This window comes from Bufo gargarizans, chromosome 2 (genome assembly GCF_014858855.1).
Source record: "Bufo gargarizans isolate SCDJY-AF-19 chromosome 2, ASM1485885v1, whole genome shotgun sequence".
Classification (NCBI taxonomy): domain Eukaryota; kingdom Metazoa; phylum Chordata; class Amphibia; order Anura; family Bufonidae; genus Bufo; species Bufo gargarizans.
This window is the reverse complement of record NC_058081.1, coordinates 618892500-618964588: the sequence shown is the minus strand read 5'-3', so window position 1 is coordinate 618964588 and position 72089 is coordinate 618892500. Positions and strand designations below refer to the sequence as shown.

The 72089-nt window shown below is 44.7% G+C and overlaps 1 protein-coding gene across 1 annotated transcript; it reads left to right on the top strand.

Moving 5' to 3' along the window:
• Positions 1–22810: 22810 nt before the first annotated feature.
• Positions 22811–70917, top strand: LOC122928841 (nicotinamide N-methyltransferase-like). The gene is made up of 3 exons (XM_044282108.1): positions 22811–22988; positions 65987–66194; positions 70473–70917. Exons 1-3 carry the CDS (start codon positions 22838–22840, stop codon positions 70894–70896), a joined length of 783 nt encoding a protein of 260 aa, XP_044138043.1. The 5' UTR covers positions 22811–22837; the 3' UTR covers positions 70897–70917.
• Positions 70918–72089: the final 1172 nt, after the last annotated feature.

Genomic DNA, 72089 nt, shown 5'->3' with positions numbered 1-72089 from the left:
CATAGGTTGTTCCAGAACTGTGAAGGTTTTTTTAGATGTCGTTTGGCAAACTCTAATCTGGCCTTCCTGTTTTTGAGGCTCACCAATGATTTACATCTTGTGGTGAACCCTCTGTATTCACTCTGGTAAAAGTCTTCTCTTGATTGCTGACTTTGACACACATACACCTACCTCCTGGAGAGTGTTCTTGATCTGGCCAACTGTTGTGAAGGGTGTTTTCTTCTCCAGGGAAAGAATTCTTCGGTCATCCACCACAATTGTTTTCTGAGGTCTTCCGGGTCTTTTGGTGTTGCTGAGCTCAACGATGCGTTCTTTCTTTTTAAGAATGTTCCAAGCATTTGTTTTGACCATGCCTAATGTTTTTCCTATGTCTCTGATGGGTTTGTTTTGTTTTTTCAGCCTAATGATGGCTTGCTTCACTGTTAGTAACAGCTCTTTGGATCTCATCTTGAGAGTAGACAGCAACAGATTCCAAATGCAAATAGCACACTTGAAATGAACTCTGGACCTTTTATCTGCTCATTGTAATTGGGATAATCAGGGAATAACACACACCTGGCCATGGAACAGCTGAGAAGCCAACTGTCCCATTACTTTTGGTTCCTTAACAAGTGGGAGGCACATATGCGAACTGTTGTAATTCCTACACATTTCTCCCGATTTGGATGTAAATATCCTCAAATTAAAGCTGACAGTCTGCAGTTAAAGCACAACTTGTTTGTTTCATTTCAAATCCATTGTGGTGGTGTATAGAGCCAGAAAATGTTACAATTGTGTTGATGTCCCAATATTTATGGACCTGGCTGTATCTGTGGAGGTTCCAATCCTTGTTTTGGCTCACATTCACTGATGGAAATCACTGATCGAAAACAGTGCCGTGTGAATGAGGCTTAAGTATTTATGTCAAGAGCATACAGTGTATGTAAAGCTTTAAACCAGGATTCAAAATAATCTGTCACCAATTTTATGCTGGCCTTTCTGAGAGAAGCATTAACTGCCAAAGAAATGTTAGTTTAAATAAGGGGGCATTTACTTGTTTTTAGCATGTGTTTTTCTTAAAATGTCTATTAGACATCTTCAGTGCAAGTCAAGTGATGAAGTCTCCTTTAGACAGTTTAAGGAGTCCTTGTATTCAGGAGGACCTCTCAGCTCTCCTCATCAACCACCACTAGTTGACAGCGTTTTTCCTATTCACACTATATAAAGAGAGCAATCAATTGTGTGCAGGGGAGAGGCCAAACAGAGCAGAAGAATATCAAGTTTCCAGCATTTGTCACATATGGAGGTTCTTTTAATTTTAAGAAAATGATTTGGTTAAACAAATTAAATGACCAAACATTTTACCAGCTTTTGCTGTTCCCAAATAGCAACAAGGTGACAGATTCGCTTTAATAAAGAACCAGGATTTCTTCTATAATCTTATTTACCAAAATAATTTATAGAGAAACCTTTTGCTTGAGCAGAGTCTATGTTATCGAACCATAATCAGGTTCCACTGATTATTATGTGAAATCCAAATTAGTAGAGTTACGAGCTCGGAGAATCACTTGAGGCATAATCAGTATCCAACAAGATGATTCCACTTTAATGAAGCAGGGTGTAAAATGACATAATACTTACAGATAATGTTGGCAGATACATACCAACCTTCATAAACCATAATCATGACATTTGACATTTACACTGATTGGTAAAGAAGGGGGGCGATCCCTTGTACTCCCCTCATCCTAAACCATGTTGTCTCCTTGTTCACTCTTTGGCTGCAGGTCCAGAGCTGGCATGCTTCCCAGAATCATGACTAGATAGTCTGCAGAGCATCTGCAGACTATCTCAAGTCTAAAGATGACAGATGAATATAATTTTAAAAGGAAGTTATTACTGAAACAACATATAATATAAGGCACTTTTAACATTGTTGCACTCACAGTCTAGTTTCTATAGATCCTAGAAGTTGTATTTCATTGGAACATTGCCTTTAAAATCCTCAGAAGGTGCTACTAGGAGTTATGATTACTGATGAGAAATTGATTCGGCTGCTTTGCTGAATTTCACAAAGAAATTTGATTTGCAACTAAGCATATTCCACTACGGGCACAATAATGAGGAACGGCGATCACCCCACCCCTCTGTCAGTGAACCCCTTAGATGTCGCATTCATCATTGATTATGGCATCTGATGCCACAATTGAGACCTCATCCATTTGCTTGCAGAGAGGCCGTCGCAGCCATCTTGATTGGAGACACCGTGATGACGCCGCCGCACCTGGCCAGCACGCTAGTGTGGTAATGTCACCTCGTGCGAGAATTTGAGCTATATCCTCAATCAATATTGCCTCAGCCTCTATGCAAACAAATGGATTGGATGAGGTGAGGTGAGAATGTTTTTTTTTTTACCACCATTTCAGGAAAAATAGATTCTTTACTCTGAGGTGTGAGGAAATTCAGCTTCGCAGCAAATTGAATTTGTCCTGAAATTTCATTTGAAGTACGGTAAATTCAATTGGGTTTGATTTCCTCAACAGCAGCTGCCAGTAAGACCTCATTCACACGTCAGTGTTTTGGTCAGTGATTTGCAAAAGTAGATGTGACCTAAAACCAGGATTGGAGCCTCCACAGACATAATGTATAAGGGAAAGATCTGCACATGAACCCTAAGGTGCCTAAGATGCCTTCACACTCTACAAATTTTGTGACAAAAATTCTGCAACTGAAAATTAGTTCCATTCATTTGAATGAGGCAGCAAGCACATGGATTTCTGCAAGCCCCATTAAGGTGAATGGAACAGATTTTCAGTTGCAGAATTTTCTGCCACGTGTAAAAGCACCCTAATAGTTTACTAATTAACATTTATAAGAAAAGTGGATTCTTAATTTTCTTATTCAGAGCTTCAACCCTCTGCAGCCACCACTAGAGGGAGCTTAAGAGCTCAGATTACGGTATGTTATTGAATTCTATGATAGTTGTACATAAGCTTCTCCAGAATTTTGCCACTAAAATTCATGGCTAAAAATTGAATCAGTACAGCATTATGGACCTGATGAGAATATAGAAAACAGAATGGTACAAGATTGGAAATGTCCTGCTCCTTAATGTGCACAGAATGACTTTGGTCACTGAAGCATATATTTTTTACTATGAAATATTAAATTAGTTGGTTAAGATTTCTTTTTCACTCATTTTAGTTTTAAGGTTTTCTTTGGACTGTTAATAGTTTCACGACCTGGTTTGATCACATGGTGCATTATGGGATATTATAAGGCCACTTTTATGAAATTAATATTGCAATAAAGGGAATTATGTAGCAATAAACTGTGTGCTTTTCTTGGGGATTGATGTTCCTTTCTTACTTTTTAGGGCTCATACACACAACCACAGTTTTTTTTGCGGATCGGACGCTTAAGCATTTACGTCAATGTCATATCGCGGACAAGGATAAGAAAGTTCTATAGAAGGTTGGATGTTCCATTCTTCAAAATGCTGAATGAACATTGGCGGTATTCATGTTTTGCAGCTCTGCAATTTGGGCACCACAAAAACGGCTATGGCTGTGTGCATTAGCCCTAAGCATGAAATTTCATGCAACATTCTGGGTTTATATATGAAAAATATGTGTCATTTGCATTTTCACAGTACTCAGTGGCGGAACTACAGGGGTAGCAGGGAAAGCAGCTGCTTCGGGGCCCGAGTGGAGAAGCGGCCTGGGAGCAGTGTCTTTCTAGTACTATTTAGGGCAGGCAGGCCCCTAGTGTGACTGTATCTGAAGGGGACCGGCCTGGCCTGAAATGTACTAGAAAAAATATACATACCAGTATGAAGGACCTTTAGAATCCAGTAATGGTAGGCCAAAGGACCTTTGATAATGTCATCATGTCACATGATCGTAGGGCCTTTAGCCTGCTATTTTAGCATTCAAAAGGTACTTTAACCTTCAAGAGACATCAGAGGAGAAGAGAACGGAGAACCTGCAGCCTGTAAGTAAATATCTGTGTGTATATACAGTATATATATATATATATATACAAAGGGAAAAATGGCTGCACTGGCTGCACTAGGAAAAAAACGGGTGCACGCTCCTGGGGAATCGACCTCTTACCCCAACCAATATATCCAGAAAAAGGACGGCACTCCAGCAGGATGAAAGTGAAAAACTTCTTTTAATCGACCATACGGTGCAACGTTTCGGCTCAACTGAGCCTTTCTCAAGCAAAGGTACAAATCAGGTGAAGGCAAATATAAAGACTGAATCAAATCATGTGATCTCACCACACCCTGTGGGCGTGTTACAAAAGTGACAATTGCACAAACATAATATAATACACAATACAGGTGTCAGATAAGGTAAATGAAAAAATACATGCATCAGGTATTAGCACATCTGGCTATAAATACATCAATCCAACATACATGTATGACATTTGCATATGTGAACGGGCGGATCCACAGAACAGACACATAGAGAGTGTAAACAGTCTGTGGATGCGTCCAGTGAGTATAAAACCAACCGAGGGAGGAGCGAAAGGATGATCCGGAAGATACATATTATCGGCGAGGGGTCCCAACTATGCGATCAATGAGCACTGTGCACATAACACTGGACAGGAGCGGCGTGACTTCAATCAGGGGGCGGTGGCAGCTGGAGGACGCCGAAGCATCATCAGGGACAGCCTCCGCTCTTGCGTCACTACAGCGTCACACGAGTCAGCCTTGGTGCGTTGCGGTGCATTCCCAGTATGTATCCAGTCTCTGGACGCCATCTTGGAGACTGGAATATTGCCATTCCCCTGTATTCCGACACCAGACCTGTTATATTCGGATATCACGACTCAGACCAGTACAGACAGACCTGGAACCAGATTGTCTACATACTGTGTATTGACCACAGCCCACCAACATCACAGAAACCACGATGTGGAGGACAGTGTTAATCAAAACTGTCTGGTTGCGCTCATATCCAAGAGGGCTCTCCTCCAGCAGGTCCCCAGGTGTCTCAGTGAGCAAATCTGTAATGGGGATAGAAAAAATAGCACCTGCACCATAATGGCCCAAAATAATCCCCCAACACACACCGGGTCCAATGGAAAAATTATATATGTGAAACAACATAGTTTAAAAAAAATCTTTCTCAAAAAGAACCGCATAGTTGTTGGCAGTATCACCCTCCCGTGTAGAACAATGCATCCGCTTCATCCGTAAGTTCCATCCCTCAGAATAATGGGTGCAAGTGAACTGTGAAGAGAAGAAAAAAAAGGAGAAATTAAAATGAGTACATACTCTCAGTGTGTGCACAGAAGACATCGCAGCACAACCTGCTAGACACTGGGGGCAAGCCAGCCCTCACACAACCTCCCCAAAGTTGAATTCTACGTTTAATCCATTTGGTCTGAGGCTATTGAGCCTATGGATCCAACCTAGTTCCCTACGCTTAAGTGTCCTGGACCTATCCCCGCCACGTCTGGGCTGCGGCACATGGTCGATGATCCAAACTTTCAGATCACCTTCCCTGTGCCCAGCCTCAGAAAAATGCTTAGAGACCGGTAGATCAAGGCGTTTCTTCCGGAAACTCAAGCGGTGGTTGTTCAGGCAGGGTCTTGAGATCGGTCGTCGTCTATCCCACATAGAGTAGATTGCACGGACAGGAAAGTACATAAATAACGTAGCTGGAGTTGCAAGTCAAATGAAACAGAATATTATGGGGTTCACCCGTGAGGGGATGAATAAATGTTTTTCCCTTCCGGATGTACCTGCAGTTGACGCACCCCAGGCAGGGAAAACACCCCAAGCCTGGCTGCGTCAGTGCAGTCTGTCTGGATGGCCCCTTGGAGCCAATGTCGGCCTTGACCAACTGATCACGAAGATTTCTTGAACGACGGTAAGAAAATAGCGGTGGACACTGAAACTCTGGTATCTCCTTGAAACAAGTCCCAAGGAGACCCCAGTGCTTCCTAATGACCTTATTGATAGATGAGCTAAGTTCATTATAGATAGATACAAAAGGAATCCTGGCTGTTTTCTGCACGGTCTTGCGCTGGGACAGCAGAGTATCCCTATCAAAACCACGTGCCCTGACCATGTGTTGTTCCAATAGTTGTTTCGGGTACCCCCTATCGCGAAACCTCTTTGCCATGGACTCCAGGGACACGTTGGACTCCTGTTCATCGGAGACGACACGTTTAACCCTCAAAAACTGTGAGAAAGGAAGTGACCGAACCATGCTCCTCGGGTGAGAGCTATTGTAGCACATGAAGGTATTGGTATCTGTGGGTTTAGTGTACAGTTGAGTATACAACACACCTTCATTGAACACAACCCTGGTATCCAAGAACTGAACATCCTTTTTGGAATAAACGAGGGTGAACTGTAAATTGGAGTCATGACTATTCAAAAAAGCATGAAACTCAACCAGTTCCGCCTCGCTACCTGTCCATATGAGGAAGATGTCGTCGATGTATCTCCACCACCTCAGCACATGGCTGAAGTGGTGGGACAAATAGACGACATTCTCCTCATAGCACCGCATGAAGATATTCGCATAAGTAGGGGCCACGTGTGACCCCATGGCCACGCCCCGCTGTTGCAAATAATAGACATCCTTAAAAAGAAAATAATTATGATAAAGGACAATGTTGAGCAAATCAATAATGAAATCAGAGGCATGGGAGGTATAGGATGACCTCGTGAGCATTCTCCTGACCGCCTGGACACCACTCTCATGTACTATGGACGTGTAGAGTGATGTGACATCGAATGATGCCAGTATCAATGTATCCACTTGAGATACATCAGTGTCCCGTAATTTCACCAGGAAATCTGATGTGTCCTGGATGTAGGAAGACCCACCCGTGGAGAAATCTTGCAGTACTTTGTCCAGAAAGATAGCTATGTTGCTGAAGATAGAATCTGACCCCGAGACGATAGGACGCCCCGGGGGATCAATGAGGGTCTTGTAAATCTTGGGTAGCACATAGATCACCGGAGTGACCGGATGTGCCACCTCAAGAAATTCACAAAGACCCCCATCAATAATGCCAGCAGCCATAGCATCCTTCAGACAACTGCGTATCACCCCAGCAATCTTGAACCTGGGATCAGAGTCTAGGACTTTATACACATGTGGGTCACCAAGTTGTCGCATGACCTCCTGGACATATTTATTCGTGTCCATAACTACAACAGCACCACCCTTGTCTGCAGGTTTCAGAACAAGGGTGGGGTCAGATCTCAGGGTGTCAAGAGCCTCCACCTCAGTGCGAGTCAGATTGGGGTGTCTGAAGACAGGGCCCCCCTGTGCGGAAGACCTGAGTTCAGAAAGCCCCCGTCTGACTGCACTGATGTACGCCTCAACTGCAGGTTCATTAATGTTGGGAATAAAGTTGCTCTTCAGAAATAAATTGAGAGATCCCAGTGAGAATTCACTAGTCTGGGGTCTCTCAACACTAATCCTATTATGATGCCATACTTTAAGTTTAATGCGGCGAAAAAAAGAAAACAGGTTGGATTCCAGTTCAAACCAGTTCACAGTAGAACTGGGACAAAATGAAAATCCTTTCGATAAAACACTCACTTGTGTGGAAGTCAGTTCTTTAGAAGACAGATTGACCACCATCATTTTTTCTTCATCACGTTGCTCCTGGTTACCACAGGTCGATTCTTGTTGCTCCGTGATTTGCCTGAACCTCATGTGTCCACGTCCACCCCTCCTGATGCGTCGTCCCAACTTTCCGGAATCAGTGGACCCTGGTCTAAAAAAGACTGCACGTTGTTTGAAGAGGTCTGTGCTGTCTTCCTTCTTTTTCTGCCATCCTTTTTTTTCTTCTCTTCACAGTTCACTTGCACCCATTATTCTGAGGGATGGAACTTACGGATGAAGCGGATGCATTGTTCTACACAGGAGGGTGATACTGCCAACAACTATGCGGTTCTTTTTGAGAAAAAATTTTTTAAACTATGTTGTTTCACATATATAATTTTTCCATTGGACCCGGTGTGTGTTGGGGGATTATTTTGGGCCATTATGGTGCAGGTGCTATTTTTTCTATCCCCATTACAGATTTGCTCCCTGAGACACCTGGGGACCTGCTGGAGGAGAGCCCTCTTGGATATGAGCGCAACCAGACAGTTTTGATTAACACTGTCCTCCACATCGTGGTTTCTGTGATGTTGGTGGGCTGTGGTCAATACACAGTATGCAGACAATCTGGTTCCAGGTCTGTCTGTACTGGTCTGAGTCGTGATATCCGAATATAACAGGTCTGGTGTCGGAATACAGGGGAATGGCAATATTCCAGTCTCCAAGATGGCGTCCCGAGACTGGATACATACTGGGCATGCGCCGCAACGCACCAAGGCTGACTCGTGTGACGCTGTAGTGACGCAAGAGAGGAGGCTGTCCCTGATGATGCTTCGGCGTCCTCCAGCTGCCACCGCCCCCTGATTGAAGTCACGCCGCTCCTGTCCAGTGTTATGTGCACAGTGCTCATTGATCGCATAGTTGGGACCCCTCGCCGATAATATGTATCTTCCGGATCATCCTTTCGCTCCTCCCTCGGTTGGTTTTATACTCACTGGACGCATCCACAGACTGTTTACACTCTCTATGTGTCTGTTCTGTGGATCCGCCCGTTCACATATGCAAATGTTATACATGTATGTTGGATTGATGTATTTATAGCCAGATGTGCTAATACCTGATGCATGTAATTTTTTCATTTGCCTTATCTGACACCTGTATTGTGTATTATATTATGTTTGTGCAATTGTCACTTTTGTAACACGCCCACAGGGTGTGGTGAGATCACATGATTTGATTCAGTCTTTATATTTGCCTTCACCTGATTTGTACCTTTGCTTGAGAAAGGCTCAGTTGAGCCGAAAAGTTGCACCGTATGGTCGATTAAAAGAAGTTTTTCACTTTCATCCTGCTGGAGTGCCGTCCTTTTTCTGGATATATATATATATATATATATATATATATATAGTGACACAGTGAGGGGTTGTGTCTGGTAAGGCAGGTATTTTCCTCCCAGCATGTGCGGCGCTGGGCTGGTTTTCAGCCAGGTGAGTTCAAATACTGGACCGGAGTTTAATTGCTGGTCCGGGTTTTGGCAGCACCTGGCTGTCCTTAAATAGGAAGCTAGGCTCAGCAGAGTTGTCTCTGTTTTGGGATCTGAGGCTTGGTGTCGTTCTGGAAGGCTGAGAGCCGCATGCTGGGAGAGCCGCATGCCCCCTAAGGCCTGCTATAGACTACTGGAGGCAGAACTGCCACCAAGGTGACTTGTGTTATATGAACTTTCCATTGTGTGTGAACTAACATCACGACTGCAAAGTTACGTGCTGTTTTGTGCAACTGCCTCAAGTGTTATTATACACTGACGTTTAGAGTAAAGAACTTGTATTTTGCCTCTGTACTGCGGCCACTTACCTTATCTACCAGAGCGACACCCCACAATTGGTGGAGGATGCGCGCAAGAGCAGCGAGGGTGGCGTGAACGTCGATATTTTGGATTCTGCATTTTTCAGGTACGGTTGTATGTCGTACATTAAGCCAGCTGTATTAAAACCTGTGCCCCACGACAAAATGGAGGCTGTTGTAAAGGCGCTCAAATAGGCTAATTGAGCAGCGAGAGACAAACCGGGAGCAATGCGAGACTAATGAGCAGAAGCAGGAGTCTAGCCAGTTGCAGTTACAACATGCGATGGCTTTGCAGGCAGCAGGAGCAACCCCGAGCGTCCACCTTGCACTGAAAGAAGTCTGTGCCATGATTCCTAAGATATCCCATGCAGACAACATCGAAACCTACCTGGCGATGTACGAGAAAGTGGCAATCAGGGAAAAGCTACCACGTGACCAGTGGGCTGAGATTATCTCTCCATTCCTGGCATCCGATTCCCAAAAGGTGTATTTTGACTTGCTGGACAATCAAGCGGGCGAGTACCAAAAATTATAGGGTGAGGTTTTGGCAAGACTGGGGGTGAATGTCTGGGACCAAGCTCAGCGGGTACATTAGTGGGGGTTTAAGCTCGCTGAGTCTGCGAGGACCCAGTATTATGACATACTCCACCTCTTGCAAAAATGGCTACAGCCTGATGTGCTGAGTCCCACAGGTATGCTGGATAGACTATTGGTTGATATGTTCTGGAGGGCTCTGCCACCCTCTCTCCAGTGCTGGATCGGCCAGGTGTCTCCTGGTAACGCACTAGGAATGGTGGACCTGGTGGAGTGCTACAAGGCTACTAAGACTGTTACAGGGGGTTCTTTGGGGGCAGTCAACCCCTGTATATCTCCATTCCAGACCCAGAAACTTGTACCAACCAAACCCACCCAAGGTGTACCATCTAGGGGCCTGGCTCAGATAGTCTGCTGGCGGTGTCCCTAGTAAGGGTTCCCCAGTACGTTCAGCGGAGTATACTGGCCGGAAATTCTGGGTCATGTGCATCCATGGAGACTTAAAAGACTATTCCACCGCCCTGATATCTCTAACCACAGGGGCTGGCAGATGGACTCACGAAGTGGCAGTTTCGCCAAATTTACACTATGAACTTATAATAGGGAGAGACTTCCCGGGCTTCCCTGTGGCCTGCTATGAAAGTAACTGATACCCATGAGACAGGGGTAACTCTAGCAGAGTGGCACAGCTCAGGGGGGAGACCAGAACCCTGGGAACCTGAGACCAAAGAGCTAGCAGTAGTGGTGACCGCCACTCCGGTGGAAGAGGGGGAGACAACCCCGCTAAGTGTGATGGTGGGAGACGTGGATGACTTGCAGCCGCGTCCTGAATTATACAGACCTCAATGTCTCCGGGGATCATTTTGGTACCGCCCAATGTCGGGACCCAACCCTATCCCGCGCCTGTGAAAATTTTTCCCCATTTTGTGGTTCATCAGGATATATTGCATAAGGTAAACCAACTATGGGATGATCCTATTGAACAATTGGTGGCCCCGAAGGCTTATCACAAGCTTGTGTTAGATCTAGCCCACCAACACCTCGGGGGTCACCTGGGGCTGTAGAAAACTCAGGATCGCATTCTACAGAGGTTTTACTGTCCCAGCATATTCAAAGAAGTGGATGAGTTTTGTATGTTTTGCCAGACCTGTCAGATAACTGTCCCCCAGCCACATTTCTGTAGTCCCTTAGTACCTCTCCCGATTATCGAAGTACAGTTTGACCGAATAGCTATGGACCTCATAGGTCCAGTGCCGTAGTCCGCCAAAGGGCATCAATGCATCTTATTAATTCTAGACTACGCCACTCGGTACCCGGAGACAGTGCAACTGCGACATACATTGGCCAAACACATAGCTAAGGAGTAAGTAGGACTACCTAAGGAGGTTCTGACCAAACAAGGGACCCCTTTTACGTCTAAGGTAATGAGGGAACTCTGTAAGTTGCTGCACATAAAACGGCTACAGACATCCATTTATGTTTAGTCAGAGCACCCGAGCAGTTTGGTGCTCGATCAACACCATTACTGACCAAATGCTGACTGAGTGAAGGCAGATGTTCCACAGACAGGATCCGTTATTTGGGGGTTATTGTTGTGACGAATCAGAGGAAGGTAAAAATAATCAGTAATGCCGACACAAACTTACTGCTGATACCCTATCCACTCTGTTGGGGGGCTCTACTTGTAAAAGCATTTAATAGAACAGGTTCTGTAGGCATCTATGTGGAATCAGCTGATGACATTGTAAAAGAAGTGTGCTTCTTCTTGGAGCTAACATCGACCTGTAAGGCTGAATTCATACTTGAGTTATTTGGTCAGTTTTGGCCCTGTGACTGCCCAAATAAGTGAAGTGTGCAGTGATTCGCAGTATTATTTCAACTACCACAGCAGACTCCTTATGCGTGTTACTGCAAGGCACGGTATTCTACACCACTATAAAGACTCTCTGCAGCCAGGAAATAGCCATTTTTAACGAGATTTGCCACAAATAAATTTGGATTGAACCGAGTTTTTTCAAGAAATTCTGCAAACCGGCCAAATCAAATTTTGAAAACTTTGCTCATATCTAGTGGTTTTTATATGAGGTGCATGGGGTAATCGTGGTTGTAACTGCCTGCAGTACTACATATATGAGTGAGATATGAGTAAAAATAGGGAATTAGATGCAAATAATGAGAAAGGAGAAAGACCTCCTCTTACCACTCCATTCTAGTCCCAGTGTTCTAGTCCCAGTGGAGAGCTCATACTGAAGTTGTTCACATGCTGTTGTTGTAGGACCTGTATTCATGTGCTGTGCAATTCCTTTACTAGATATAGAGGATCTGTGATCTTGATGTCATCACAGGTCCTGCCTGGTAGATGCTTTTATCTAATCTGGGAACTTCACCATGCTCTGTGCACTTTCTTTACTAATTGTACAGGACCTATGATGCTGAAGAATATGTCATCACTTGCAGATGCTCCAATCTAGCCGGGGAACTACATGTGACGCTTTGGTGTGGGAGGGAAACCCACACCAAACGTAGGAGGGAAAGGGGTGAGAGGAAGAGGCCTGGAAACTAGGGAAAGGAGTAGGTCACCTCCTATTGAAACCCAAATCAAAGTCCTGACTGACTGCAAGTATGAACTGACCCCAAAGGTAGGTGAGATTATACACAGGAACCTAAAGTCTTAACTCACCCTGTACGACCCTGGTACTAATGTCAGGACAAGAGACAACCTGTTCCTCCAAATGGTAGGACGAACAGGAGTCTCCCTCAGGCCTAAACACAAATGACAGGAAAAAGAGCAAAACAAGGAAACCCAAACAATAAACAAAAGGGGAAGAAAACACTTAACTTCAAAAGGCTATGGAAGAAAAGGAACTCTGCCGACATCCAAACACCAGCAATCCACAAGACTGAAACTATAAACTGTACAGCATGGTGGGAGAAGCCACAAAAAAGAGGGAAGGTTAAATGACCACCTAAGCAACACCAGAGGCAAGGGGTATGACCATTACCATAAACAACACAGACACAAATTGATCCTAAAGGAACCTGTCAGATCAAACCACTTGTGGCCAGTCTCACCGATCTCCTGACACCTGTCATGGGAACGTCTGTGACACTACACCATTCTTAGTGCAGTTCCTTTACTAGATGTAGAGAACCTGTGATGACATCATCATAGGTCCTTTAGCTTTCTCAATTGATGATAGGAAAATTCTATTGGTGCTGGACAGTAATGAGTGTAATTATGGGGTTGGACCTTTGGTTCACTGTGGGCCCCTTTTCCCCATGGGCCCCATAGCAATAGATTGTCTGCCTCTATTGGAGGTATGCCACTGACTCCTATGGGAGACGTCAAAGGTTAACAAAGTTTGTAACATCCGTTTTGAATAATCTGAGGTGTGTAGTTTCTAAAATGTGTCATTTATGTCTGGTTTCTATTACGTAAACCCCTCAAAATCATTTTATAACTAAATTTGTGCTTAAAAAACATTTTGGGAAATTTTCTAGAAAAATTATAAGCCTTCTAACATCCTAAAAAATAAATAAAAAAGAGATATACACAATAATGCCAACATAAAGTACAAACTGGATTCCCAAAAAGTTGGGATACTATACAAATCGTGAATAAAAACTGAATGCAATGATGTGGAGGTGCCAACTTCTAATATTTTATTCAGAATAGAACATAAATCACGGAACAAAAGTTTAAACTGAGAAAATGTACCATTTTAAGGGAAAAATATGTTGAATCAGAATTTCATGGTGTCAACAAATCCCCAAAAAGTTGGGACAAGGCCATTTTCACCACTGTGTGGCATCTCCCCTTCTTCTTACAACATTCAACAGACGTCTGGGGACCGAGGAGACCAGTTTCTCAAGTTTAGAAATAGGAATGCTCTTCCATTCTTGTCTAATACAGGCCTCTAACTGTTCAATCGTCTTGGGCCTTCTTTGTTGCACCTTCCTCTTTATGATGCACCAAATGTTCTCTATAGGTGAAAGATCTGGACTGCAGACTGTCCATTTCAGTACCCGGATCCTTCTCCTACGCAGCCATGATGTTGTGATTGATGCAGAATGTGGTTTGGCATTATCTTGTTGAAAAATGCAGGGTCTTCCCTGAAAGAAATGACGTCTGGATGGGAGCATATGTTGTTCTAGAACCTGAATATACTGATGGTGCCTCTCCAGACATGCAAGCTGCCCATGCGACACACACTCATGCAACCCCATACCATCAGAGATGCAGGCTTCTGAACTGAGCATTGATAACAACTTGGGTTGTCCTTGTTCTCTTTGGTCCGGATGACATGGCGTCCCAGATTTCCAAAAAGAACTTCGAATCGTCTTCCATTTTGCCACACTCCATTTTCAATGATCCCTGGCCCAGTGAAAACGCCTGAGCTTGTGGATCTTGCTTAGAAATGGCTTCTTCTTTGCACTGTAGAGTTTCAGCTGGCAACGGAGGATGGCACGGTGGATTCTGTTCACTGACAATGGTTTCTGGAAGTATTCCTGAGCCCATTCTGTTATTTCCTTTACAGTAGCATTCCTGTTTGTGGTGCAGTGTCATTTAAGGGCCCGGAGATCACGGTCATCCAGTATGGTTCTACGGCCTTGACCCTTACGCACAGAGATTGTTCCAGATTCTCTGAATCTTCGGATGATGTTATGCACAGTTGATGATGATAGATGCAAAGTCTTTGCAATTTTTCGCTTGGTAACACCTTTCTGATATTGCTCCACTATCTTTTTGCGCAACATTGTGGGAATTGGTGATCCTCTACCCATCTTGGCTTCTGAGAGACACTGCCACTCTGAGAAGCTCTTTTTATACCCAATCATGTTGCCAATTGACATAATTAGTGTTCATTGGTCTTCCAGCTCTTCGTTATGCTCAAATTTACTTTTTCCAGCCTCTTATTGCTACTTGTCCCAACTTTTTGGGGATTTGTTGACACCGTGAAAATTTGAATCAATGTATTTTTCCTTTAAAATGATACATTCATTCGGATTAAACGTTTGATCTGTCATCTACGTTCTATTATAAATAAAATATTGACATTTGCCATCTCCATCCACATCATTGCATTCAGTTTTTATTCACAATTTGTTTAGTGTCCCAACTTTTTGGGAATCCGGTTTGTAGACATATGGGGAATGTTGATTGATAACTATTTTATGAGCTATTACTATCTTAAAAGTAGAGAAATTCAAAGTAAAGAAATAAAATATTGACCCCAAATTACCACTAACATTAAATTCAATGTATCACCAGAAAACACTCTCAGAACCGTTTAGATAAGTAAAGGCATTCCAGAGTTATTACCCTATAAAGTGAGACACGTCAAATTTGCAAAAATATGCTCCGATGCTAGCCTCAGGGGGCTACCTGGGTGAAAATAAGGGTATGTCTGGGTTCAGCTCTGAAGCCGGACAACCCCTTTAATGATGGTGTGCCAACATTTATTTTATTTCACTTGGCAGTGGCCAAGTCAGCGCAGATCGCAATCAGTTCTTCATTTCTTACTGCATTGTTGAGTATACGGGGGCACATTTATTAAGACCAGCATTGAGAAGTAGAGATGTCGCGAACATAAAATTTTCCGTTCGCGAATGGCGAACGCGAATTTCTGCAAATGTTCGCGGACGGGCGAAAGGGGCGAACCGCCATTGACTTCAATAGGCAGGCAAATTTTAAAACCCACAGGGACTCTTTCTAGCCACAGTAGTGATGGAAAAGTTGTTTCAAGGGGACTAACACCTGGACTGTGGCATGCCGGAGGGGGATTCATGGCAAAACTCCCATGGAAAATTACATAGTTGACAAAGAGTTGGATTTTAATCCATAAAGGGCATAAAGCACCTAACAATCCTAATTTTTTTTTGAACAACATGGTTTAAAACATCCAGTGTGTGTATACAATCAGGTATGATGTTGTATCGATCAGGTAGTGTAAGGGTTACGCCCGCTTCACAGACATTGACAGACCAAACTCCCCTTTCCAAGCTAGCCTTGTCCCATTGATGTCATTGAAGGTTTCTTCCTCCACCCAGCCACGTACAACACCAAGGGTCCCCGAAAGGTGAATTGAATTGATTTTTCGAACGGGGAGATGGTTAAAAAAATGCTTTCTCCCTCCCCTTTGTTTGAATCCACGTCACTACGTCTGCGCCGTGCAATTTACTGTCACACCCGATATGAGTGTTATTTTCTGTAGTACTATTCTCATCAGTTTAATCCCCGTTACGTGACGTCCCCAATCTGGGGTCCATTTATTAAATTGATTTTTCGAACGGGGAGATGGTTAAAAAAACGCTGGCTCCCTCCCCTTTGTTTCAATCCACGCCACACCACTATATGTGGTATTTTCTGTAGTACTATTCTCATCAGTTTAATCCCTGTTACGTCCCATATCAGGGATTGCCTTTTGTGAAAAAAAATTTGGGCCGGGTACCTTCGACTGCCTTCACAGTGACAGACCAAACTCTGATACACCAAACTGAATTGATTTTAGGAATCGGGAGATGGAAAAAGCAGCTTGGTTGGTCCTATTACTCCCAAGTTGGGGCACTGCTCGTGTACGGAGCAATGTGCTGTGACACCCTATATGAGTGGTGTCTTAACTATTACTATTCCTATCAGTTTAATCCCTGTTACGTCCCCTGTCCCCTATCCGGGGATGTGTGTCGAATTGATTAATCATTGTCGAATTAACGACATCCTGAAATAATTTTGTTCTGAGCTCTGTACTTGCTATGTATTGGAATTGATGGGGATTTTTTAAATTGTCTGCATTATGTCTAATAAACTATTAAGAGACTATATTATGATATTTTTATTTTATGTATTAAAAACCCATACAACTTAAAAAAATAAAAAAATAAAAATAAATGGTTTTTCTATGAAAAATCATCCACCCGATCACTTTTAGTCTGATCATAATGAAGCAACGGCCTTATCTGGGGTGTGGCAACATTGCCAACACACTCATAGAGGTGATGATCGCTTCATTGTGATACGCAAGCCCCTTCCCCACAACAAGGTACCGATCACAAAGGGGAATTGACACATGTATGTGCCTTTTTTTGTTTTGTTTTTGCAGCCACAGTGCAGCACTAGAGGCCAGAAAAATTAGGCATGTACAAATGCCTGAAAAATTTGGTATTGTTGCAGCCGCTGCTACATCCCTTCGCGATCCATGCCTCATTCATCTTAATGAAGGTGAGGTAATCAACACTTTTTTGACCGAGGCGACTTCTTTTGTCAGTGACAATGCCTCCTGCTGCACTGAAGGTCCTTTCTGACAGGACACTTGTAGCGGGGCAGGCCAGAAGTTATATCGCAAACTGGGATAGTTCAGGCCACAGGTCAAGCCTGCACACCCAGTAGTCAAGGGGTTCATCGCTCCTCACAGTGTCGATATCTGCAGTTAAGGCGAGGTAGTCTGCCACCTGTCGGTCGAGTCGTTCTCTAAGGCTGGATCCCGAAGGGCTGTGGCGATGTGTAGAACTAAAAAAGCCCTGCATGTCCTCCATCAACAACACATCTGTAAAGCGTCCTGTCCTTGCCGCTGTGGTCGTGGTAGGAGGAGAATTACTTTCACCTCTTCTTCTGTTAGATTCCTGTTGTGCTGTGACATCCCCCTTATAAGGTGTAAAGCATACACCAGTTTCTGACTTTCGGTAATTTGGTAACATTTCCGCCACTTTCTGCTTATACCAGGGGTCTAGTAGCGTGGCCACCCAGTCCCAGTACAGGTCGTTCTCCTTCATCCTTTTTATACGAGGGTCCCCCAACAGACATGACCGCATGAAAGACCCAATTTGCACAAGGTTGGATGCCGAGCTACTCATTTCCCGTTCCTCCTCCTCACTGATGTCATTGACGGTCTGTTCTTCCCCCCAGCCACGTACAACACCACGGGTCCCAGATAGGTGACAACAACGAGCACCCTGGGATGCCTGCTGTGCTTGGTCTTCCTCCTCCTCAAAGCCACATTCCTCCTCTGACTCCACTTCCTCATACTCCTCTTTCAGCGTTGCCGCAGGTCCGGCAAGCGATGATGACAAGGCTGTTTCTGGTGGTGATGGTGACCACAACTCTTCCTCTTCATGCTCATCAACAGCCTGTTCCAGCACTCTTCGCAGGGCACGCTCCAGGAAGAAAACAAATGGGATGAGGTCGCTGATGGTGCCTTTGGTGCGACTGACTAGGTTTGTCACTTCCTCAAAAGGACGAATGAGCCTACAGGCATTGCGCATGAGCGTCCAGTAACGTGGCAAAAAAATTCCCAGCTCCGCAGAGGCTGTCCTAGCACCCCGGTCATACAAATGCTCGTTGACAGCTTTTTCTTGTTGGAGCAGGCGGTCGAACATTAGGAATGTTGAATTCCAACGTGTCGGGCTGTCGCAAATCAAGCGCCTCATTGGCATGTTGTTTAGGCGCTGAATGTCTGAAAAGTGCGCCATGGCCGTGTAGGAACGCCTGAAATGGCCACACACCTTCCTGGCCTGCTTGAGAACGTCCTGTAAGCCTGGTTACTTAGACACAAAGCGTTGTACGATCAGATTCAACACATGTGCCATGCACGGCACATGTGACAACTTGCCCAAATTCAATGCCGCCAACAAATTGCTTCCATTGTTACACACCACTTTGCCGATCTCCAGTTGGTGCGGGGTCAGCCACTGATCCACCTGTGCGTTCAGGGCGGACCGGAGCGCTGGTGCGGTGTGGCTCTCTGCTTTCAGGCAAGTCAACCCCAAGACAGCGTGACACTGTCGTATCCGGGATGTGGAATAGCCCCTGGGGAGCTGGGGGGATTCAGTTGATGTGCAGCCAGATGCCGCAGCAGAAGAGGACTCAGCCGAGGAGGTTATGGAAGAGGATGGAGTAGGAGGAGTAGAGGAGGTGGCAGTAGGCCTGCCTGCAAGTCGTGGCAGTGTCACCAATAGTGTTGATCACGAATATTAGAATTTCGAATTTTTATTTCAAATATAGGTACTTCGAAAATTCGTGAATATTTCGAATATAGTTATATATATTCGTAATTTTGAATATTCAATTTATTTTTTATTTTTTTAATCAGTACACATGATCCCTTCCTGCTTCTAGCTTGTAGGCTAATAAGAAGGCTGCAATATACTTGACTTTAGGAGTAGTAGTGTTTGCGAATTTTGCTCTATATTCGTTTTTTTCGAATATTCGCTATATTGCTATATATTCTTGATTTAGAATATTCAGAATATTCGAAAAAACTAAGTTATAGCAATATAGCGAAAATTCGAAAAAAAATCGAATATAGAGCAATTTAGCTAATATAGTGCTATAATCTTCTTTCTCTAATAGTTATAAGTTGAAAAATTTGCAATAAAAATTCGAATCCGAAAATTCGAATTACGGAAATTTGCATATTACACAATCATTACCTTGCCGATTTTTGCGAGTAAAAAAAATCATGAATTTTCGAATATTCAGCGAATATTCTAAAAAATATTCGCGAAATATCGCGAATTCGAATATGACCCCTGCCGCTCATCACTAGTCACCAACTCCACTGCAGAGCCACGCATTCCATGCTTGGCAGCCGTCAGCAGGTTGACCCAATGCGCAGTGTAGGTGATATACCTGCCCTGACCGTGCTTTGCAGACCAGGTATCGGTGGTCAGATGTACCCTTGCCCCAACACTGTATGCCAGAAATGCCATGACTTCCTTTTCAATCACTCAGTAGAGGTTTGGGATTGCCTTATTGGAAAAAAAAATTTGTCCGGGTACCTTCCACTGTGGTGTCCCAATAGCGACAAATTTTTTGAAGGCCTCAGACTCCACCAGCTGGTATGGTAAAAGCTGGCGGGCTAAGAGTTCCGTCAAGCCAGCTGTGAGACGCCGGGCAAGGGGGTGACTCTGTGACATTGGCTTCTTACGCTCAAACATTTCCTTTACAGACACCTGACTGTGGGCAGATGAGATGGAACTGCTGAAGGTGAGAGGCTGAGTGGCGGGTGGTTGAGAGGGGGCAAGGAGGACAGCAGTGGTTGACGTGGCTGAAGATGCTGGACCAGGAGAAGGATGGTGGCTTTGAGCTTGTGTGCTGCTTCTACTCGTCATCATGTGTTGATCCCATAGGCGTTTGTGATGTGCGATCATGTGCCTTCGCAAAGCAGTTGTACCTAGGTGGGTGTTGGATTTCCCACGACTCCGTTTCTTTTGGCACAGGTTGCAAATGGCATCGCTGTTGTCAGAGACAGACACACAAAAAAAATGCCACACTGCTGAGCTTTGCAATGACGGCATTCTGGTGGTGGCAACAGCATGCGTTGATTGGCGTGCTGTCTGGCTGACCCCGCGTGCCGATACATGCTGTCTGTCTAGCCACTAGCTCCTTGCTGTCTGTCATGCCACTAGCTCCTTGCGACTACCTCCCCCTGCTTCCAACTCGTCTCCTCCTTCTCTCTGTCTCCCCTTCTGAACTTTCCCCCTCTTCTTCTTTCTTCGAGCAGGCACCCACGTGGCATCCACGGACACATCGTCATCATCAACCACTTCACTTGTATCTGACACCTCAGCAAAGGTAGCAGCAGTGGGTACAACATCATCATCATCATCACACTGTACGTTTATGTGTGTAATGCTGCCTGACTGAGACATATCCCTGTTATCTACATCCCCTGGCAATAATGGTTGTGCATCACTAATTTCATCCAACTGATGTGTAAATAACTCCTCTGAGGGATCAAGTGAAGCGGCCGTGGTGGCCGTGGTGGTGGTGGTGGCGGCGGGCGGGAGAGTGGTGACCAAAGCTGAGCAGGAGGAGGATGGTGCGTTTAGGTTCTTAGCGGAAGCTGTTGAAGATTGTGTGTCCTGTGTAAGCCAGTCAACTATTTTCTCAGAATTTTTGGGGTTCAGGGTACACTGGGCATTATTTCAGGGCCAGTGGAAATCACAGCACCACGACCACGACAGCCCCTGCGGGGTGGCCTGCCTCTGCCTGACATTTTTTTTTAGATAAGTGGTTTATGCGTGCAAGGTACTGTGCCACCCTATAAAAGTTGTGGGCAGTGGGCACAGTACAGTCTATGTGGGCCTGACACACATGGGCTTGCAATTTGCAAAAGTGATAATATCACAGAAATTTTTTTAATATAATTTTTTTAATCTACAAGGTATTTGAGTGAATGACACCCTGTAACGGTATGAGTGGAGGCCTAGCCACTAGCCAGTGGCCACAATACAGTCTGTGTGGGCCTGACACACACGGGCATGCAATTTGCAAATGTGATTATATCACAGAAATGTTTTTTTATAGAATTTTTTTTATCTGCAAGGTATTTGAGTGAATGACACCCTGTAACAGTATGAGTGGAGGCTTAGCCACCAGCCAGTGGCCACAATACAGTCTGTGTGGGCCTGACACACATGGGTTTGTAATTTGCAAATGTGATTATATCACAGAAAAAATTTTTATAGATTTTTTTTATCTGCAAGGTATTTGAGTGAATGACACCCTGTAACGGTAAGAGTGGAGGCCTAGCCACTAGCCAGTATACAGTCTGTGTGGGCCTGACACACACGGGCTTGCAAATGTGATTATATCACAGAAAAAATTGAAATATATATTTTTTTATTTGCAAGCTATTTGAGTGAATGACACCCTGTAACGGTATGAGTGGAGGCCTAGCCAGTGGCCACAATACAGTATGGGTGGGCCTGACACACACACGGGTTTGCAAATGTGATTATATCACAGAAAAAATGTAAATCCATTTTTTTTATCTGCAAGGTATTTGAGTGAATTACACCCTGTAACGGTATGAGTGGAGGCCTAGCCACTAGCCAGTGGCCACAATACAGTATGTGTGGGCTGACACTCACGGGCTTGCAAATGTGATTATAAAAATATTAAATAGAATTTTTTTTTATCTGCGAGGTATTTTCTGTCACACCCTGTATGAATGGTGTGCATGTGCTGTCTGTGACTGAGCCTGCAGCCTCTCACACACGGGCCGCCAGGCAACTGCAATATATATATATATATATATATATATATATATACATATATATATATATATATATATAAAAAAAAGCAGTCTGATGTACCAGCCCTGAAAAGGGCTTTTTGGGGTGCTGTCAGGACGCTGTCCTTACAGCAGATGAGTCTGTGGACACAGAACAATGCCCTAGCTAACACTTTCCCTATTGAATCAGCAGCAGCAGTACAAAGTTTTACTCAATGATGATGTATAGGGGGCGGAGCGAACATCGCATATGTTCGCCAGCAGCGGCGAACGCGAACAAGCAATGTTCGCCGGGAACTATTCGGGACATCACTATTTAGAAGCTGGTCTTAATAAAGCCCTAAGCTGGAGGTGGTTCCAAAGTTATAAAGAGACACCGGCCTCTTCATCACTTCAGCGCATCCAGCACCAGTTCTAAATGAAAGAGAGCTTCTTAGTGATCTTACATTTAGACCATTTTCTATACCTGAAACAGGCGTAGAAAATGGTAAATTAGAGGGGCCTGCTGGCCCATCCCCTTCCCCGCCAATGCAACACTTACAATTTTAGACCTGACATGAGCGGGATGAAGTAGCAGATAGAGGTGCAACTAACTATTGCGCCACCATTTTCTCCTGAAATACGCTTGATATAGGCGTATTTCAGTATAATAAATGACCCCCATGATCTTTTGAAAAGTCTACCTTTAAAATAAAAAGACAAACAAAAAACATCTGTTCATTTGAAGATCATTAGCAATTCATGTAAATTTATGGTTACACAGTCGCATGACTGCCTCAAGGAGAAAACAACTCATGATCTGATATGTAATTCTATTATATAAAGACTTTATAAACACCATTGTGGAGAGAGTCACCATCTGCGACACAAGAGTTGACAATGGATTCCAGTACCTACAAGCTCTATCACAAAGACTGCTTTGATTCCAGAGAACATCTGGACACTTACTTCTCAGATAAAGATGACATGGTCTTTGGGGAGGATTCCTTGTTATTTCCCATAGAACAGCTTAAAAACACTTTTGCATTGGGTATGTATTTTTTGTGTTTATTTGTATGTGTTGCTATACTTTTACTATAAAGCAGTGTTCATCCCTACAACACAGTATCTCATTATTAACCCTACTGTCCATGAAGACACATGTACCTACAGCTTCAGATTTTTGTTTTGAATATGATATATGTGTATATGATTATACTATTATATAGTATTTTGACCATTATATTTAGAGATGAGCTAATCGAAGCCGACAAAGTGGAATTCTATCCGAATTTAAGGAAAAATTTGATTCGCACCATAGCCAAATTTCCTCATGCTTCGTGTGAGTTGCACGTGTGAGGACATAGAAAAAGGAACTCTAGGAAGGCGTGATCACCCATAATGCCATGCATACAGCCAATCAGCAGTCAGACAGCCCTGTGATGTCAAAGCCCTATAAATAACCTCAGCCACCTTGGATTTTGCCATTTATAATTGTACTTAGTGCAGGGAGAGACATCAGCAGGCGCTAGGGACAGTGTTAGAAAAAACATTATTGTGCTAAAACAACGATTTACAAGTGCAGGGAAAAATTATTCAAACTGTAGGGAAAGGATAGGGAGGAATCATTCCACAGCATTTCTGTTCAACAGGGTTTAATAGGAACAATTCTATTACACCTTTCTGCACTGACTGGGCACCCAAATTGCCATTATACAGCTCTGTAATTCCAGCAAACTGTTCTTATTAGGGTGCAAGTGCTTTTTAATACAGGAATTAACAGGGTTTATTTCAAGGAAATATTTCTACATCTTATTTCCCCCTGTGCGGTGCAGTTATATGGTCTAAAGCATTTTTTGGCTTGTAATAGTGGGAAAAAAGGGCTTATTAGCCATTGGGTGGTGAAGTGCTAAAATTACAGTCCTTTTTGTCGTGTATTAGTGGTAAAAGTAAAATATATTTGCCTGTCAGCTGTGCAGTTATATGTTCTAAAGCCCTTTTTCTCGTGTAAGCTATAGGAAATTTTGCTTCACTTTTATTATCTTTATTAAGCAAAGAAGCAGAGGCACGGTGAATACATTATAGAGAATTAATTCTTAAGCCGTAGAGAAAATCAATAGCTGCTGAAGTGTGACTGTGTTCCCCATAATAAATATTCATTACTCATCCAACTCTACTGTCCATAGTTTTTCTTTTTTTTTTTTCTTTTTTTTTTTTATGCGTCTGTGATGGATTTAGCAAATAATTCAGAAATGCTAAATTAGGAAGTGGGTGGGGGGAGCCTGTGAATTGGTGAAAGCAGTATTTTTTTTAACTGATGTGTTATGTTAAACGGTTTCTGATACAGTCTGTGCTGTGGTTCTATTGATTTTGCATAATTGTGTAAAGATCGGTGAGTAGTGACCATATAAATTAATTGATTTTAAAAAATTGTAGGTAAACTAAACGCAAACTGAACAAACTTTTTTAGGAGTAAGGAATATAATTGGGGGAGAAATATCACAGTTCAGCCATATCAACTAAAGGGAACAAGTGAAAACCTTGGTCCTAGTATCGGATGAAGAATATATTTTACTAGAGTTATTTTTCCTACTCTGTAATCATCAGAAACTTGGAAAACTTGTATAGAAAAATGAAGGATTAAACTAGACCTTTCAATTTTAGGGGATGTTACTTTTACATTTTCTATTATCTAGCAATTGTTGTTTTGCTGCTTTGTTACATAGTTACATAGTTATTATGATTGAAAAAAAGACATAAGTAAATCAAGTTCAACCAAGGAATAGGTGGGGACGCAAATCCCAGAAGGAAGTGAGACTCAGATTTTTTGACATTTTCATAAGTGTAACACCACGCTAGGGGGCATTACCTCCTTTTACACCCCTTCACTCTCTTTAATGGTTGAACCCGTGTCATCATGTGTATTTACTTCCATGTCCTGGACAATGTATGCTTGTATTTTCCTTGTAAATGACTGTATAAGTGTAATGTGCCTGGCTTACCAGCAGATGGCGGCAATCTTAGCAGAGCTAGAGCCCCGTGACAAGTGCAGGCCACAATACCTAAAGGGACATTTTAGGCAACCCTTACAGCATTCTGGCATTCCTACACCTGGGTACCACCAGTACCATTTACTTAGGGGGACCTAGTCCCTCGTTGCTGAAATGCAACTGGCGTCACAACAAACTTTTAACCCTTATAATATCTTTTTTTTTTTTTTTAAGTCTATATTTATTATTCTCACTAAATGTATCACAAATGTACCTGCCCCGACAACATGAAGTCTATTGAAATATATCAACATCTTAAAGGGACCCTCTGGCCGATTCGTCTCACCCATGGGGTGCTGCATAAACATTAATGTCATTTACTTTTAAGAATTTGTCTAAACCCTTTTTGAAACTGTCCACTGTTCCTGCTGTGACCACGTCCTGAGGAAGTCTATTTCACAGATTCACAGTTCTTACAGTAATGAAGTTTTGACACTTCTGGAGACAGAACTTATTCTTCTGCCCCCTTGTCTTTTGAAGGCAGTTTTTCACCGTATTTTTTGTATGGCCCATTTATATATTTATATAGGTTAATCATATCTGACCTTAGACATCTCTTCTCAAGACTAAATACATTTAATTCCTTTAATCTTTCTTCATAACTAAGACCCTCCATGCCCCTTATCAGTTTAGTCGCTTTCCTCTTTACTTTTTCCAGCTGCAGTGCATCCTTTCTATGGACTGGTGCCCAGAACTGAACTACATATTCCAGATGAGGTCGCAGCAATGCAAGTGGTAATATATTACATCTCTGCCCCACAAGTCCATGTCTTGTTTAATGCATGACAATATCCTGGTAGCTTTAGAAGCAGCTGATTAACATCGTATGCTGTTATTTAATCTTCCTTCTACAAGGACACCCAAATTCTTCTCTATAAGTAACTCTCCCAGTGTTACATCCACTAGGACATATGATGTTTGGAGATTATTACTACCAAGATGCATAACTTTACATTTATCCACACTGAACCTCCTTTGCCAAGTTGATGCCCAATAACTCAGAGTGTTAAAGTCAGCTTGTAGCTTATGGACATCTTTCATAGACTGCACAGTACTACATAGCTTTGTGTCATCTGCAAAAATCGAAATTGTGCTATTAATCCTGTCCTCGATATCATTTATAAATAAATTAAATAATAGAGGATCCTGAGTTTACAAGCACTGCTTTTGAAAAACTAGAACTTATTTTCCAGCATCTACTGTTCACTGAAAGACATCTGTTCTTAAACAAAATGAGCCAACAATTACTTTACACTCTGGTTACCACTAATGACAAGTACTGTATATTAATATTTTTCAACTGAACACATGTCTAAAGGCCACTTATAGAAATTATACCATAGTCAGTTGAATCTGCCATCTTTTATGGGACTGATGAACTGTCTAAAGTTTATGGGGAGCTCTTGACTTCCCCCTAACATATAAAGTTGGGGCAAAAAAGGAACAGGCACTTTGAATTTAAAAGCTCAATACCCTATAACCTATAGCAATCTGGTTGTAGCTTCCTCCCTACTGAAAATGCATTGCTGACAGCTATTGAAGAGGTATAAGTGTCTTCACTAAAATCTAGAGAATGCTGCCATAGTGTTGTGTTGATTGGGAGTTTCTACAGAGACGGGTAAGAACTGAAATGCTAAAAGGGGAAAAACAGAAGAAGAAAAATTTGAAAATAAAGATCACACAGAGGGCAAAGTATGTATTTCTGCCAGTAAACGGCATAAAAATGAGATTCCATGAGTGCCCCAACTAAGGGCTCATGCACAACCGTATTTTCTTTCCGTATGTTTGCATGTCCGTTCTGCAAAAAAATAGAACATGTCCTATTATTGGCTACATAAGACTTGTACTGTTCTCTTAGGGCCAGTTATTCCGTTCTGCAAAATAAGGAATGCACACAGATGTCATCCGTATATTTTGCAGATCCGTGTTTTGCAGACCGCAAAATACATACGATCATGTGCATGAGCTCTAACGTACAAGGATAGGACTGTTCTATTATGGGCCAGCTGTTCCGTTCCGCAAAATACGGAATCCACACAGATGTCATCCGTATTTTTTGTAGATCCGTGCTTTGTGGACGCCAAAATACAGTCATGTGCATGAGTCCTAAAGCTGTAGTAACAGCTGTTTAGCAACAGGTAACCAAAAGATATGTCAATATAAAGAAATCAACTTCCTTATGAATTGTCAAAAAAACTTCTTCTAAATAAAGCTAAAATTTCAGTGATTTGATTCGGATGATTTGCACAATAAACCGACCACTATTTTATATATCAAATACAGCACACTAGTGAGGAAAACAGGGCAGGGCAGATAAAGATGAAGGATAATATGACCCTGGGCGGGGCAATGGCCTGCAGGTTTTCTCATAATGCCTTGCAGCTTCACAGCCAATCAGAAGGAAGGATATTGACTTGTCTATTAAGCATTATGTAACATCCCAAGCTGAGACTCTATTCTTAGCTCAGCTTCTGATAGGACATACACAGGACAGTGCAATAGTGTTTCAGCTGAAAAACAAGGCAGATTCTGCTAATTTGCATGTCTTTCCTATATTCAAATTTATGCAAATAAGTTTACATGACAAAACAATATAGAAAAGTTATTGAAAATAATATTAGAACAATTAGAAAACTGAATTTTTTATGCAGCCCTCCTAAGCAGTGAGAGAAGAGTTAGCTGGCATACAAATTTTATTTTATTTTTCAAATTTTTGCCACCCTAATGATAATGATCTAGGTGCACAGGTTCCCCCAGCCATCCAACTTATCGGCTTACTGGCTCTCAGTCAGATGAGAGCTGGATTTGAATCTTTCATAGTGCACAAGGCTGCCATAGTAAAGTATGCTGATTGTACCTGTCTTATGGATAGGTTATTGGCATGCAGCCTTGGAATAAATGTATTTTTATTATAGGTAATGAAATTGCCTGTGCAATATCTGCATATTATGTTTCAGATTTTTCCAATCATGAATTTGCAATTGTAAATTGGAATGTTGCCTATGCTGCTCATTGCTAGTGTATACACCCGGAAAAAAAAAAAAAAACATTTGCATAGACGAGTTTCTTATTCATTTTAAAGGGTGGGTAAAACTCCATCAGTTCCTACTCAGCAGGTAGGCAAATATGGGATTAAAATGTATAAGATATGCAAAAGTATCTCTGAGAACACCCACGGGTTCTGGGTTTGCAAAGGAAGGGACAGGATTTCAACCTCTATGTGGATAAATATTACACAAGTATTCCACTGTTTATGTCCCTAACTTCCAGAGATACTGTAGGTTGTGGCACAGTATTAAAAACAAAACAGAGAGGCCTCCTTAGATCCCTGCATGGGCAACCACTTAAAACACGACAGCAGGACTCTCCTAAATGAAAACATGGTGGTGGTTAAATACAAAAACTAGAGGAATGTCCCTGTACTGACCACAGTTCATATTAACACCAGCTCCAAGTCGTCATCACTAATTCCGTCAATGCTCCTGCCAAGCATGATAATCTTTTGCACTATTCTCTACTGATTCTGCAGCCAGCCAGAACCTCAGGGGCAACACATGAGGTGTACGGTGGGCCGATGAGGGGCCTAATAATAACACAGTTCATTGGTTTATTCACTGTTAGCAGAAAGCCTCCCTGGGCCGGCAGCACCGTGGTGAGGAAGACAGCACAAAATCCTCCGGGGCACACTCTGCAGTAGGGAAACACCAGCCTAGATGGAGGTTGAGGTGCCCTTGATGGCAGTGGTATTTAGGGTGCTTGTGGTGGCTGGGTCCCTTGGTGTTATTTGTCGTGACGCCAGTACCGTTAATGGTGGTACAACCAGTTGTAGTAGTGTGGAAGAATAAAGTAGACAGTGGTAGGATACAACTCACAACTTTTATTGAGGTTGGTTCCAGTTGCGGCATATACATCCAGACAGAATACAGTCTTTTGCAATTTAGAGGAATTCTGTTGATCCACTGTTAGAAGGTTTGGCTGGGTTTAACTTAGCTTGAAGGTCCCTTTTAAACCAGTAGAATTGGGTAAGGTTGCCTGTAATACCGATTGGTATGCTTAGTCCTATTATTTCTGTTTCTTCCAAGACCTTAAACAGGTAGCTAATCTTTATTCTTCAATATATGATGAGGCTGCCTGTAGCTAGATTGTCCTCCACCATGTGCAAAGGTGCCCATTAGGCCTTTAGTAGTGACTGTTATCACTGATGTCTCTCTTTAGCTTGGTTTTCTTCCAGGGACGCAAACACTATCCTCTGGTTGTAGGATGTAGGAACTAAGAGGATCACAGGAGGAAAATGCTCTCCTGCGCCACATACCTTGGCTCTACCTCATTTTCTTTTTTTTTTTTCTTTATTGAAAAATGTGCTGACATTACATATGATAGTAAGTAACATGGTACAGAAAAGTTACCCTCTTCTCAGATACATTATAGGTATGACAATACATATAAAGATCTATAGCAATACTTTAATGATATTCCTAACGTGATACTCTCAAAAGGTCTGTACTGTTAGGAAAAATGTACCCATTCTTTATTTTAGCTGCAGCTTCAGACACGGAATATGAGGCTTCTATAGAGTTAGAACTTTCTGAAAGAGAACCAAAGTGCCCATGTACGTTTAAAAGTGTCATGTCTGTTATTCTCCCAAGAGGCTAATTCCTCAAATCTGTATAATTGGTCTATTTTGGATGTCCACTGGGGTATGGATGGGGTGTCCTCCGAAAGCCAGTATTTGGGAACTAGTAGTCGCGCTGCATCGAGGAGATGGTTAAACAATGAGGGAACGTTTTCCTTAGTAGTGGAGGTATATATACCCACTACCTCATTTCTTCATCTGACTTCACCTACTAATCTGTGGTGTGTAGCTTCAGCTTAACAACTGGCTCTGCCCCTCTCATCTCTTTACTTGTCTCTACCTTCCTTCACTACTTCTCTTAGGCCTGACTTAAGTATTTATATGACCTAAGTGCTATCCCCATCTAGTTGTGTGATGTATAAATTACACCAGACCAGCCTATAAACAGGGATACAACAGGTGTTGTAATACAAAATGACATGCAATGTGATAATGCAGTTTCACAGTAATTTAGCAGTTCCCACGTGTCCTGAGTGGGGCGCTGCAATTCTAGTGGATCCTTCTGCACAGTTTAATACAGTAGACCACAAACTCCTCCTCACCATAATCCACTCAATTGGCCTTAAGGACACTGCTTTCTTCTGGTTCTCTTTCTATCTCTTTGTCCGCTTCTTTAGAGTATCTTTCACTGGCTCTACTTCTTCTCCTCTTCCTCTTGATGTTGGGGTCCTCTACTCTTTTCTCTCTACACAGCCCCCATCAGACAGATTATCAGTAGATTGGTCTTTTAGGACCATCTCTATGCCTACGACACCCACATATACACTTCATCCCCTGATATCTAAAACTAAACCTGTCCAAAACTGAACTTCTTGTCTTTACAACATCTACTAACTCACCTAAAATGTATATTTCAATTTCGGTCTGCGGTACTGTCATAACTCCTGGGCAACACACCCGCTGTCTTGGGTCATGTTTGACTCTGTTCTTTTCTTTGTTCTCCAGAATCTGCCCTTTTCTTACGCTGGAAACGGCCAAAACTCTCGTTGCCTTGATACATTCTCGTCTTGACTACTGCAATCCATTACTAATTGGTCTCTCTCTTACTAAACTCTACTCCCTTCAGTCTGTCTGCAGCCAGGCTTATCTACACTGTATTTGTCCACCTGCTATACTGATGCCACTAGCCTGAGCCAGTCACTTCACTGGTTGCCTTTTTTAGAGGGAAGGAGTATTATGCAAATATATGTATATATGCCTTTTAATATATATATATATATATATATATATATATATATTGGCCCTGTATGACCAGTATGGGCCCTGGTATGTGTAATATATATGTATATATATATATATATATATATATATATATATATAAAAATTCCACAGCACCTCCAAGGCGTAAAAAAGTAGAAAAAGCTTTATTCACCAGACCCGCAACGTTTCGTGACAGTGCATTGTGCATATTTATCCAACTTCACATAGTTAAACAATAATCATATTAATCACATATATATTATATATAAATGTGTGTATGCCCTTTATATCACACATCTGTATATATATATATATATATATATATATATATATACAGTACAGAGCAAAAGTTTGGACACACCTTCTCATTCAAAGAGTTTTCTTTATTTTCATGACTATGAAAATTGTAGATTCACACTGAAGGCATCAAAACTATGAATTAACACATGTGGAATTATATACATAACAAAAAAGTGTGAAACAACTGAAAATATGTCATATTGTAGGTTCTTCAAACTAGCCACCTTTTGCTTTGATTACTGCTTTGCACACTCTTGGCATTCTCTTGATGAGCTTCAAGAGGTAGTCACCTGAAATGGTTTTCACTTCACAGGTGTGCCCTGTCAGGTTTCATAAGTGGGATTTCTTGCCTTATAAATGGGGTTGGGACAATCAGTTGCGTTGTGGAGAAGTCAGGTGGATACACAGCTGATAGTCCTACTGAATAGACTGTTAGAATTTGTATTATGGCAAGAAAAAAGCAGCTAAGTAAAGAAAAATGAGTAGCCATCATTACTTTAAGAAATGAAGGTCAGTTAGTCTGAAAATTGGGAAAACGTTAAAAGTGTCCCCAAGTGCAGTCACGAAAACCATCAAGCACTACAAAGAATCTGGCTCACATGCTGACCGCCCCAGGAAAGGAAGACCAAGAGTCACTTCTGCTGCGGAGGATAAGTTCATCCGAGTCACCAGCCTCAGAAATCGCAGGTTAACAGCAGCTCAGATTAGAGCCCAGGTCAATGCCACACAGAGTTCTAGCAGCAGACACATCTCTAGAACAACTGTTAAGAGGAGACTGTGTGAATCAGGCCTTCATGGTAGAATATCTGCTAGGAAACCACTGCTAAGGACAGGCAACAAGCAGAAGAGACTTGTTTGGGCTAAAGAACACAAGGAATGGACATTAGACCAGTGGAAATCTGTGCTTTGATCTAATGAGTCCAAGTTTGAGATCTTTGGTTCCAACCGCCGTGTCTTTGTGTGACGCAGAAAAGGTGAAAGGATGGACTCTAAATGCCTGGTTCTCACCGTGAAGCATGGAGGAGAAGGTGTGATGGTGTGGGGGTGCTTTGCTGGTGACACTGTTGGGGATTTATTCAAAATTGAAGGCATACTGAACCAGCATGGCTACCACAGCATCTTGCAGCGGCATGCTATTCCATCCAGTTTGCGTATAGTTGGACCATCATTTATTTTTCAACAGGACAATGACCCCAAACACACCTCCAGGCTGTGTAAGGGCCATTTGACCATGAAGGAGAGTGATGGGGTGCTGCGCCAGATGACCTGGCCTCCACAGTCACCGGACCTGAACCCAATCAAGATGGTTTGGGGTGAGCTGGACCGCAGAGTGATGGTCCTGGGGTTGGTCCGCATGTAAGCTAGTTTCTTTGTAGCGCTTAATGGTTTTTGTGACTGCACTTGGGAACACTTTCAAAGTTTTCCCAATTTTTCGGACTGACTGACCTTCATTTCTTAAAGTAACGATGGCCACTAGTTTTTCTTTACTTAGCTGCTTTTTTCTTGCCATAATACAAATTCTAACAGTCTATTCAGTAGGACTATCAGCTGTGTATCAACCTGACTTCTCCACAACGCAACTGATTGTCCCAACCCCATTTATAAGGCAAGACATCCCACTTATGAAACCTGACAGGGCACACTTGTGAAGTGAAAACCATTTCTGGTGACTACCTCTTGAAGCTCACCAAGAGAATGCCAAGAGTGTGCAAAGCAGTAATCAAAGCAAAAGGTGGCTAGTTTGAAGAACCTAGAATATGACATATTTTCAGTTGTTTCACACTTTTTTGTTATGTATATAATTCCACATGTGTTAATTCATAGTTGTGATGCCTTTAGTGTGAATCTACAATTTTCATAGTCATGAAAATAAAGAAAACTCTTTGAATGAGAAGGTGTGTCCAAACTTTTGGTCTGTACTGTATATATATATATATATATATATATATATATATATATATATATATAAATATATTCTAGAAAACAGACAGCACTTCCAGAAAAGCAATGGTTTATTGGCCCATGTGGTACAGTGAGGCAACATTTCAGCTCAAACACAGAGCCTTTCTCAAGCATAAAACACAAGTGAAGTGCAAAGCATAAATAACCCATACAAAGTGATTTACATAATTGGGGGTGGAGCAATCAATTTACATAATAATTAAAAAAGAAGAATAATACATGATAAAAACAAGTGAAAAATAACATGATGTGAAACATGATAATAATCGCAAAAACATGATTGTATTTAAAATAGATAAAAAATGAATCTAATACAAAAGACACTAGAATCGATAAGTGGATCCAATTAACCATAAGTGCTGTGCATCATGATGATAATATTAAAATATCAACAGGTGGAACATAGGATTAGAACATAAACATACCCATCAGACACATCGGGAATCCACATGTGATCGACCGCCAAACTTGGTGTGTAACAACTTACAATGTGCAGGCGCCAGGTTGCGTCTAGAGTGTGTGACTTCATGCCGTCCTTCATGCCTCCTCCCTCTCCAATCGTAGCACAGCAGGTCACATGTACCAAATTTCCAGCGTGCATGCCAGTGTGATGTCATACCGGGTAGCGCCATATTGCATATAGGAAAAGTTGCCCTGAGTTGTATTACATTATAGTAACGACATGCAGGAAGACAAAAGTAGAACACCCTCTTCATAGGTGGGCATGCAATGTACACCCAATCTGCACTGCCGTATATATATATATTTATAATGCGGCCAGCATAACCTCGCCCCAATCATGGTGCCCCCTTCAGCTGAGGAGAGGTCGACAACTGGACAATTATGTCCAGTTTCGGCCACTTTAAAAGACAGAGGATCAATAAAGATCCTCTGCCCTTTGATAACATCTCCGGCAGCGCCGGAGATGTTATGCATAACAGGGAAAGGAGAATAAAGAGCTTCCCTGCCTCTGTGTGCCGCTTAACTTGCTGGGCTGAACCTGCAGAGTCCCTGAACCCCAGTACTCTGCATTGATTACCCCAGGAATTTACCCCTTCACTGTTCCCTGCATTAGTAACCCCCTAACTGATGCACTGCTGCTTAACCCCTTGTGCCCATAGGGACAGTGTATAGATAGGTTGGGGTGAAATATACTTGTGCAAGTGAGTGTAATGTATAGATAGCGTGTGGGGTGGAATTGGGAATTGAATTGTGTAGTCTAGTTAGGTTTGTATTGTGTTTATTATAATTATATTACTGTACTGTGGTGTGCGCGTCTATATGTATATATATTTATACCATTGATCTATAAATATAGATATAGCATCTAATTGGACTGTATACTTGTATTTTGTAATAAATATTAATTTATTCTAAACATGCAGTGTATAGTGTTTTTAGTGACTGCCTAGTATAGTAGTAGTAAGTCGCATGCAGTTTAGTTCAGTGTAGTGTAAAGGCAACCGAGATAGCTACTTAGTTAGACAATTAGTTAATTAGCTAGAGAGCAGTTCTATTTTAGGTATAAATAGGCGGAGCCATCAATAGACGACTTGCGCCTATTTATGAATATTAATTATTGAGATTACCCTAAATTTCACTAATTAATAATTCCCTTAACACACTTCCACCACAGAATACAGGTCAAACTTCTCACCCTCACACACAAAGCTCTCCACAGTGCTTAACCTCCATATATCTCCTCCTTAATTCCATCTACCAAACTACTCGTGCTCTCCATTCTGCCAATGATCTAAGATTTACATCCTCCATAATTCGTACCTCTCACTCCTGTTTTTTTAGACTTTTCTCGAGCTGCACCTACTCTCTGGAATTTTCTGCATTTGAATACTGTATCAAGTTAATTCTCAACTTCTCTACCTTAAAATATGCCTTAAAAACACATCTTTTCAGGCAGGCTTATCATGCTTCTTAGTAGGGATGAGCGAACTCGAACTGTATAGTTCGGGTTCGTACCGAATTTTGGGGTGTCCGTGACACGGACTCGAACCCGGACATTTTCGTAAAAGTCCGGGTTCGGGTTCGGTGTTCGTCGCTTTCTTGGCGCTTTTGTGACGCTTTCTTGGCGCTTTTTGAAAGGCTGCAAAGCAGCCAATCAACAAGCGTCATACTACTTGCCCCAAGAGGCCATTACAGCCATGCCTACTATTGGCATGGCTGTGATTGGCCAGAGCACCATGTGACCCAGCCTCTATTTAAGCTGGAGTCACATAGCGCCGCCCATCACTCTGCTCTGATTAGCGTAGGGAGAGGTTGCGGCTTCGACAGTAGGGCGAGATTAGGCAGATTAACTCCTCCAAAGGACTTGATTATTGATCGATCTGCAGCTGTGGGTCATTGAGCTGCTGATACTCAATTGCTCACTGTTTTTAGGCTGCCCAGACCGTTTGTCAGTCACTGTTTTCTGGGGTGATCGGCGGCCATTTTGTGTTTTGTGGTGCGCCAGCACAAGCTGCGACCAAGTGCATTTAACCCTCAATGGTGTGGTTGTTTTTTGGCTAAAGCCTACATCAGGGTGAAGCTGTCACACCAAGTGCATTTAACCGGCAATAGTCTGTTTATTTTTTGGCCATATACTACATCAGGGGCAAGCTGCGCCTGTCACCAAGTGCATTTAACCCTCAATGGTGTGGTTGTTTTTTGGCTAAAGCCTACATCAGGGTGAAGCTGTCACACCAAGTGCATTTAACCAGCAATAGTCTGTTTATTTTTTGGCCATATACTACATCAGGGGCAAGCTGCGCCTGTCACTAAGTGCATTTAACCCTCAATGGTGTGGTTGTTTTTTGGCTAAAGCCTACATCAGGGTGTAGCTGTCACACCAAGTGCATTTAACCAGCAATAGTCTGTTTATTTTTTGGCCATATACTACATCAGTGGCAAGCTGTGCCCGTCACCAAGTGCATTTGAACCTCAGTAGTGTGGTTGGTCAAGCTGTCACACCAAGTGCATTTAACCAGCAATAGTCTGTTCATTTTTTGGCCATATACTACATCAGGGGCAAGCTGCGCCTGTCACCAAGTGCATTTAACCCTCAGTAGTGTGGTTGGTCAAGCTGTCACACCAAGTGCATTTAACCAGCAATAGTGTGGTTATTTTTTGGCCATATCCCAGTCTAATTCTGTCAGTAAATCCATACCTGTCACCCAGCGCCTAAATACTAGGCCTCAAATTAATATCCCGCTAAATCTGTCGTTACTGCTGTACTGTTCTGGCTGGGCAAGTTATTTAGTGTCCGTCAAAGCACATTTTTTGTTCTGGGTTGAAATACAATTCCCAATTTAGCAATTTCCTAATTTAGTGGTTTCTGCTGTATCAGAGCTATTTGAAATCTATCCCTAAAAGGGTATATAATATTCAAGGTGCACATAGGGTCATTCAGAATAACTTCACACACACGCTACTGTGCATTTCCAAGTCTAATTCTGTCAGTAAATCTATACATGTCACCCAGCGCCTAAATACTAGGCCTCAAATTTATATCCCGCTAAATCTGTCGTTACTGCTGTACTGTTCTGGCTGGGCAAGTTATTTAGTGTCCGTCAAAGCACATTTTTTGTTCTGGGTTGAAATACAATTCCCAATTTAGCAATTTCCTAATTTAGTGGTTTCTGCTGTATCAGGTCTACTTTAAATACATCCCTAAAAGGGTATATAATATTCAAGGTGCACATAGGGTCATTCAGAATAACTTCACACACACGCTACTGTGCATTTCCAAGTCTAATTCTGTCAGTAAATCTATACCGGTCACCCAGCGCCTAAATACTAGGCCTCAAATTTATATTCAGCTGAATTTGAATACAATACATTTGGCCAAATAATATTTTTGTTGTTGTGGTGAACGATAACAATGAGGAAAACATCTAGTAAGGGACGCGGACGTGGACATGGTCGTGGTGGTGGTAGTGGACCCTATGGTGCTGGGAGAGGACGTGGCCGTTCTGCCACATCCACACGTCCTAGTGTACCAACTACCTCAGGTCCCAGTAGCCGCCAGAATTTACAGCGATATATGGTGGGGCCCAATGCCGTTCTAAGGATGGTAAGGCCTGAGCAGGTACAGGCATTAGTCAATTGGGTGGCCGACAGTGGATCCAGCACGTTCACATTATCTCCCACCCAGTCTTCTGCAGAAAGCGCACAGATGACGCCTGAAAACCAACCCCATCAGTCTGTCACATCACCCCCATGCATAAAAGGAAAACTGTCTCAGCCTCAAGTTATGCAGCAGTCTCTTATGCTGTTTGAAGACTCCGCTGGCAGGGTTTCCCAAGGGCATCCACCTAGCCCTTCCCCAGCGGTGAAAGACATAGAATGCACTGACGCACAACCACTAATGTTTCCTGATGATGAGGACATGGGAATACCACCTCAGCATGTCTCTGATGATGACGAAACACTGGTGCCAACTGCTGCGTCTTTCTGCAGTGTGCAGACTGAACAGGAGGTCAGGGATCAAGACTGGGTGGAAGACGATGCAGGGGACGATGAGGTCCTAGACCCCACATGGAATGAAGGTCGTGCCACTGACTTTCACAGTTCGGAGGAAGAGGCAGTGGTGAGACCGAGCCAACAGCGTAGCAAAAGAGGGAGCAGTGGGCAAAAGCAGAACACCCGCCGCCAAGAGACTCCGCCTGCTACTGACCGCCGCCATCTTGGACCGAGCAAACACCTTAAAACCAAGGAAGTCACTCAGGCTCCCCCTGCTACCTCTTCTGCTGCTGCCGCCTCGGCCTCTTCCTCTGGAGGAACGTTGGCACCTGCCGCCCAGCAAACAGGGGATGTACCACCAACACCACCACCACCTCCGTCACCAAGCGTCTCAACCATGTCACACGGCAGCGTTCAGCTCTCCATCTCACAAACATTTGAGAGAAAGCGTAAATTCCCACCTAGCCACCCTCGATCCCTGGCCCTGAATGCCAGCATTTCTAAACTACTGGCCTATGAAATGCTGTCATTTAGGCTGGTGGACACAGACAGCTTCAAACAGCTCATGTCGCTAGCTGTCCCACAGTATGTTGTTCCCAGCCGCCACTACTTCTCCAAGAGAGCCGTGCCTTCCCTGTACAACCAAGTATCCGATAAAATCAAGTGTGCACTGCGCAACGCCATCTGTAGCAAGGTCCACCTAACCACAGATATGTGGACAAGTAAGCACGGCCAGGGACGCTATATCTCCCTAACTGCACACTGGGTAAATGTAGTGGCAGCTGGGCCCCAGGCGGAGAGCTGTTTAGCGCACGTCCTTCCGCCGCCAAGGATCGCAGGGCAACATTCTTTGCCTCCTGTTGCCACCTCCTCCTTCTCGGCTTCCTCCTCCTCTTCTTCCACCTGCTCATCCAGTCAGCCACACACCTTCACCACCAACTTCAGCACAGCCCGGGGTAAACGTCAGCAGGCCATTCTGAAACTCATATGTTTGGGGGACAGGCCCCACACTGCACAGGAGTTGTGGCGTGGTATAGAACAACAGACCGACGAGTGGTTGCTGCCGGTGAGCCTCAAACCCGGCCTGGTGGTGTGTGATAATGGGCGAAATCTCGTTGCAGCTCTGGGACTAGCCAATTTGACGCACATCCCTTGCTTGGCGCATGTGCTGAATTTGGTGGTGCAGAAGTTCATTCACAACTACCCCGACATGTCAGAGCTGCTGCATAAAGTGCGGGCCGTCTGTTCGCGCTTCCGGCGTTCACATCCTGCTGCTGCTCGCCTGTCTGCGCTACAGCGTAACTTCGGCCTTCCCGCTCACCGCCTCATATGCGACGTGCCCACCAGGTGCAACTCCACCTTTCACATGCTGGACAGACTGTGCGAGCAGCAGCAGGCCATAGTGGAGTTTCAGCTGCAGCACGCACGAGTCAGTCGCACTACAAAACAGCACCACTTCACCACCAATGACTGGGCCTCCATGCGAGACCTGTGTGCCCTGTTGCGCTGTTTCGAGTACTCCACCAACATGGCCAGTGGCGATGACGCCGTTATCAGCGTTACAATACCACTTCTATGTCTCCTTGAGAAAACACTTAGGGCGATGATGGAAGAGGAGGTGGCCCAGGAGGAGGAGGAGGAGGAGGAGGAGGAGGAAGAGGGGTCATTTTTAGCACTTTCAGGCCAGTCTCTTTGAAGTGACTCAGAGGGAGGTTTTTGGCAACAGCAGAGGCCAGGTACAAATGTGGCCAGCCAGGGCCCACTACTGGAGGACGAGGAGGACGAGGATAAGGAGGAGGTGGAGGAGGATGAGGATGAAGCATGGTCACAGCGGGGTGGCACCCAACGCAGCTCGGGTCCATCACTGGTGCGTGGCTGGGGGGAAAGGCAGGACAATGACGATACGCCTCCCACAGAGGACAGCTGGTCCTTACCCCTGGGCAGCCTGGCACACATGAGTGACTATATGCTGCAGTGCCTGCGCAACGACAGCAGAGTTGCCCACATTTTAACCTGTGCGGACTACTGTATTGCCACCCTGGTGGATCCACGCTACAAAGACAATGTGCCCACCTTACTTCCTGCACTGGAGCGTGATAGGAAGATGCGCGAGTACAAGCGCACGTTGGTAGACGCGCTACTGAGAGCATTCCCAAATGTCACAGGGGAACAAGTGGAAGCCCAAGGCCAAGGCAGAGGAGGAGCAAGAGGTCGCCAAGGCAGCTGTGTCACGGCCAGCTCCTCTGAGGGCAGGGTTAGCATGGCAGAGATGTGGAAAAGTTTTGTCAACACGCCACAGCTAACTGCACCACCACCTGATACGCAACGTGTTAGCAGGAGGCAACATTTCACTAACATGGTGGAACAGTACGTGTGCACACCCCTCCACGTACTGACTGATGGTTCGGCCCCATTCAACTTCTGGGTCTCTAAATTGTCCACGTGGCCAGAGCTAGCCTATTATGCCTTGGAGGTGCTGGCCTGCCCGGCGGCCAGCGTTTTGTCTGAACGTGTATTCAGCACGGCAGGGGGAGTCATTACAGACAAACGCAGCCGCCTGTCTACAGCCAATGTGGACAAGCTGACGTTCATAAAAATGAACCAGGCATGGATCCCACAGGATCTGTCCGTCCCTTGTCCAGATTACACATTAACTACCTCCCCTTAACCATATATTATTGGACTCCAGGGCACTTCCTCATTCAATCCTATTTTTATTTTCATTTTACCATTATATTGCGAGGCTACCCAAAGTTGAATGAAACTCTCCTCTGTCTGGGTGCCGGGGCCTAAATATATGCCAATGGACTGTTCCAATGTTGGGTGACGTGAAGCCTGATTCTCTGCTATGACATGAAGACTGATTCTCTGCTGACATGAAGCCAGATTGTCTGTTACGGGACCTCTCTCCTCTGCCTGGGTGCTGGGCCTAAATATATGCCAATGGACTGTTGCAGTGGTGGCTGACGTGAAGCCTCATTCTCTGCTATGACATGCAGACTAATTCTCTGCTGACATGAAGCCAGATTGTCTGTTACGGGACCTCTCTCCTCTGCCTGGGTGCTGGGCCTAAATTTATGACAATGGACTGTTGCAGTGGTGGGTGACGTGAAGCCTGATTCTCTGCTATGACATGAAGACTGATTCTCTGCTGACATGAAGCCAGATTCTCTGTTATGGGACCTCTCTCCTCTGCCTGGGTGCTGGGCCTAAATATATGCCAATGGACTGTTCCAGTGGTGGCTGACGTGAAGCCTAATTCTCTGCTATGACATGCAGACTAATTCTCTGCTGACATGAAGCCAGATTCTCTGTTATGGGACCTCTCTCCTCTGCCTGGGTTCTGAGCCTAAATATATGCCAATGGACTGTTGCAGTGGTGGCTGACGTGAAGCCTCATTCTCTGCTATGACATGCAGACTAATTCTCTGCTGACATGAAGCCAGATTGTCTGTTACGGGACCTCTCTCCTCTGCCTGGGTGCTGGGCCTAAATTTATGACAATGGACTGTTGCAGTGGTGGGTGACGTGAAGCCTGATTCTCTGCAATGACATGAAGACTGATTCTCTGCTGACATGAAGCCAGATTGTCTGTTACGGGACCTCTCTCCTCTGCCTGGGTGCTGGGCCTAAATATATGCCAATGGACTGTTCCAGTGGTGGCTGACGTGAAGCCTGATTCTCGGCTATGACATGCAGACTGATTCTCTGCTGACATGAAGCCAGATTCTCTATTATGGGACCTCTCTCCTCTGCCTGGGTGCTGGGCCTAAATTTATGACAATGGACTGTTGCAGTGGTGGCTGACGTGAAGCCTCATTCTCTGCTATGACATGCAGACTAATTCTCTGCTGACATGAAGCCAGATTGTCAGTTACGGGTCCTCTCTCCTCTGCCTGGGTGCTGGGCCTAAATTTATGACAATGGACTGTTGCAGTGGTGGCTGACGTGAAGCCTGATTCTCTGCTATGACATGCAGACTGATTCTCTGCTGACATGAAGCCAGATCCTCTGTTACGGGACCTCTCTCCTCTGCCTGGGTGCTGGGCCTAAATTTATGAAAATGGACTCTTACAGTGGTGGGTGATGTGAAGCCTGATTCTCTGCTATGACATGAAGACTGATTCTCTGCTGACATGAAGCCAGATTGTCTGTTACGGGACCTCTCTCCTCTGCCTGGGTGCTGGGCCTAAATATATGCCAATGGACTGTTGCAGTGGTGGCTGACGTGAAGCCTCATTCTCTGCTATGACATGCAGACTAATTCTCTGCTGACATGAAGCCAGATTGTCTGTTACGGGACCTCTCTCCTCTGCCTGGGTGCTGGGCCTAAATTTATGACAATGGACTGTTGCAGTGGTGGGTGACGTGAAGCCTGATTCTCTGCTATGACATGAAGACTGATTCTCTGCTGACATGAAGCCAGAGTTGTCTGTTACGGGACCTCTCTCCTCTGCCTGGGTGCTGGGCCTAAATATATGCCAATGGACTGTTCCAGTGGTGGCTGACGTGAAGCCTGATTCTCTGCTATGACATGCAGACTGATTCTCTGCTGACATGAAGCCAGATTCTCTGTTATGGGACCTCTCTCCTCTGCCTGGGTGCTGGGCCTAAATTTATGACAATGGACTGTTGCAGTGGTGGCTGACGTGAAGCCTCATTCTCTGCTATGACATGCAGACTAATTCTCTGCTGACATGAAGCCAGATTGTCTGTTACGGGACCTCTCTCCTCTGCCTGGGTGCTGAGCCTAAATTTATGACAATGGACTGTTGCAGTGGTGGCTGACGTGAAGCCTGATTCTCTGCTATGACATGCAGACTGATTCTCTGCTGACATGAAGCCAGATCCTCTGTTACGGGACCTCTCTCCTCTGCCTGGGTGCTGGGCCTAAATTTATGAAAATGGACTCTTACAGTGGTGGGTGATGTGAAGCCTGATTCTCTGCTATGACATGAAGACTGATTCTCTGCTGACATGAAGCCAGATTGTCTGTTATGGGACCTCTCTCCTCTGCCTGGGTGTTGGGCCTAAATATATGCCAATGGACTGTTGCAGTGGTGGCTGACGTGAAGCCTCATTCTCTGCTATGACATGCAGACTAATTCTCTGCTGACATGAAGCCAGATTGTCTGTTACGGGACCTCTCTCCTCTGCCTGGGTGCTGGGCCTAAATTTATGACAATGGACTGTTGCAGTGGTGGGTGACGTGAAGCCTGATTCTCTGCTATAACATGCAGACTGATTCTCTGCTGACATGAAGCCAGATTCTCTGTTATGGGACCTCTCTCCTCTGCCTGGGTGCTGGGCCTAAATTTATGACAATGGACTGTTGCAGTGGTGGCTGACGTGAAGCCTCATTCTCTGCTATGACATGCAGACTAATTCTCTGCTGACATGAAGCCAGATTGTCTGTTACGGGACCTCTCTCTTCTGCCTGGGTGCTGGGCCTAAATTTATGACAATGGACTGTTGCAGTGGTGGGTGACGTGAAGCCTGATTCTCTGCTATGACATGCAGACTGATTCTCTGCTGACATGAAGCCAGATCCTCTGTTACGGGACCTCTCTCCTCTGCCTGGGTGCTGGGCCTAAATTTATGAAAATGGACTGTTGCAGTGGTGGGTGACGTGAAGCCTGATTCTCTGCTATGATATGAAGACTGATTCTCTGCTGACATGAAGCCAGATTCTCTGTTACGGGACCTCTCTCCTCTGCCTGGGTGCCGGGGCCTAAATATCTGAGAATGGACTGTTCCAGTGGTGGGTGACGGGATGCCAGATTCTCTGCTATGGGACCTCTCTCCAATTGATTTTGGTTAATTTTTATTTATTTAATTTTTATTTTAATTCATTTCCCTATCCACATTTGTTTGCAGGGGATTTACCTACATGTTTCTGCCTTTTGCAGCCCTCTAGCCCTTTCCTGGGCTGTTTTACAGCCGTTTTAGTGCCGAAAAGTTTGGGTCCCCATTGACTTCAATGGGGTTCGGGTTCGGGACGAAGTTCGGATCGGGTTCGGATCCCGAACCCGAACATTTCCGGGAAGTTCGGCCGAACTTCTCGAACCCGAACATCCAGGTGTTCGCTCAACTCTAGTTATAGCGTTTACAAACTATGGTACAAAAATTGGAATTTCCGCTTTTTGAAGCAGCTCTGACTTTCTGAGCACCTGTCATGTTTCCTGAGGTTCTACAATGCCCAGACAGTACAAACACCCCACAAATGACCCCATTTCGGAAAGTAGACACCCTAAGGTATTCGATGATGGGCATAGTGAGTTCATAGAACTTTTTATTTTTTGTCACAAGTTAGCGGAAAATGATGATTTATTATAATTTTTTTTTTTCTTACAAAGTCTCATATTCCACTAACTTGTGACAAAAAATAAAAACTTCCATGAACTCACTATGCCCATCACAAAATACCTTGGGGTGTCTTCTTTCCAAAATGGGGTCACTTGTGGGGTAGTTATACTGCCCTGGCATTTTAGGGGCCCAGATGCGTGAGAAGAAGTCTGGAATATAAATGTCTAAAAAAATTTACGCATTTGGATTCCGTGAGGGGTATGGTGAGTTCATGTAAGATTTTATTTTTTGACACAAGTTAGTGGAATATGAGACTTTGTAAGAAAAAAATAATAATAATTCCGCTAACTTGGGCCAAAAAAAATGTCTGAATGGAGCCTTACAGGGGGGTGATCAATGACAGGGGGGTGATCAGGGAGTCTATATGGGGTGATCATGGGTGATCAGGGGTTCATAAGGGGTTAATAAGTGACAGGGGGGGTGTAGTGTAGTGTAGTGGTGTTTTGTGGTACTTTACTGAGCTACCTGTGTCCTCTGGTGGTCGATTCAAGCAAAAGGGACCACCAGAGGACCAGGTAGCAGGTGTATTAGACGCTGTTATCAAAACAGCGTCTAATATACCTGTTAGGGGTTAAAAAAATCGCATCTCCAGCCTGTCAGTGACTGATCGCCGCTGGCAGGCTGGTGATCCTGTCTCTTACCTTCTGATCCTGTGAACGCGCGCGCCTGCGTGCGCGCGTTCACAGGAAATCTCGCCTTTCGCCGGCGTGCGTTACATGGTCGGGAGGCGGTTAATGTGAGGTAAATTAAAGATTAGTGCCACAAATAATATACTAGATTGCCTCCTTAAAACCAGATGAGGATGATGATGGGCTCTAGCTGCAGTCTGGCTCCACTGGTCTTGTGTAGAACAGGCTCTCTGGAGGCTGTTTGTAACTGTGGTCACAAAAATCAATGGTCTGGGAGAACGGGAAGAAGCTCCATTTTTTGGGGCCCTTTACACAGCTCAAGGTCTGGGCCCCAGGGCCTGACGGTGAGTATGCCCATAAGGCCGACCCATAAGTCCACCTACATGTATCACCCATGAGTTTGTTCACAGTGGGTGAAGTGTGTAGGAGATGTGTTATGTGTTGCTGTAGAGAATCTAATGTGTGTGCTTATGGAATGTAGTGCATAGGGATACCAGTTTGTGTAGATGATGCAGTGTGTGTGTGTAGTGGATTGCAGTGTGTTCTCGTGTAAGAGATAGAAAGAAGTTTGTGTTTGTGTATAAAGTATGTATTGTATGTTTCAAAATGTGTGTACGGAATGCGTTGTGCAAATCTGTGTTTGTATGTGTAAGGGCTGCAAGGTGTGTTTCTGTGTATGTAAGGGATGCAGTGTGTGTGTGTCTGTAAGGGGTGCATTGAGTGTGTGTAAGAGATGCATTGTGTGCAAGGGGTGCATTGTGATGGATGTCAATCTCTCCCCCCCTTGTCACATTCTTCTCCCCTCCTCCCTTGTCACTCTCTTTCTCGCCCCCCCCCCCCTTGTCCCTCTCTACCCCTTCTTGTCATTCTCATTCCCCCCCTCCCTTGTCACTTTCATTCTCCCCCCTTCCTCCCTCATCACTCTCTTCTCCCCCCCACCTCTAGTGTAGCGTGGCCGAGCTCTGTTCGGTCCGCGGTACAGGAGAATTTGTTTCCTGTACCCGGCCGGACTGAAAGTAAGTGCACACTAAGTGAGCACTTCCTGTAAGTCCGGCCGGGTACAGGAAACAATAGCTCCTGTACCGCGGACCGGACAGAGCTCGGCCACGCTACATTAGAGGCGCTTCCCTCCTGTCAGTCCCTCTCTTCATGCTGCGCCTGGGCGGTGCACCTTCATGGACATGCCAGCCCGGGCAGTGCGGCAGCCGCCTGAGGGCCCGCCGCCGTACTTTGAAAAAAAACTTACGGCAGGACCGGTCCAGCCCGCGCCCCTGGCCGGCGGCCTGCTGGGAAATTTCCCGATATCCCGGTAGGCCAGTCTGGCCCTGCGTGGCAGTATGCAGTAGAGATGGAAGCAGGGAGTTCTTCTGAGTTCATTGCGCAAATGACCAGATGCATGCTGAGTTGCTTGCTTAGTGAAAGCCGTATTATAACTATTCAGCAAACGGATGACTACTGGCTCTGCACCATGTTAGACCCCTGCTCCTCTCCAAAATGAGGCCTTTTTTTTCCACTGAGAGGGAGGATAAACTCAACTACTATTGAGACATCCTATGTAGTCAGTTGGTCACTGTCTATGTGCACCATCGCTCATCCTCACAAAGGTCTGACCGGGGGACACTCTGGCTCACGCTGGCTCATGATTGCTGGAGTGGGTGGGGGTGCAGGAGCAGCACCAGCTGTATCAGCAGCAACTTAAGTTTTGAGTCTCTAATGAGCACTTTTCATCACCCGCCTACTGAAAAACTACCCAGCAGCAGCAAGACATGGAGCAAAACCTGAACCAGCAGGTGATGGCATACTTGGCCTGCACCCTGCCAGCTCAGATCCAAGAGCCCCTGGACTACTGGGCAGCCAAACTTGATTTGCATCCAAAACTGGTCAAGTTTGCCCTGGACAAGCTTTCCTAATCAGTCAGTAGTGTGGCCTCAGAGCGTGTTTTGTGCGAGGGGACATAGTTACCCCAAAAAGAACTCGCCTTTCAACACAAAATTTTAATAGACTAACCTTTTTAAAGATGAATCAGGCATGGATCAGCCAGGATTTCTACACTCCAGTGCCTGATGCATCAGACTAGATCATTCTGGGTGCCACACCCAAACTTTGTTAAAAAAAAAAAAAAACAGTTTCTTCTGGCCACCTGCTTTAGCCACTATTCTGATGCTGCTACCTACCTGATGCCACAGACTACCTTCCTCTGCTGCCATCTTCTCCTACTGCCACCCACTAGAGATGAGCGAAATTGAAGTTAACGAAGTGAAATTCAATCTGAATTTCATTTGTTTCTGGCCGTGCCTCCGCACAGCAAAAAAGTAGAACATGTTCACGGACCCATTCAAGTGTAGAGTGTCTGGATCTGTCCCGGCCGCTGCAACCACGTTGCCCGTGCATTGGGGACTGCAAATTGCTGTCCCCAATGCACGGAATGGACCAACAAGGTTCATGTGCAAGAAGCCTAACACTTGTGGTCTAGTTTTGTGTGAAGCGGCATATATGCATTCATGTTGCATGTATTTATTAATTAGGGCTACCAATTCTGAGTAACTCAGAGAGACAGGAGATTTCCAGAATCTGATTTATTTTTTTGTCGCCATATTTTGACCCCTATAACTTTTTTGTAATTATGTGTACGGAGCTGGGTGGGGCTCAATTTTTGCGGGGCAATCTGAACTTTTCACTGATACCATTCTGGGGTGTTTAAGACTTTTTGATCACTTTTTATTTAAATTTTTGTAGCAAATGAAGTGACCAAAAACTGCGAATCGGACATTTGGACTCTTTTTTTTTTTTTCTTCTGTTTTGCTGTTTGCCGTATGGGGATAATATTTTTATACAATGGGTGTTTTTACACATTGTGACACCCATTATGTGTATTTTTTTAGTTCTTTTATTTTCATTTTGGGAAAAGAGGGGTGATCTGATTTTTTTTTTTTGTTTTGCACTTTTTTATAGTTCCCAGGTTACACACACATCTCTGTAAAACAGTACACAGCTCTGCTACATGCGGTTACACACACTGCTCTATATACACAGTACACAGCTCTGCTACATGCAGGTAACATACACATCTCTGTAACACAGTACACATCTCGGCTACACAGTACACACCACTGCTACCTGCAGGTTGCACATACATCTCTGTAACACAGTACACAGCTCTGCTACATGCAGGTTACACATACAGCTCTGCTACACAGTACACAGCTCTTCTACATGCAGGTTACACATACAGCTCTGCTACACAGTACACAGCACTGCTACATGCAGGTTACACACACATCTCTAGTACACAGCTCTATTTGATGGCTACAGTACTGTACACTCTACCAGCTGATGTGCACATCTGACCCCTCCCACACACGTGACTCATTACATGGTCATGATGTCATCACAGGTCCTTTGCCTCTCCGTCAGGTGAAGAGTGTGTGTAGTAGGGCATATTTTGAGTTAGGGAGGACGGAGTTTTGTCTGAGGTCTGATGGAGTTTTGGATGAGGGAGTACGGAGTTTTGTCTAAAGTCTGAGGTAGGAGGGAGTTTTGCCTGAAGGAGGATGGATTTGTGGATGATGTCTGACGATGTCCTAATATGTATGCCATTCGTATAGGCGAGGCAGAAGCCTGCATGACAGACAGGTGCATAGCCAGTTCACTCCCGTGTTCACGTCCGGTAGTACATGGCTCCGTAGTAACATTCAGGAATGCTACCGATGTAGTCGGTGCATCGCTTGTAAGTATATCCAAACTGGTAAGAAGTTCCGGAGTAATGTGACTGGGAAGAGGTATACCATCCGTGATTTTATCAATTGTAGATCTGAATGAGCACCTAAATGATATTGCTAATCAAAAAGATACACCGGTCGTGAAACATGTCCACACTGTGCATAATGGCAGCACCCAAATTACTTTTATGGTCATTGATAAGATCCACCCACCCTTGAGGGGAGGCGATTGGGACAGAAGCATCTTGCAAAGGGAAGCTCGCTGGATTTACTATCTAAAAACTGTGGCTCCATAAGGAATTAATGAGCAGCTGAATTTCAGTTGCTACGTACATATAAGCCATGTAAATCCACCTACACATACGTTTCCCTGTTGCATTTTGGCACCTTCGTCTCCCCCACACCCCTCCCCTTGAGGGTGGTACCCAACTCACTGCTTGAACCCATTGTCTATCCATTTATGAAATTGTAGCAGATTAATTCCTTGTTGAGTCTACCAAATTCATTTATGTGTACCCCTCTGAGCCTCACTTCTTACCCTCCTTTTTATATAATAGTAAATGTCCTCCAGCCATTGTTTTACTTATTTTTACTTATCCTGTGTTCCTGCCAATAAGCCCTTCATTCCCCTTGACAGCTGGGTCTGTTTCCACTTACGGCTGTCTCAGCAACATGGACTCCATCTGGAATGTCCTCTGTTGATAGGCACCACACAATCCCTCTTCTTTTGTCTCCGCCTCATGTGGCTCAACGCCGTGTTCAACCAGAATCAGCGCTTTGCTTCACAGGCGGCACATCTCTTCTGGGTTCGCGTGACGCTGTGGTCATGTGACTGGTCACATGTCCCATGTAGGTGGGCCTGGAGTCAGATGCTGTTCACTGGCTTCCTGGACAAGACTCCCCATGCTGACTATGGGGTCTGCTATTTACTCCTGTTCAGCCCACAAATTAGTCCCGTACCACTGATGGGCTATCTGCAAGTAGGGAATTTTAATTGCCCCCCCCCCCCCCCCGGCTTTACCCTTGGTCTATCAATTACAAGGTAGGCTTATATTTAGCTTTTACTTTTGCCCCTTTTCTTAGTTGTTGTGGCCCCAAGTTTTTCCTAAGATTATTTAATCTTTTTTTTATTTGTAGGATTGGTCAACCTTTATACACCAAGCCCTTGGTATATTTCTCCTGATGCGTATTCTATGAAACGTGGCACGTCGGGAACTATCCTATGGTGTTCTTCAGGGATTCCGCCCGGACTAGGGACAGGCATCTGGACAGAGTCACCACTTTCGGGGCGGGTGCTCTTTATAGATAGGTAGGGTCAACTTAACCCCCTTCCCGCTATATAGGGGTGTCTAGGGACAGCTGTCCCTGACCGCTACCTACGAACAGCATCCTCTATTATATTTTGGAAGTATGACTACTATTGCTCTTATAGTCCCCAAGTGACTGCAAACTAGGTTAGAGGGCATTTTGAGGGATATTGCACCTAATAGGGTCAGACATCCAGATAGGGTTGCCCTGTTTGGGGCATTTCTTTGTGCAGTAAGGCAGGGCATTCGCAGTTGGCTTTCGTTTGTCAGGGTTTACTTTAGGGATAGAAAATTGCCATAGCTGCCTTGTACAAAGTGACCTACAATCGACTGCCATTTATCCCTTGGACTGTACAGTTACCAGATGGTCCTGAAGCACATCACTTGGTAAGACTGTTCTTTTTTCGTAGAATTACTTATTATCTTACATGTTCTTGATTGGAACCTCTGGTACTATATTGTCCCCCCTGGGACTTTAGTGTCTTAGTTGTTTTTGTATGTTTGCCCTTTTGAAAGCTGGTACTTCCAGACCTTTTGACGATCACAATAAAAGTTATATCTTACTTTAAACTTAATTTTTCTGCCCTGGCTGGGGTTCCTTGATATATTCAGTTAGACTGTTTTAAGTTATTTTCCCCAACTTGAATTTTTTGTTTTCTGTTATACTTTCTAACATAGAAAGTATATTATAGTGCATTTATATTGTGCAGCAGTTGTGTGCTGTTCTTCTGCGAAACTGCAGCTATACAGAGGGAAAAACGCTATTGGAATAACTAATTGCTACTGGTGTGATTTACCAGTTGCCCCCAAAAAACTGATTGAGGCAGGGGTGTGATATACCTATAATATACTTTCTATATAGTGCATTTGTATTGTGCAGCAGTTGAGTGTGGTTCTGCTATTGGAACAACTAATTGCAACTGATGTGATATACCTGTTGCCCAAAAAAATACTGATTAAGGGGTTTGATATACCTGCTTCCAGCAAATAATCATTAAGGGGTTCTATATACCTGCTTCCACAAATACTGCTCTTCTATAAGGACTTTGTCACAGGGACAATTTTAAAATGACAGGCAGAAGAAGAGGCAGGCCATTCTGCAGGGGTGCTAGGGGTTGGGCAGGTGCATCAGGCGGGAGCCTAAGTGGGAAGTTGGAGAAGGTGCGTGCAATTACATCAAAGGATGTACCAGAGTTGGTTGAGTGGCTCACTCAGCCTTCCGCTTCTGCACCCTCCTCATCCTCTGTATCTGCACCCTCCTCACTCAGTGCTGTGTGCACCCCCAAAGACACCACCACCACCACCATTGCCCATCCACTCGAGTCAGAGGAATTTTTTACCCATCCATTCCCAGACCTTACCGATGTGCAGCCATTCTTGACGAGGTAGCAAAGGATGCCACCCAGCCCAAAGACGGAGGTCCCAACTGTTGCTGCCTACTCCGAGATCTCTAATGTCAGTGGTGGTGAAGGTGACGATGATGATGATGTGTCGATGGATGTCATGTGGGTGCCCACAATAGAGGAAGAGGAGGGGAGTTCAGAGGGATAGACAGAGCAGCATATAGGGAGGAGAAGGAGAAGCAGGCAGAACTCGCAGTGCGCCGGAGGCAAAAAGCAGTCCAATGTATCAGGAGTGAGCCATCCACCATGCACGGTCACATCTAGCACTCCCAGGACGCCGGCATATGGATCCGCAGTGTGGGCTTTTTTTAACATGTCCGCTGCTCACAATAGTTTTGCCATCTGCAGCCTGTGCTGTCAACGCATAAGTCGCAGTAAGCCACACCTAGGGACGACCGCCTTAAGAAGGCACCTGGTCTTCCATCACCGAGCCCAGTAGGAGCATAAGTCATAATGCAACATTTACAGGCGTTGCTTCGAGAGATGCTGTATTCTGCTGTTGCGGCCGCTGGCAGAGTAATTTCCACACAGGGAAAAACAGTTGTGGGTACCAATCCTACCGCGCATGCAAGAAGTGGGCGGTTTGAAGATGTGTTGGTCACTTCGGCTATGAGATCATTCTTGTAGCCAACCCATCAACAACCGCCACCCAGATCCCGCCTCAGGGAACACCTAGACCGACAGGTGTCTGACTACATTGGGTTAATGGCCGATGTGGACGCTCTGAGAAGCGAGTAACCCCTTGACTACTGAGTGTGCAGGCTTGACCTGTGGCAAGAGCTGGCACAATTTGCCATGGAACTCTTGGCTTGCCCCTCATCCAGTGTCCTTTGGGGCTTATACTGGCCGACAGTTACATATTTATCCCGTGAGCACCTCCAGCCACAGAATCCAAAGTTCTTTGCTGTCAGGTGAAAGCCTATTGCCTAATTTTTGGGGCCTGTACTGGCCGACAGTTACATTTTATATCTCTAGCCACATAATTACACTCCTGTCTCACTCCTCTGCCTCTCATTATGGTGGCATATGAACTGAATTCACCATAAGGACCATTTAATATCACAGGGTCATGTAATTGTGCCCCCCACCCCGTAATGTGCTCCTCACCCTGTACTGTGCCCCCTTATACCCTGCATTGTGCCCTCTTACCACACCCTGGGCAGTGCCCCTAGTCATTACTTTTACTGTGCCATCTTATACCCTTTTATCCAGTCACGGTATGGCAGTGTTATCATGTCAATGTACAGAGGTGTTATCCGGTCAATGTATGGCGGTGGTATCCAATAACTGGATGGCCATAACTGTATCTCTTTCCCCGCCCACGCCATCCTTTTTTAGATCTGGCATGAGCTGGAAAAATATGCAGATTGCAGTGCTAAGAACCTTTGAGCCACAATCTGTGTCAGAAATATGCCCAGCATAGATGTATTTCTATATAATAAATGACCACCTAATTGTATTATTATTCAGGGGTAGGGCTAATATCTTTATATCTCCTCAGACTGATGCTGTACAGTGGCGTCCATTCACCATACAGTTCCATGGTACAAAAAAAAATTATGTTAACGTATGCATTTTTTTTATGGACTCTATGATACAAAAACGTGGAGTGCTGCACATTTGTATACATCAAAACAATAGGAGATAAAAAATTTCTAGGCTCCAGCAGGGCAAATTTTTTTGAGAGTTTCCCTTTAAGATGTTCGTCCATCATTACCAGGCACTTACTAATGTATTGGGGTTTTCCATATTGCCTCCTTTGCTGGCTTGATTCATTTTTCTGTCACATTATACACTGCTTGTTTCCAGGTATCACGGCTATTGCTGCAATCCAGCAGTGGTGGCCATGCTGTCATACTATAGTACGATAGTACGATATAGCTGTCATACTCAGTCACTGAGACCATGGCAGTGCATAGGCATGCATGAGCTGCTCACGAGCAGTGCATGATGTGATGGAAATCTGAAGTCAGCAAAGGAGGAAATATGAACAATTACAATACATTAGTAAGTGCCTTGTATTAACTTTGTCTACATAATAAATGCCATTTGCTGAAGTGAGACAACCCCTTTCGCTTTCTGAGAAAGCTTTGCCATACTACATATGTTACAGTTTTGGTGTACTTGCTATTAAAGGGGGGTCTGTCAGTAGATTTGTACCTATGAAACTGGCCTAGGACCTAAGAGCAACAGGGACGTTGTTGTTACACCTAGAGGCTTTGCTCACTCTGCAGTTTGCATGGCATTTGCACTTCGGCGAGGGTTGTCTTTAATGCGGGGCAGAAGGGGCAGCTGCCCCGGGCACAGTTGCTCCTGGGGAGGCCAAGGCAGTTGCCTCTTGAGCCCCGCTGGCCACTGGAGGACCTTTCATGGGTCCATACTTTATTAAGTAGCAGGACATGTAGGGCATACATGGGGGATGTCCCTGCACTTATTATTATTTCTGGGCGCTGCTCCGTTGCGCCGCTGTGGCCCCGTTACATTCTGCTGTGCTGTATGCTAAGTAACAGCATTGGAACACAAGGGAGGAGACATCAGCTTTTCTCCCTGGGTGTTCCTTCTGTCCTGGCTGTTGCGCTGCCCAATCGCAGCGCAGAACTTCACAGCCAGGGAGAAGGTGAGTTTTTTTCTCCCTGGTTGTGATGTTCTGCGCTGCGATTTGACAGCGCTACAGCCAGGGAGTAGGATCGCCCACAGAGAAAAGCTGATGTCTTCTCCCTGGTGTCCCAATGCTGTTACTAAACATACAGCGCGGGAGAATGTAACGGGTGCAGGAGCAGCGCCCAGTATTAATAGTAAGTGCAGGGAGATCCCCCATGTATGCCCTACATGTCCTGCTACTTACAGTAGTTAATAAAGTATGGACCCATGAATGCGGCAGCGGCACTTGTGTTCTCCCTCTTGCCCAGGGTCCAATCAATATTGAAGACGGCCCTTACTTCTGCAGGGTCAGCCAGTGTAAACATGATCGTGATTACACATGAGCAGTACAGGAAAGAGACTCGCCGGCAGCTGTTTTCTGTTCTGCAAGCCTTTTTTCTATACTACACCTGCACTGGATACTGGAGTACAGAGCATAGTGTGAGCCTCGAGGGGAAGTTAGGGCCTGACATGGTGACATTTCCACTGCCTGGCCCTATCAAAGTGGAGAGGGGACAGCAGTTGCAGAGAGAGCAGAGCCTCTAGGTGTAAGAGCAACTAAAGGCTCATTTGCATGTATTAAAACTAGGGATGAGCGAACTCGAACTGTATAGTTCGGGTTCGTACCGAATTTTGGGGTGTCCGTGACACGGACCCGAACCCGGACATTTTCGTAAAAGTCCGGGTTCGGGTTCGGTGTTCGTCGCTTTCTTCGCGCTTTTGTGACGCTTTCTTGGCGCTTTTTGAAAGGCTGCAAAGCAGCCAATCAACAAGCGTCATACTACTTGCCCCAAGAGGCCATCACAGCCATGCCTACTATTGGCATGGCTGTGATTGGCCAGAGCACCATGTGACCCAGCCTCTATTTAAGCTGGAGTCACATAGCGCCGCCCGTCACTCTGCTCTGATTAGCGTAGGGAGAGGTTGCGGCTGCGACAGTAGGGCGAGATTAGGCAGATTAACTCCTCCAAAGGACTTGATTAACTGATCGATCTGCAGCTGTGGATCATTGAGCTGCTGATCCTCAATTGCTCACTGTTTTTAGGCTGCACAGACCGTTTGTCAGTCTCATTTTTCTGGGGTGATCGGCGGCCATTTTGTGTCTTGTGGTGCGCCAGCACAAGCTGCGACCAAGTGCATTTAACCCTCAATGGTGTGGTTGTTTTTTGGCTAAAGCCTACATCAGGGTGAAGCTGTCACACCAAGTGCATTTAACCAGCAATAGTCTGTTCATTTTTTGGCCATATACAAAATCAGGGGCAAGCTGCGCCTGTCACCAAGTGCATTTAACCCTCAATGGTGTGGTTGTTTTTTGGCTAAAGCCTACATCAGGGTGAAGCTGTCACACCAAGTGCATTTAACCAGCAATAGTCTGTTCATTTTTTGGCCATATACAAAATCAGGGGCAAGCTGCGCCTGTCACCAAGTGCATTTAACCCTCAATGGTGTGGTTGTTTTTTGGCTAAAGCCTACATCAGGGTGAAGCTGTCACACCAAGTGCATTTAACCAGCAATAGTCTGTTCATTTTTTGGCCATATACAAAATCAGGGGCAAGCTGCGCCTGTCACCAAGTGCATTTAACCCTCAATGGTGTGGTTGTTTTTTGGCTAAAGCCTACATCAGGGTGAAGCTGTCACACCAAGTGCATTTAACCAGCAATAGTCTGTTCATTTTTTGGCCATATCCCAGTCTAATTCTGTCACTAAATCCATACCGGTCACCCAGCGCCTAAATACTAGGCCTCAATTTTATATCCAGCTAAATCTGTCCCTAGTGCTGTAGCTGGGCGAGTTATTTAGTGTCCGTTCAAGCACATTTCTTGTTCTGGGTTGAAATACAATTCCCAATTTAGCAATTTCATAATTTAGTGGTTCCTGCTATATCAGAGCTCTTTGAAATCTATCCCAAAAAGGGTATATAATATTGAAGGTGCACATAGGGTCATTCAGAGTAACTTCACACACACCCGCTACTGTGTATTTCCAAGTCTAATTCTGTCACTAAATCCATACCGGTGACCCAGCGCCTAAATACTAGGCCTCAAATTTAATTCCCTCTAAATCTCTCGTTACCCACCGCTGTACTGTTGTTGCTGGGCAAGATATTTAGTGTCCGTCAAAGCACATTTTTTGTTCTGGGTTGAAGTACAATTCCCAATTTAGCAATTTCATAATTTAGTGGTTTCTGCTATATCAGAGCTATTTGAAATCTATCCCAAAAAGGGTATATAATATTGAAGGTGCACATAGGGTCATTCAGAATAACTTCACACACACCCGCTACTGTGTATTTCCAAGTCTAATTCTGTCACTAAACCCATACCTGTCACCCAGCGCCTAAATACTAGGCCTCAAATTTAAATCCCTCTAAATCTCTCGTTACCGTTGTCCTGTTGTAGCTGGGAAAGTTATTTAGTGCCCGTCAAAGCACATTTTTTGTTCTGGGTTGAAGTACAATTCCCAATTTAGCAATTTCATAATTTAGTGGTTCCTGCTATATCAGAGCTATTTGAAATCTATCCCAAAAAGGGTATATAATATTGAAGGTGCACATAGGGTCATTCAGAATAACTTCACACACACCCGCTACTGTGTATTTCCAAGTCTAATTCTGTCACTAAATCCATACCGGTGACCCAGCGCCTAAATACTAGGCCTCAAATTTAATTCCCTCTAAATCTCTCGTTACCCACCGCTGTACTGTTGTTGCTGGGCAAGATATTTAGTGTCCGTCAAAGCACATTTTTTGTTCTGGGTTGAAGTACAATTCCCAATTTAGCAATTTCATAATTTAGTGGTTTCTGCTATATCAGAGCTATTTGAAATCTATCCCTAAAAGGGTATATAATATTGAAGGTGCACATAGGGTCATTCAGAATAACTTCACACACACCCGCTACTGTGTATTTCCAAGTCTAATTCTGTCACTAAACCCATACCTGTCACCCAGCGCCTAAATACTAGGCCTCAAATTTATATCCAGCTAAATCTGTCCCTAGTGCTGTAGCTGGGCGAGTTATTTAGTGTCCGTTCAAGCACATTTCTTGTTCTGGGTTGAAATACAATTCTCAATTTAGCAATTTCATAATTTAGTGGTTCCTGCTATATCAGAGCTCTTTGAAATCTATCCCAAAAAGGGTATATAATATTGAAGGTGCACATAGGGTCATTCAGAGTAACTTCACACACACCCGCTACTGTGTATTTCCAAGTCTAATTCTGTCACTAAATCCATACCGGTGACCCAGCGCCTAAATACTAGGCCTCAAATTTAATTCCCTCTAAATCTCTCGTTACCCACCGCTGTACTGTTGTTGCTGGGCAAGATATTTAGTGTCCGTCAAAGCACATTTTTTGTTCTGGGTTGAAGTACAATTCCCAATTTAGCAATTTCATAATTTAGTGGTTTCTGCTATATCAGAGCTATTTGAAATCTATCCCAAAAAGGGTATATAATATTGAAGGTGCACATAGGGTCATTCAGAATAACTTCACACACACCCGCTACTGTGTATTTCCAAGTCTAATTCTGTCACTAAACCCATACCTGTCACCCAGCGCCTAAATACTAGGCCTCAAATTTAAATCCCTCTAAATCTCTCGTTACCGTTGTCCTGTTGTAGCTGGGAAAGTTATTTAGTGCCCGTCAAAGCACATTTTTTGTTCTGGGTTGAAGTACAATTCCCAATTTAGCAATTTCATAATTTAGTGGTTCCTGCTATATCAGAGCTATTTGAAATCTATCCCAAAAAGGGTATATAATATTGAAGGTGCACATAGGGTCATTCAGAATAACTTCACACACACGCTTCTGTGCATTTCCAAGTCTAATTCTGTCACTAAATCCATACCGGTGACCCAGCGCCTAAATACTAGGCCTCAAATTTAATTCCCTCTAAATCTCTCGTTACCCACCGCTGTACTGTTGTTGCTGGGCAAGATATTTAGTGTCCGTCAAAGCACATTTTTTGTTCTGGGTTGAAGTACAATTCCCAATTTAGCAATTTCATAATTTAGTGGTTTCTGCTATATCAGAGCTATTTGAAATCTATCCCAAAAAGGGTATATAATATTGAAGGTGCACATAGGGTCATTCAGAATAACTTCACACACACCCGCTACTGTGTATTTCCAAGTCTAATTCTGTCACTAAACCCATACCTGTCACCCAGCGCCTAAATACTAGGCCTCAAATTTAAATCCCTCTAAATCTCTCGTTACCGTTGTCCTGTTGTAGCTGGGAAAGTTATTTAGTGCCCGTCAAAGCACATTTTTTGTTCTGGGTTGAAGTACAATTCCCAATTTAGCAATTTCATAATTTAGTGGTTCCTGCTATATCAGAGCTATTTGAAATCTATCCCAAAAAGGGTATATAATATTGAAGGTGCACATAGGGTCATTCAGAATAACTTCACACACACGCTTCTGTGCATTTCCAAGTCTAATTCTGTCACTAAATCCATACCGGTGACCCAGCGCCTAAATACTAGGCCTCAAATTTAATTCCCTCTAAATCTCTCGTTACCCACCGCTGTACTGTTGTTGCTGGGCAAGATATTTAGTGTCCGTCAAAGCACATTTTTTGTTCTGGGTTGAAGTACAATTCCCAATTTAGCAATTTCATAATTTAGTGGTTTCTGCTATATCAGAGCTATTTGAAATCTATCCCTAAAAGGGTATATAATATTGAAGGTGCACATAGGGTCATTCAGAATAACTTCACACACACCCGCTACTGTGTATTTCCAAGTCTAATTCTGTCACTAAATCCATACCGGTGACCCAGCGCCTAAATACTAGGCCTCAAATTTAATTCCCTCTAAATCTCTCGTTACCCACCGGTGTACTGTTGTTGCTGGGCAAGATATTTAGTGTCCGTCAAAGCACATTTTTTGTTCTGGGTTGAAGTACAATTCCCAATTTAGCAATTTCATAATTTAGTGGTTTCTGCTATATCAGAGCTATTTGAAATCTATCCCTAAAAGGGTATATAATATTGAAGGTGCACATAGGGTCATTCAGAATAACTTCACACACACACGCTTCTGTGCATTTCCAAGTCTAATTCTGTCACTAAATCCATACCGGTCACCCAGCGCCTAAATACTAGGCCTCAAATTTATATCCCGCTGAATTTGAATACAATACATTGGGCCAAATAATATATTTGTTGTTGTGGTGAACCATAACAATGAGAAAAACATCTAGTAAGGGACGCGGACGTGGACATGGTCGTGGTGGTGTTAGTGGACCCTCTGGTGCTGGGAGAGGACGTGGCCGTTCTGCCACATCCACACGTCCTAGTGTACCAACTACCTCAGGTCCCAGTAGCCGCCAGAATTTACAGCGATATATGGTGGGGCCCAATGCCGTTCTAAGGATGGTAAGGCCTGAGCAGGTACAGGCATTAGTCAATTGGGTGGCCGACAGTGGATCCAGCACGTTCACATTATCTCCCACCCAGTCTTCTGCAGAAAGCGCACAGATGGCGCCTGAAAACCAACCCCATCAGTCTGTCACATCACCCCCATGCATACCAGGGAAACTGTCTCAGCCTCAAGTTATGCAGCAGTCTCTTATGCTGTTTGAAGACTCCGCTGGCAGGGTTTCCCAAGGGCATCCACCTAGCCCTTCCCCAGCGGTGAAAGACATAGAATGCACTGACGCACAACCACTTATGTTTCCTGATGATGAGGACATGGGAATACCACCTCAGCATGTCTCTGATGATGACGAAACACAGGTGCCAACTGCTGCGTCTTTCTGCAGTGTGCAGACTGAACAGGAGGTCAGGGATCAAGACTGGGTGGAAGACGATGCAGGGGACGATGAGGTCCTAGACCCCACATGGAATGAAGGTCGTGCCACTGACTTTCACAGTTCGGAGGAAGAGGCAGTGGTGAGACCGAGCCAACAGCGTAGCAAAAGAGGGAGCAGTGGGCAAAAGCAGAACACCCGCCGCCAAGAGACTCCGCCTGCTACTGACCGCCGCCATCTGGGACCGAGCACCCCAAAGGCAGCTTCAAGGAGTTCCCTGGCATGGCACTTCTTCAAACAATGTGCTGACGACAAGACCCGAGTGGTTTGCACGCTGTGCCATCAGAGCCTGAAGCGAGGCATTAACGTTCTGAACCTGAGCACAACCTGCATGACCAGGCACCTGCATGCAAAGCATGAACTGCAGTGGAGTAAACACCTTAAAACCAAGGAAGTCACTCAGGCTCCCCCTGCTACCTCTTCTGCTGCTGCCGCCTCGGCCTATTCTGCTGCTGCCGCCTCGGCCTCTTCCTCCGCCTCTGGAGGAACGTTGGCACCTGCCGCCCAGCAAACAGGGGATGTACCACCAACACCACCACCACCACCTCCGTCACCAAGCGTCTCAACCATGTCACACGCCAGCGTTCAGCTCTCCATCTCACAAACATTTGATAGAAAGCGTAAATTCCCACCTAGCCACCCTCGATCCCTGGCCCTGAATGCCAGCATTTCTAAACTACTGGCCTATGAAATGCTGTCATTTAGGCTGGTGGACACAGACAGCTTCAAACAGCTCATGTCGCTTGCTGTCCCACAGTATGTTGTTCCCAGCCGGCACTACTTCTCCAAGAGAGCCGTGCCTTCCCTGCACAACCAAGTATCCGATAAAATCAAGTGTGCACTGCGCAACGCCATCTGTAGCAAGGTCCACCTAACCACAGATACGTGGACCAGTAAGCACGGCCAGGGACGCTATATCTCCCTAACTGCACACTGGGTAAATGTAGTGGCAGCTGGGCCCCAGGCGGAGAGCTGTTTGGCGCACGTCCTTCCGCCGCCAAGGATCGCAGGGCAACATTCTTTGCCTCCTGTTGCCACCTCCTCCTTCTCGGCTTCCTCCTCCTCTTCTTCCACCTGCTCATCCAGTCAGCCACACACCTTCACCACCAACTTCAGCACAGCCCGGGGTAAACGTCAGCAGGCCATTCTGAAACTCATATGTTTGGGGGACAGGCCCCACACCGCACAGGAGTTGTGGCGGGGTATAGAACAACAGACCGACGAGTGGTTGCTGCCGGTGAGCCTCAAGCCCGGCCTGGTGGTGTGTGATAATGGGCGAAATCTCGTTGCAGCTCTGGGACTAGCCAATTTGACGCACATCCCTTGCTTGGCGCATGTGCTGAATTTGGTGGTGCAGAAGTTCATTCACAACTACCCCGACATGTCAGAGCTGCTGCATAAAGTGCGGGCCGTCTGTTCGCGCTTCCGGCGTTCACATCCTGCTGCTGCTCGCCTGTCTGCGCTACAGCGTAACTTCGGCCTTCCCGCTCACCGCCTCATATGCGACGTGCCCACCAGGTGGAACTCCACCTTGCACATGCTGGACAGACTGTGCGAGCAGCAGCAGGCCATAGTGGAGTTTCAGCTGCAGCACGCACGGGTCAGTCGCACTACAGAACAGCACCACTTCACCACCAATGACTGGGCCTCCATGCGAGACCTGTGTGCCCTGTTGCGCTGTTTCGAGTACTCCACCAACATGGCCAGTGGCGATGACACCGTTATCAGCGTTACAATACCACTTCTATGTCTCCTTGAGAAAACACTTAGGGCGATGATGGAAGAGGAGGTGGCCCAGGAGGAGGAGGAGGAGGAGGAGGAAGAGGGGTCATTTTTAGCACTTTCAGGCCAGTCTCTTCGAAGTGACTCAGAGGGAGGTTTTTGGCAACAGCAGAGGCCAGGTACAAATGTGGCCAGCCAGGGCCCACTACTGGAGGACGAGGAGGACGAGGATGAGGAGGAGGTGGAGGAGGATGAGGATGAAGCATGGTCACAGCGGGGTGGCACCCAACGCAGCTCGGGTCCATCACTGGTGCGTGGCTGGGGGGAAAGGCAGGACGATGACGATACGCCTCCCACAGAGGACAGCTTGTCCTTATCCCTGGGCAGCCTGGCACACATGAGCGACTACATGCTGCAGTGCCTGCGCAACGACAGCAGAGTTGCCCACATTTTAACCTGTGCGGACTACTGGGTTGCCACCCTGCTGGATCCACGCTACAAAGACAATGTGCCCACCTTACTTCCTGCACTGGAGCGTGATAGGAAGATGCGCGAGTACAAGCGCACGTTGGTAGACACGCTACTGAGAGCATTCCCAAATGTCACAGGGGAACAAGTGGAAGCCCAAGGCCAAGGCAGAGGAGGAGCAAGAGGTCGCCAAGGCAGCTGTGTCACGGCCAGCTCCTCTGAGGGCAGGGTTAGCATGGCAGAGATGTGGAAAACTTTTGTCAACACGCCACAGCTAACTGCACCACCACCTGATACGCAACGTGTTAGCAGGAGGCAACATTTCACTAACATGGTGGAACAGTACGTGTGCACACCCCTCCACGTACTGACTGATGGTTCGGCCCCATTCAACTTCTGGGTCTCTAAATTGTCCACGTGGCCAGAGCTAGCCTTTTATGCCTTGGAGGTGCTGGCCTGCCCGGCAGCCAGCGTTTTGTCTGAACGTGTATTCAGCACGGCAGGGGGCGTCATTACAGACAAACGCAGCCGCCTGTCTACAGCCAATGTGGACAAGCTGACGTTCATAAAAATGAACCAGGCATGGATCCCACAGGACCTGTCCGTCCCTTGTCCAGATTAGACATTAACTACCTCCCCATAACCATATATTATTGGACTCCAGGGCACTTCCTCATTCAATCCTATTTTTATTTTCATTTTACCATTATATTGCGATGCTACCCAAAGTTGAATGAACCTCTCCTCTGCCTGTGTGCTAGGCCTAAATATATGCCAATGGACTGTTGCAGTGGTGGGTGACGTGAAGCCTCATTCTCTGCTATGACATGCAGACTGATTCTCTGCTGACATGAAGCCAGATCCTCTGTTACGGGAGCTCTCTCCTCTGCCTGGGTGCTGGGCCTAAATTTATGACAATTGACTGTTGCAGTGGTGGGTGACGTGAAGCCTGATTCTCTGCTATGATATGAAGACTGATTCTCTGCTGACATGAAGCCAGATTGTCTGTTACGGGACCTTTCTCCTCTGCCTGGGTTCTGGGCCTAAATTTATGAAAATTGACTCTTACAGTGGTGGGTGACGTGAAGCCTGATTCTAGGCTATGATATGAAGACTGATTCTCTGCTGACATGAAGCCAGATTGTCTGTTACGGGACCTTTCTCCTCTGCCTGGGTTCTGGGCCTAAATTTATGAAAATTGACTCTTACAGTGGTGGGTGACGTGAAGCCTGATTCTCTGCTATGATATGAAGACTGATTCTCTGCTGACATGAAGCCAGATTCTCTGTTACGGGACCTCTCTCCTCTGCCTGGGTGCTGGGCCTAAATTTATGACAATGGACTGTTGCAGTGGTGGCTGACGTGAAGCCTGATTCTCTGCTATGACATGCAGACTGATTCTCTGCTGTCATGAAGCCAGATTGTCTGTTACGGGACCTCTCTGCTCTGCCTGTGTGCTAGGCCTAAATATATGCCAATGGACTGTTGCAGTGGTGGCTGACGTGAAGCCTCATTCTCTGCTATGACATGCAGACTAATTCTCTGCTGACATGAAGCCAGATTGTCTGTTACGGGACCTCTCTCCTCTGCCTGGGTGCTGGGCCTAAATTTATGACAATGGACTGTTGCAGTGGTGGCTGACGTGAAGCCTGATTCTCTGCTATGACATGCAGACTAATTCTCTGCTGACATGAAGCCAGATTGTCTGTTACGGGACCTCTCTCCTCTGCCTGGGTGCTGGGCCTAAATATATGCCAATGGACTGTTGCAGTGGTGGCTGACGTGAAGCCTCATTCTCTGCTATGACATGCAGACTAATTCTCTGCTGTCATGAAGCCAGATTGTCTGTTACGGGACCTCTCTGCTCTGCCTGTGTGCTAGGCCTAAATATATGCCAATGGACTGTTGCAGTGGTGGGTGACGTGAAGCCTCATTCTCTGCTATGACATGCAGACTGATTCTCTGCTGACATGAAGCCAGATTGTCTGTTACGGGACCTCTCTGCTCTGCCTGTGTGCTAGGCCTAAATATATGCCAATGGACTGTTGCAGTGGTGGGTGACGTGAAGCCTCATTCTCTGCTATGACATGCAGACTGATTCTCTGCTGACATGAAGCCAGATTCTCTGTTACGGGACCTCTCTCCTCTGCCTGTGTGTGTGCTGGGCCTAAATATATGCCAATGGACTGTTGCAGTGGTGGCTGACGTGAAGCCTCATTCTCTGCTATGACATGCAGACTAATTCTCTGCTGACATGAAGACAGATTCTCTGTTACGGGACCTCCCTCCTCTGCCTGGGTGCTGGGCCTAAATATATGCCAATGGACTGTTGCAGTGGTGGCTGACGTGAAGCCTCATTCTCTGCTATGACATGCAGACTGATTCTCTGCTGACATGAAGCCAGATTCTCTGTTACGGGACCTCTCTCCTCTGCCTGTGTGTGTGCTGGGCCTAAATATATGCCAATGGACTGTTGCAGTGGTGGCTGACGTGAAGCCTCATTCTCTGCTATGACATGCAGACTGATTCTCTGCTGACATGAAGCCAGATTCTCTGTTACGGGACCTCTCTCCTCTGCCTGTGTGTGTGCTGGGCCTAAATATATGCCAATGGACTGTTGCAGTGGTGGCTGACGTGAAGCCTCATTCTCTGCTATGACATGCAGACTAATTCTCTGCTGACATGAAGACAGATTCTCTGTTACGGGACCTCCCTCCTCTGCCTGGGTGCTGGGCCTAAATATATGCCAATGGACTGTTGCAGTGGTGGCTGACGTGAAGCCTCATTCTCTGCTATGACATGCAGACTAATTCTCTGCTGACATGAAGACAGATTCTCTGTTACGGGACCTCTCTCCTCTGCCTGGGTGCCGGGGCCTAAATATCTGAGAATGGACTGTTCCAGTGGTGGGTGACGGGAAGCCAGATTCTCTGCTATGGAACCTCTCTCCAATTGATTTTGGTTAATTTTTATTTATTTAATTTTTATTTTAATTCATTTCCCTATCCACATTTGTTTGCAGGGGATTTACCTACATGTTGCTGCCTTTTGCAGCCCTCTAGCTCTTTCCTGGGCTGTTTTACAGCCTTTTTAGTGCCGAAAAGTTCGGGTCCCCATTGACTTCAATGGGGTTCGGGTTCGGGACGAAGTTCGGATCGGGTTCGGATCCCGAACCCGAACATTTCCGGGATGTTCGGCCGAACTTCTCGAACCCGAACATCCAGGTGTTCGCTCAACTCTAATTAAAACATAACTTTTTTTCAACAACGTGGACACATATGAACATGGGACCAACACAGAGACCTTCAGCTGCCAAGCGCACATGTAACAGGTCAGCCAGTGTCAGAGGTACAAATCTGCTGACAGATGCACTTTAAAAGTTTACACTAGTGATGAGCGGCTTTTACATCAGAAGTCACTTCGTTCATAACTTCAGATTAATACTGCACATAGATCCATCTCTGTACAGTGTTAGAATATTTGGACTCCGATGAGCCGAAGTTAGTTATTCGTGAAGTTGCGCTTGACTTTGTTGAATAACTTCGGTAGTTGATTTTAAAGAGGAAAACCACTTTGAAACTTGAAACTGAACTAAGCTTCAGTTCCGACAGATCTCAGTACAGTATTATTCCAAAGTTATGAAGGAAGCGACTTTGGAGTGTAGGTAGTTAACCCCTTCAGAACCGTGCAATTTTACGTTTTAAGTCTGCGGAGTTGTGCGAGGGCAGGATAATCTGTTGTTTTTCATTTAATTTTGGAGTGTGTATGACTTTTTGATACATTTTTGTTCAATTTTTTGTGAGGTGAAGGACAAATAAATAGTGAATCGATGCCTTTAAAGACAGGACTGCCATATATCTACAGCAGAGATCCAGAAAGGGTTAACACTCAGCACAGTAACAGTACGGTGCAGTGATGACACAGTACAGGCTTAAGAGCAAGCAGTACAGCATCGCTTGCTAGGTGTATTATACAGCTTAGTATCTTTCTTTCTCTTCTGTTATGATCCACTCGTCCACTCTTTAATATGGCTTCCTAAACTGCTTTAGGAAACCTTAAAGTGTGGATGTGCTTTTCGAGTTCCAAAGAGATTATAGATGATAGTTAAGTGTCCCCGCAAAAGGTAACTTTGTGATCTGTGTATTTTTCAAGGGGGTCAAATGTGGAAAAACATTGCTAGTAGTAATGATAATAATAATAATAATAATAATAATAATAATAATAATAATAATACCACCAAATCTACAAGAACATTTAAGGATTTTGCTGCTGTCCTTATTTTTGGACATTTGGCAATTCATGTTTGTATATTTTTTTGGAATATAGATGTAATGTAGACACATAAGACAGTAAGTAATTTAGAATTTTTTTTCTGCAGGTAATATTAACGGAGAGATCTTGATTGACCTCAGCATTAGTTCTATACCTCATCATCTGTATTCATGCTGTGAGTTTTTCAAAGACATCATAGTGCTCAAGGCCAGTGACCGATGCATCATGGAGCTGAAAAGATGGGTGGACGCACGTACAGGAGCATTTGATTGGAGCCATGCAGCAAAACTTCACGTAGATACAGAAGGAAACAGGTAAAGAATTTGTCCACATATTGGGGGAAACCTACTGTCATTCTCATAATTTCTAGTGTACAAAATACATGAAGCAGATTTAGAAAATGTTTAGGCAGTATATCTTTATCTACCGGTACTTTATTCTTGCACTGCTGCTCTGTTTCAGTTCAAATTTAGTCAGTGGCGAAGAATTATCAAAGTGGTGTAAAGTAGACCTGGCTTAGTTGTCCATAGCAACCAATAAGATTCTTTCTTTCATTTTTCATAGCTCCTTTGGAAAATGAAAGGTGGAATCTGATTGGTTGCTATTGGCTTTACACCACTTTGATAAATATCCCCCAGAATTCTCACCCATAGGTACCAGCATAACAATGGGCTCTGCTGAAGGGAAGCAATATAACTAGTGTTGAGCGAATCAAGGCATCCAAAGTGGAATTCAATCTGATGTTTAGGAAAAATTTTATTCACCATGAATCCAAATTTCCTCTTGCTTCGTGGTAATAAATATTTTTTTCTAAAATGGTGGCTGCGGCCAGAATGCTACTGTTGGCCCGACGGTCCTGCGTCAACATATGTAGGAATTTTACACACAACTAGGTGGTTTATCTGCCCAAACAACAGGAGGGGAGCAGGAGGAGCAGGAGGAGCAGAAGGGTGACCACAAAAACGACACTTGACAGACCATGGCAGTATGCAGTAAAGATGGAGGCAGGGAGGCCCTTTGAGTCTCTTGCACAAATGGCCAGATGCAGTAGCGTACATAGAGAAGTAAGGGCCCCAGAGCAAGGATAAAACCAGGCCCCCACACTGGACTGAAGGTTTTCTGCCTAAACCCTTTTCAATGACCCTTGAGACATTTTTCCACTCCTCATTTGCTAAAAGTTGTTCCTCTAGAGGGTAGAGTCCTGACCAAGTTTTCACCTCTAGTAGAAGAGGAGATAATCCCAACTATGACTCTTGCCCCGGGCCCCATAGCAGTCACCTGGTCTGCCACTATAGTATTTAAGCCCCTGGCCAGATGAATGCTTTCATGTTTGTGTAGTGACATCCACATTGTCAGGATCGGCAGAGGGATGACTACTGGCTGTCCACATTGCTAGATCCTCGCTACTGGTCAAAAATGGGGGCATTTAGACCTTCTGAGAGGGATGCAAAAATGGACTACTGTAGAAACATGCTATGTAGTCAGTTGGTTGATGCCTACTAGTTTTGATTGCAAATATTCTAATCGCTAATTTTTATCGCGAATATCGGCACTTCGAGAATTCGTGAAGATGTAGAATATAGTGCTATATCTTCGTAATCGTGAATATTCTAGATTTTTTTTTTCCCTCATTAACCTCCCTTCTTGCTTGTGGGCCAATAAGAAGGCTGCAATATCTTTTTCAGAGCTTAGCAACATCCCTAGCAACCAATAGGAAAGTTGCCTGCCTCTTTACTATATAAGAAACTCCCCAGCAGCCATTTTCTGCAGTTGTTTTTTTTTTTGTTCTGGGAGAGAGAGCAGTGACATTGCTGTGCTCTGTGCTTTCATCTGGATCCTATTCCTTATCCAATTACTAGATAGTTAGTTAGCTCATATATACATAATACAGATAGTTAGTGCGAGATAGTCAGTGTAGGTTAGACCGTGTTATAGTGTAGCTGATATAGTGTCCTGTGATGTCACAACAATACTTAGTGTATTATACATGAAAACTTAAAGTGTGGCCGCAACTGGCCAAGATTGCCATGGGCATGCTTTCCTGCCCGGCCAGGAGTGTGGCATCAGAGCAGGTGTTCAGTGCGGCAGGGGGATGAATCAGGCGTGGATCCACCAGGATTTCCAGACGCCGGTGCCTGATGCAACAGAATAAATAATTCTTTGATGACTAATGATCATACTGTAGTATGCTGCCACACCGCAATATTCTGCAAAATGGGCCATCGCTACTGGTCACATCCTGCAGCCACTATTCTGAAACTGCCACCCGCCTGATACTACCCACCTGATACCTCTACTGCCATTCTTACAATTGGGCTTCTTGGCCTACTAATATGTACATGTTATTATTATTTTTTAAGGATATACATGCCAATGGGCCTTGTTATCTCACAGCTTTTTGGGGATTTTGCTACTACAGTGATTTGCCACCATCTTGTGCTGTATGCTACTGCTGCTGCCCCTCCTCCCCAATCTGGTATGGGGCCACTATTGTCCCTGTTACTGCCACTGTTGTTGGCCCCCATCCCCAAACCATTATGGGGCCGCTATTGTCCCTGTTACTGCCACTGCTGTTGATCCCTATCCCCACTCTGTTATACGGCCGCTATAGTCCCAGTTACTGCCACTCCTGTTGGCCCTCACCCCCACTCTGTTATGGGGCCACTATTGTCCCAGTTACTGCCACTGCTTTTGGCCCTCATCCCCACTCGGTTATGGGGCCACTATTGTCCAGGTTACTGCCACTGCTTTTGGCCCTCATCCCCACTCGGTTATGGGGCCACTATTGTCCCAGTTACTGCCACTGCTGTTGGCCCTCATCCCCACTCTGTTATGGGGCCACTATTGTCCCTGTTTGTCCATGTTACATTGCCGTTTATTTTTCTGCTCTTCTTAGGCTACTTTCACACTATTGTTTTTACTGGATCTGGCAGGGTTCAGCAAAAACACTTCCATTACTGATAATACAACCATCTGCATCCGTTATGAACGGATTCGGTTGTATTATCTTTAACATTGCCAAGACGGATCCGTCATGAACTCAATTGAAAGTCAATGGAGGATGGATCCGTTTTCTATTGTGGCAGATTGTGGCAGAGAAAACTGATCCGTCCCAATTGACTTGCATTGGGGGTCATGCCGGATTCATCTTGCTCCGCATCCCAGGACGGAAAGCAAATTACAACATTTTGCAGTTTGCTGTCCAGTATGGTAAAGCAACGAAACTGAATGCATTTTGGAGCATTCCATTCTGTTCATTTCAGTTTTGTCCCCATTGACAATGAATGGGGACAAAACTGAAGCGTTTTTTCCAGTATTGAGCCCCTATGACGGATCTCAATACCGGAAAAATAAAAAGCTAGTGTGAAAGTAGCAGAAGTAACAGAAAAAATAAAAATAAATGAAAGGATACTGTATTTTGAGCATCTGTATGTCCTCTTTCACACAGTCAGTATTTTGTATCAGTATTTAGTCATAATTTTTAGGCCAAAAGCAGGAGTGGGTTCAAGACAGATGAGATGCAAATATTTCCATTACATTTCACCTATGTTTTGGACCCACTCCTGTTTTTGGCTTACAAACACTGATGCAAAATACCGACTAAATAGTGACCATTTGAAAGAGGCCATTAAAGTCTTGCATGCATTCCTTGTTAAAAAAATATATATTTCAGACATAAATGGCCAAAGCTGATGCAAATTGAGCATACATACATAAGCCATGCATGGATTCAAGCCTTTCCCTTGGACTTGAAAACAAGAATTCATATTTAAAAGGGTTGACTCATCTGGACATGTATTGCATATCCACAAGATATGCCTTAAATGTTTAGCTCCTATCTCAAGAATAGGACCCCACCATATGCATGCATTGTGCATTGCTCTCTCCATTTAGTACTACAGTACTTCCAAATATAACCGAGTAAGGCTACTTTTACACTGGCGTTTTGGCTTCAGTTTGTGAGATCCTTTCAGGGATTTTACAAGCGATCCAAAACGGATCAGTCTTGCCCTTAATGCATTCTGAATGGATAAGGATCCACTCAGAATGCATCAGTTTGAGCGAAACAGATCCGTCCTGACACACAATGTAAGTCAACGGAGACGGATCCGTATTTACTGACACAATATGGCACAATAGAAAACAGATCCGTCCCCAATTGACTTTCAAAGGTGTTCAAGACAGATCCATTTGGCTATATTAAACATAATACAAACGGATCCATTCTGAACGGATGCAGACGGATGTATTATCTGAACGGATACGTTTCTGCAGATCCATGATGGATCCGCACCAAACGCGAGTGTGAAAGTAGCCTAAGAATACCCAGCTATTTTCAGAAGTTCCATAGCAGTTAGAAAGAAACATACAAGAGCGGCTATGACTCCATTTGGGGCAATGTACATGAGGTCCTTTTCTAGTGATAAGTGTGTTTTCAAAAGGAAGAACCCGCACATATTGGACATTTATGGCATATCATGTGCATATGTCTAAAATGTACAGATGGGAATAACCATGTAACTACTTAAATGATGTCCTATTAATTTAGGCCCTGGGCTATTAAATATCTTATTTTCTCACATTTTTTGCAGTGACGAATTACAGGAGAAGAATGAAAAATTGAAATCAGCAATTCATCAAATAGTAAAATGTGACCTTGAGAAGCCAAATATCACAGGTCTGATAGTCTTACCACCAGCAGATTGTGTCATCAGCGCTGGGCTCCTGGATGTTGTCTGCAAAGAGAAAGAAGATTACATCAGATATCTCTCGAAGTTGTCGGGTTTGCTAAAACCTAAAGGACACCTCATATTAATTGGGGTTGTAGATGCAACATTTTTTCAAATTAAGGAAGACAGGTTCCATGTATTCAACTATAATGAGAGGTTTGCCAGGGAGGCTGTAGAGAGGGCAGGCTTTGTTATTGATTATTGTCAGGTTAAGGAAAGAACAGCTGTTAGTGGCCTTACTGACTATAGTGGCACAATATTCATTGCAGCTCACAAGGGGCAGTAGAGCTGAGTAGAAACTTACGATTTAAGTAACCAAAATAAACCACTTTTATGGCGTATATCTTGTGCAGATTCTGTCGCACGCCTTGCTGCAACAGAATCTGCAACTCCTTCCCCATTCATGCCAGGTCTCAAAAAGTGGGCATGGTGTGGGTAGGAAGGCCGGCCTGTCTCATTTATCATTTTCTATGCCTGGTTTAGTCCTAGAAAATGGTTTAAATGTAAGACTGCAAGGAAACTGCCTTACATTTAGAATCAGGCGGTGGATAGGACGAAATTATGTAGAGGATATGCTCCTAATGCCTCATTCACATTTCAGTGTTTTGGTCAGTGATTGTGAGCCAAAACCAGGTGCGGCTCTAAACACAGAACAGGTGCAGATCTTTCCCTTAGGCCTCATTCAGACAACCATATGAATGGGCATCCATTCCCGGCATCCGTTCCGCAATTTTGTGGAAGGGGTGCGGACCTATTCATTTCAAAGGGGCCACAAAAGATGGGGACAGCACTGTGTGCGGACCACATCCGTAGTTCTGTTCCGCTGTCCCGCAAAACAGATAAAGCATGTCCTACTGCAGACAAGAATAGGCATTTCTATCATAGTGTTGGCCATGTGGGGTCCGCAAAATTCGGAACGCACACGGTCGGTATCCTTGTTTTGCAAATCCGCAATTTGCGGAACACAAAACACTACGGCCGTATGAATCAGCCCTTATAGCTTAAACAGCCAGGTCCATAACTATTGGGACATTGACACAATTCTAAAAATTTTGGCTCTATACACCACCACAATGGATTTGAAATTAAACGAACAAGATGTGCTTTAACGGCAGACTGTCAGCTTTAATTTGAGGATATTTGCATCCAAATCTGGTGAACGGTGCAGGAATTACAACAGTTTGCATATGTGCCTCCCACTTGTTAAGGGACCAAAAGTAATGGGACAGAATAGTAATCATAAATCAAACTTTCACTTTTTAATACTTGGTTGCAAATCCTTTGCAGTCAATTACAGCCTGAAGTCTGGAACGCATAGACATCACCAGACACTGGGTTTCATCCCTGGTGATGCTCTGCCAGGCTTCTATTGCAACTGTCTTCAGTTCCTGCTTGTTTTTGGGGCATTTTCCCTTCAGTTTTGTCTTCGGCAAGTGAAATGCATGCTCAATCAGATTTAGGTCAGGTGATTGACTTGGC

Excerpts from the sequence above, each read along its gene's own strand:
- LOC122928841 (XM_044282108.1), top strand. The coding sequence starts at position 22,838 with ATGGATTCCAGTACCTACAAGCTCTATCACAAAGACTGCTTTGATTCC. Across the intron at positions 22,989-65,986 it reads TAAAAACACTTTTGCATTGG|GTAATATTAACGGAGAGATC; the intron begins GTATGTATTTTT and ends TTTTTTCTGCAG. Across the intron at positions 66,195-70,472 it reads GTAGATACAGAAGGAAACAG|TGACGAATTACAGGAGAAGA; the intron begins GTAAAGAATTTG and ends CATTTTTTGCAG.